The 72089-nt window shown below is 44.1% G+C and overlaps 1 protein-coding gene across 1 annotated transcript; it reads right to left on the bottom strand.

Moving 5' to 3' along the window:
• Positions 1 to 35323: 35323 nt before the first annotated feature.
• On the bottom strand, positions 35324 to 55545 carry MRPS30 (mitochondrial ribosomal protein S30). The gene is made up of 5 exons (XM_040421268.1): positions 54959 to 55545; positions 41377 to 41522; positions 39386 to 39491; positions 37802 to 37978; positions 35324 to 35686 (listed from the first exon to the last, which is right to left on the bottom strand). Exons 1-5 carry the CDS (start codon positions 55500 to 55502, stop codon positions 35421 to 35423), a joined length of 1239 nt encoding a protein of 412 aa, XP_040277202.1. The 5' UTR covers positions 55503 to 55545; the 3' UTR covers positions 35324 to 35420.
• Between the last annotated feature and the right edge of the window lie 16544 nt (positions 55546 to 72089).

Genomic DNA, 72089 nt, shown 5'->3' with positions numbered 1-72089 from the left:
TCTTCCTTGCTTTATCAATGTGTCATTTATTCTCCAGAAAATAAACATTTCTATATAGGAGTATAATATGAATTTTCAGGATTTAGCATTTCTAAATAATAAGAATAAGAGGAAAGTAACTATCCATGGTGTGCGAGTGTTCACGTTAAAGGATAACTGTCATATTTTTTTTTATTTGCTAGTTTATTACAGCTAGGCATGTATACCTGAGTTAGTCAGTCAATCATTGCTAAAAGATCTGTAATTACCTTATAATAACAGCTTTCATTAATGTCTCCTGTCCCTTTCCATTAAAGGGAACCTGTCACCGGGATTTTGCATATAGAGCTGAGGACATGGGCTGCTAGATCGCCACTAGCACATCCGCAATACCCAGTCCCCATAGCTCTGTGTGCTTTTATTGTGTAAAAAAAACTCTATGGTCAGCAGCTTTGAGCCAATCAGACTTTTTTTTGGCATGATGACGTCAGGCAGGTCACTTGATCACTGGCATCCCATTATGTATCAGTGCTACCTATCTAAACAGCCGACTACTGGCCACAGTTGCCTGTGATTTGGTGTTCTTGCCACAGAAGCATTTGCTATTGAATTTTTCATATCTCTGAACCTTTGCTTGGACCTTGACCCTGCCTCTGCTTTGCAATTTGGGCTTTGATGAGACCTCCTGTGTATGATCTTGGCTTGGTAAAGTTTCTGCTCCTGTTTGCCTTTTTGTCCTTTGTTATTCTTTTCTGGTTCGGTTCCAGTCCGGTTTTGGTTTTTGACTTTCATATTTTGTAATCAGGAATTTGGCCTTTTTCTGATTCGTCTGTCACTTTTTACCTATTTCTTTTTCTGTACACACCACACACTTAGTAGTGTAGCGAACGTCACCCAGTTGGAGGCTGTCATTTAGGGTAGATCATCCATCCTGGTGGCTGGAGATTAAGGAATGCACTGCTCCCTCCCTACTATGACACCATCAATAGTATAATCCAGGAAACTCATTTAAGGCTACTTTCTAACTTGCAGCAGAGTGATCCGGCAAAACATATGCCAACTGATGGCATTTGTAAGACTGATCAGGATCCTGATCAGTCTTAAAAATGCCTGATCAGTCAGAAAAATGCATTGAAATGCCGGATCCGTCTTTCCGGTGTCATCCAGCAAAACAGATCCGGCATTTATTTTTTTCAATTTTTTTTCGGTCTTCGCATGTGCATACCGGAAGCACGGATCCGGCATTCCAGTATTTTAAACGGCACTAATACATTCCCATGGGGAAAAAAATCCGGATCCGGCATTCAGGCAAGTCTTCAGTTTTTTTGGCCGTAGATAAAATCGTAGCATGCTGCGGTTTTATCTTTTGTCTAAACAGTCAAAAAGACTGACCTGAAGACATCCTGATGCATCCTGAACAGAAAGCTCTCCATTCAGAATGCATGGGGATACAGGGCTCCAGACTAAAAAAAAATCTCAAGGAGTCATTGGCTCCTAACCTGAAAAATTTAGGAGTCAAATGAAATTATTAGTCGCCAAATTTAAAATACATATAATATAGCTGGGATGCTAAGGAGCATGGGGTTTTCTAAGCTACAGCCCACGCAGTTTCCCATCTATCTCTAGAACAGGGCCCCCAAAATTAAGAAGAGAGCACCACGCATGTGCGGCAGGCGCTCTCGGCTATTTCCAGAACTCCCATAGAAATGAATGGACAGTGAACTATGCAAGCATGATCAACTCTCCATTCACCTCTATGGAAGTTTCGGCACTCCCATAAAAGTCAATACATGGTGCGCCCTCGTTCACTTTGGGGGCCATACCTATCCTATGCCACCAAAGTGCGAGATGGGCCAACCCCTTTAAAAGGGTATTCTGGTAATCTGATAATCCACAGGATAGTTTTATATTTCTGACCACTGGGACTGCCCCATACCCCAAAATGAATGGAGAGACTGGTGAAGCGTGCGCCTTGGCGCTACATTTATTCTCTATGCGACCGCCAGAAATAGCCAAACACTGTCCTCAGCTATCCCCAGCAGTCCAAAGAGAATAAATGGGGTGGCAGGTGCATACACTACCTGCTGCTGCATTTATTTCAGGGAGCTCCATAGGGCAGGGATGGCCAACCTGAGGCTCTCCAGCTGTTGCAAAACTACAACTCCCAGCATGCCCAGACAGTCTACAGCTATCAGCCTACAGCAGGGCATGGTGGGAATTGTAGTTTTACAACAGCTGGAGGGCCGCAGGCTGGCCTTTCTTGCCATAGAGTATGGGGCCACTTTTTCATTATTACATGGGTTCCCAGACACCTAGCAGTCTATACATGAAGATATCTTCACCAGTCCTTCAATGACCTGGGGCATAACTATGGTGAAAGGAACGGCACAAGTGGGGTGGGGGGGGGGGTTAGTGCCAGGCGGTCTGGCAGGAGCCCCTCTACTAGGCACATTAACCCCATGGCTTCTCTATAATAAGGTATAGTTAGTAACAGCACATCTGTACAGACCTGGTGCTGGGCGTGTGATGGAAAAGAAGGGCAATGACATACTTCGGAGTGGAGGCTCTCCACACAAGGCCAGGGCAATGTGACTCGCTCCCTGAGATATTGCACATGATGTCACTGAGCTTTCCTACCCGCCTGCTTGTCCAGTGCTCTTCCTCCACAAGTCACACTGAGGCAGAGGACTGGCCACTGCAGCAGCCTCAGAGCCTGGTCACACAGATATAATAGAATTAAAGATCCTTCCCCCAGCATGCCATGAAAGTGCCAGGTGAATGCCTTCATATACCCTTCAATGACCCCTGCCATGGTGACTGGTCAGGAGAACCTGCCCAGGAGAACACTACCTGTACCTGCACCAGCCACTGGCTGCCATTCAGCATGGGATCAAGCACTGTGCTCCGTCCAAACCCGCCCCCTCCAGGCACTGAGAGCCCAGGAACTGTGATCGCCCCAGCTCCCTGATACTGACCGGATACTGCGGCCTATTTGCGCTGTCCATCAAAACGCCCGCCATCCCAAGCCCCGCCCGCCCATCGGCGACAGCCTATCACAATGCAGGAGTGCCAGATTAGCCAATCAGTGAGCAGAATCCAAAGTCTTTCACCTGCATGTGACCGGACACCTGATTGGAGGATGAGGTTTGTTGCTATTCTGAAACAGAAACAGTATATTGGCAGAACTAAGAGGCCCCTGAAAGTAAGAATAACGGAACACCTAAAAAACATCAAAAAGGGATATGAAAACCACTCCTTATCGAAACATTTCAAGGTGGCACATAATAGTGACTTCAGGGGCATCATATTTGTGGCCCTGGAGAAGGTGGACACACACTGGAGAGGAGGCAATCACATTATGAGAATGTCCCGAGCTGAATCCAGGAGGATTTATGATTTTGGGAGTCTTCTCCCTGCAGGTCTGAATTCAGACCTAGAGATCTTTGGCTTTAACTGAGGTATTGACTACAACAAGACTATAGCAACCCATACAAACACCACAGATAGGGTAGATGAAAAACAACAAGAGATTAAATGTACCCCAAAAATCATCTGTACAGTCTATATGAAGAAGAGGGGTGTGACATCAAGACTGATGAGCCCCATATAAATAAAAAAAAAAAAAATAATAGAAAATAAAAATAATGACACTTAGAAACATCATAGAAAGTGAATTATATATGGAAATCCACACCCTCATTAGATAGGAATACATACAAATAGAGTAAAATGCACAAACTATGGGGAATCTCTTTATAATTGGAAATTGCAAAAAGCTAGTAAGAAACCCTCTATACAGAAGACTAATAGGGCCATTCTGCATATCCCCAGAAAAAAAAACGCAACTACAGAAATAAAACGCATGAAAAACGCATGCTAGAAAGTTCACCGATATCAGAGGGAAATGAACAAAAATATCCAATCATGATCGAAACATACCTCCTCTATAAATCTCTCCCAAAGAGAAAGATATAAAGGGGGAAGAATGTGTAAACTGATCTGGAATGTGTAGAACTTAAATGTTTTTAAATGTTTAGAAACTTCTATAATATATGATTATTGAGCGCTTTGTAAAAATGTAATGAGCATGTCCAAAGGAATGAAATATTGAGTAATCTGCTAGGCACTCTAAATTTTGGAAATTTTAAATGTATAAAAGTAGTGGTTACACATCATACCATGCTGGATAGAGGTCTGTTCATACACAATTACAGAAGAATATAAATTATCATGATGTAAAACCGCATGACGAAGAATTCTTTGACGGGAAATCGCATTACAAAAAATTACACGAAGAAATTGCAAAACTACATGATGAAGAATTACATGGCTAAAAAAACGCTTGACTAAAGAATTACATGGCTAAAAAACCGCATGAAGAATTTGCATAAGAAAGAAAAGACCAATAGAAAATATGGTCTGAAGAGTACGACACAATCCACAAGCCTGGTGCAACAAGTGTTATCAATTAATTACGAGGAGGATATAAAAATCGAGATCACACAACTCACAGGTTACCTACTGAGGAAGAGATAAGCGATCTTGAAACGCGTCTGGATGGAATACCTGTGTAATAAGTGATCTCAACTGTACATGGCCATGTACTAAAACACGAAGAAACATTGCTAAAGTTTACTTCCTACTCACGTAAGCGAATATTCGTAATAAGGATTCTCGCGAGAAGCAAAGAGAGACCTCGGTAAAACCGAAACCAATCTCGCCGGAGCGGAAACCAGCCAAACTGTGGGACGCCACAGCAAGAACCTCCGTGTGTCGAACAAGGTGGAATACCTAGGCACACAGTGAGTAGAGATACAACTAAACTACATTGGGATTGTATAGAGACTATACCTTTATGATAACAAGGACATAAAGCCCTTTTATGTGGGATAAAGAAAGCCAGAGCACGGGTACAACCACAGACATGATGTACCTAGATATTTGATAAAGCAAAATTGGATGGACAATCTGAATATTGCTCAAAGAGAAAATATGTGCAATTAGCGAGACCCTATCTTTCTAGGCACCTCATATGACCGCTATCTATAATCAAATCAACATACGACGCATGGGTATATGTAATTAAGGTATATTCAATCGCTTTGCCACCACAGCTGTGATCCAATGAGTCATTCCACAAGGGAAGATACGGATGCAGCGGGGGTGGTATAGCGAATTCTGACTGTGATATACCTATATTCATACAGCGACACCTACATCGCTACATATTGTTATTATCATTGTTATTGTTGTTTATGTATTTTAAAATATATATTTTTATCCATATGTGCATTTTATGTAATACATTTTATTTTTCAATTCCACGTGAATTTCCAACTGTTCTGAGTGCCGGTTCCATATTTCAATTGTTGCTATTCTGGCTGGGCTGGCGATGGAGATTCGATGTGTGAAGCGCAATGTTTGATGAAAGGGCAGCGGAAGGTCTAGGCGCAAATGGCGACAAGACTACAAAGTCTTGTCGCCATTTGGCAATTCTAAGTCGCATTGGCGACCATTTTGGTCGCCATATGGAGCCCTGGGATATAATTGATCAGCTATCTTCCGGCATCGAGCCCTTTTGACGAAACTCAGTGCCGGAAAAGAAAAACGCAAGTGTGAAAGTTCCTTAACACTACCTGGTTGATAGAACGGGTAGCATTCTCTTCTCGGCTCAGGCACCTGAGGGCGACCAACTTTGCCTCTGCTGCATAAGAAAAAGCAGTATTATAAATGGCACATGGAAGGCTGAGGGGGAGCTGATGAAGACTTTGCATTAAAGCCCAGGAGCTTTGCCTCTGGACCTGGACTTTAGAAAATCAGTGCAGTCTTTAAGAAGCCATCCACTTTTGAGGCAGACATCCTAGTTTGTATGTTAAGTAACAAATAATCTGTAACTGAGGACACAAAACCACAAGAATCCATTGCTGATCTAACCAGAACCACTTTCCTGCAACGAATATTCCGGGAAGTTTTAACATTATTTGTTGTTGTTTTGGAAAGGGTCAATGGACGGTCAAAAAATACAAATCTCAATTATTTTAAAGGAATAAATCTTTCATCTGCATGTTGATGAGTCTTAGATTAGTCACTTTAGTATACTGAATGAATCACAATCTAGTCCACATTCAAGTACAGTAAGCAGTTGGTTCCATAGACTGCAGCTTAATCAGAGTTTTTTTTTAAAAAAATAAAAAAATTAACCCTTTAACCAAATTTTGCCTGTGATATTTTCAGTTCTTCCTTCTTCCAAGAGCCATAACTTTTTTTTTTCATTTTTCAGTCAACATAACCTCGTTTTTTTTTTTGTTTTGTTTTAAGATGAGTTATATATTTTTTTTTTTTCAATAAATATTAATTTTTTATTTTAGAAGTCACAAATTAATACATGATCCGATATTGATCAAATCAGAGTACATAATATGACATTTATAAACATCATTATAACTAGATTATACAGATCAGTATAGGTTCACGCCTAATATAATATTGAATACATTTATCACCTCCCCCCTTCCCTCCCCCCCTATTGGCTGCCGTCCACTCCAATCCATCAACTATAGACTATTAACAACATTAAGTATAGCTAGGTAGTTTTGCGTGCCACCCTCCATTTTTTTTCTTTTTTCCTTCTTTCCATATCCTCATAAATTCTAATTTGCTGGAGGTATGAGCACCATTCACTTATCGAGGGCGGGGAGACAGAACCCCAATGCTTGATCAGCATAGCCTTAGCCACCATCAGACCCCTCATCCAGATCTGTCTGACCCGGAGCGGGGTTTCTGTTTCTGACAAATAATAACCCAAGATCACTGTCAAGATCCCCGGGTTATAATTCGTCGCAGACTCCTTTTGTAAGGTAGAGAAGACCTGCTCCCAATATCTTTTTATTTTACTACAACCCCAAAGCAAATGGGTATAGTCCGCATTGACGTATCCACATTTAGGGCAACCACAATCCCGGGCTTTATTTTGTAGGAATTTTCCTTGTATCTTTGGGGTATAGTACAATCGATGCAGGATCTTGAATTGAATTAATCTATGAGCATTGGAAACTGTCGCCTTTCTCACGTTCCCATAGATAGTGGACCACTGTAGTGGAGAGCAGTTCAACTCCTGCTCCCACTTACTTGGACTTTTAAAAGGAGTTACAGTTGCCAATGCGGTTCGGAGTTTAGCATATAATCTAGATATCGTCACCTTCTCATTCTTCTGAGCGTCACAATAATCAAAAAAAAAATTCTCTCGTGGAGAAAAACAGCCCCTATTCCTAGAGGCTTCAAATGTGTGTTTTAAACGTGTATTGCGGACAAGAACAGGCATATTCTATTATGTCGGCAATGTGCGGTCCGCAAAATGCGGAATGCACATTGCCGCTTTCCGTGTTTTGCGGATCCGTGTCTCCGTGTATCCGCAAAACACATTGCGGACGTGTGAATGGAGCCTAACACTGTAGCGTGTTTTTCATTGGGGGAGCAGCCCCACCGCATGTGGACCGCAGCGAACGACTATCCCCAGCAAAAAATGCATACGGTGGAGGATGTCGGCGCGGTCCACATGCACCACAGGGACATCCTACACAAAACGGAGCATTGTGCGGATGTAAATACAATCATATAGCAAAAAAATGCACCACACGGATATGCCACTGACTATACTGGCTAGTCATAAATGCAGATATTAAAAGCTGAGACTTTCGCCAATATATTCCTGTCAGGAAAATATCGGAGCCCTTCATGCACCACGTCACGGTCACTCAGCATGGCAAAGGGTCCTACCACTATGCTAACTATGGTGTGAACAGGGTCTGAAGGTGATGTAATCCAGCTCACAGCCAGGCTTCCACACACACGCCTAGCAGGACAACTAGTGAACTATGAATAATACCAAATTCTCCAAGCGATTTAAAATGACCCCTATATAAAAGGTGAGACAACTTATTGATACCCCTACGTGACCAATAACCAAAATCTGTGATTTAAAAAAATTCCACTAGCCCCCTGTTCTCCTACAGAGGAGTAAAAGCAAAAGGACTGGAGACTTTAAGAATCTCCTTCAGCTTATTCCATACCCTCTGTAGTGACCAAGGGATCAACAAAGACTTCCTCAATCCCATATACCCAGTCTCCAAACATGCAAAAATATTGTCTATTGGTTTATCCAAAACTTTAGTCAAATACCGTAAAAGTAAACTCTCTTTCAAATAACAACAACGCTGTATCTGTGCAAAAAAATAACCTTGAAAAAAAGGAAGTGACAGCCCACCATCTGCCTCCGACAACCAAAGGTATCTCTACTTTATACGCACCCTCTTCCTTCCCCAAATTAGATCAATAATCAGAATCTCCAATCTGTGAAAGAAGATATCGTCGATCCAAATAGGGGAAGCACAGATCGAAAACAAGACCATAGGCAAGATAATCATCTTAATCAATGCTATTCGATCTGTCTGTGCCAATATAAATTTCTGCCAAGCGCTTATCTTGATCTTAACTTTATTCAGCACCGGGGCCAGGTTAAGCTCATAAAACCTATTTATGGGAACCCCAAACTTAACCCCCAAATATTCCAAAGTATCTTTAGGGACCAGAACGCGAACTCCCCTCCCTTCATCTACAGCCTTCCGGTTCAGCGGGAGGAGCGATGACTTTGTCCAATTAATCATAAACCCTGATAATTTACCATAATTCTCTATTACCTCTATCACATAAGGAAGGATTTTCCATTCCTGATCCAGGAACAGAATCACATCATCGGCATATAAACTTATTTTATCGCTCACTCCCGCTACCCCGAAGCCGTCTATACGGTTATCTGCACGGATCCTACAAGCCAACGGTTCAATAAAGAGGTCGAAGAGGAGGGGAGACAGAGGACAGCCTTGTCTCATCCCTCTCCGCATCATAACAGGCGGAGAACTGATGCCATTGATATTGATACTTGCAGCCGGCTGTTCATATAGCATTTGGGTCATTTCCAAAAATGAGTTCCCCAGGCCAAACTGAGACATAGTAGCCCACAAAAAAGGCCACTCCATCCTGTCAAACGCCTTTGCGGCATCTAAAGACAGGATGGAGTGGTCTATACTACCCCCAACAGAAAGGTTCAGATAAACCCTATATAGACTAATCTGTATTTGACGGCCCGGGATAAAACCAGTCTGGTTGGGGTGTACCAGAGAAGCTATAACCCTCTTCAAACGGTTCGCCAAAATTTTAGCAAGGATCTTATAATCCGTATTAAGGAGTTATATTTTTTAATGACACCAATGTTCCATATAATGTATTATAATGTATTAAGGAATGATAAAAAAAAATTAAAAATTGAGAAAAAAGTCTCTAATGGTTTTTGGTTTCATTTTATCATATAGTAAAAATATCAATATTTAGGTCTAGTACATATTTTCTCCTAATGAGATATCACTGCATTTAATAAGGTTCCATGCTATCCTAGGATAGCCTGGAACCCTATTAAATGCAGTGATATCTCATTAGGAGAAAATATGTACTAGACCTAAATATTGGGATTTGGAACTGGACATTTCTTCCTTAAATATACATATACATTTTCAAGTTGATATGACGCCTCTGCGATATGTAATAGGCCGACGCAGTTTCCACCGTACATGGAAAAGTGACTTCTGACTATAGACGACCTCGAGATCTGGACAAATATGTTCTACATAGTCGACATCTGTATCTTATCTTATTATTATTTTCATATTTTATTTTCATATATTATTTATGTATTATTTTCTAGAACTATATGCTGTTAATCGAATATAGTATCTACCTAGGGCTTGATTGTCATTTTTTTTTGTAATCTCTTAGTATCTGAGGAAGGCTTTGCATAGCCGAAAACGTTCACACAAGTAATGCCGTATGTTACTATTTAAAACAAAATAAAAGAAAAACACAAAGAACATTTCATTTATCTGCTGTGATCTTTGTAAAAATATTACTTGGGGTGGGAACCCTATGCACAGCAGCAACCGACTGTTTGCGAAACAAATTTTTGTATAAAATTGGCTGCACTAATAGTCACTATTGACCGTGGAATCTGAGGCGTAAAACTTTTAGGGACTGGAGTTAACTCAGGCAGGCGGGTGTCACCTGCTTAACACAACCAGCACCTGTTGTGTGTGGCGTGGGCTCCGTTTTTGCGCATAGACAGTGTACAGACACATTGTGGTGCACATGGGGGTTAACCATTTAAAGAGGCATTGCAGTTACAGCAATTATTTTTCCACTATGCTTTCTGTATCAATTCAGCTTCAGGATCTCTGCTTGCAGTCATTCAATCGTTTACTTCCTGAGGATTAACATCCTATGACCTGGTCACATAAGATGATCACACAGTTGTCATTTGCCTAGAGAAAAAATGCTACCCCCTCAAACTAAACAAAGTTCCTAGTGACTGACTGCAAGCGGAGGTATTAAAAGTCATGAGGATTTGAAAAGGGAAAAATAGAAATAATAACTCTTCATTTAGTGCTGACAGTGTCAGATTAAGGGCTCGTTCACACGAACGTGTGATGCCCGTTGCCGTATTGCGGACCGCATTTGCGGATCCGCAATACACGGGCACCGTTCCGTGGCCATTCCGCATCACGGATGCGGACCCATTCATTTCAATGGGTCTGCAAATCCAGAGATGTGGAACGGTGCGGAAAGGAAGAACGGAACGGAAAACTACGGAAGCACTACGGAGTGCTTTCTGGGGTTCCGTTCCGTTCCGTGCTTCCGCACCGCAAAAAGATAGAACTTGCTCTATCTTTTTGTGGAACGGAAGGATCACGGACCTATTCAAGTGAATGGGTCTGCGATCCCCATGTGCCTGCCCCACAGACGGTGCCCGTGCATTGCGGACCACAATTTGCGGTCCACAGCACGGGCTTCACGAACGAGCCCTAACACGGGGAATGGTAACACCCAGCTGTCAGTGTATTCATACAGCACGGTGGCTCAGTGGTCAGCACTGGTGCCTTGCAACTCTGGGGTCCTAGATTAAAATCTACCCCAGGACAACATCTGCATGGAGTTTGTATGTTCTCCCCGTGTTTATGTGGGTTTCCCCCGGAGACTCTCGGTTCCACCCAGACTCCAAAAAAGACATACCGATAGGGAACTTAGAGTGTGAGCCCCATTGGAAACAGCAAGCAAGGATAATGTCTGAAAAGCGCTGCGGAATATGTCAGTGCTGTATAAGGGCTCATGCACATGAACGTATTTTCTTTCCGTGTCCGGTCCGTTTTTTTTTTGCGGACCATATGCGGAACCATTCAATTCAATAGATCCGCAAATAAAAATGGGTGTGCATTCCTTTTCCGTATGTCTGTTCCGCAGAAGAATAGAACATGTCCTATTATTGTGCGCATTACGGACAAGGATAGGACTGTTCTTTTAGGGGGGCAGCTGTTCCTATGTTCCGCAAAATACGAAATGCACGCGGAGGTCATCCATATGTTTGTGGATCCGTTTTTTGCGGACCGCAAAATACATACGTTCGTGTGCATGAGCCCTAAGTGAGTAAAATAGAATGAAAAATAAATAATTCCCAGGAGGAATAACCGAGGAATGGCACAATGTAGAGATGCTCTGGCATTGTTATTTCAGGTGAAATGCAATATTCACAGACGTCAGGAGAGATGACGGGTCCAATTGAAGAATTCCTTTGCTTACCTACCGATTTTTTTTTTTCTTTTAAATGAGCAGTTCTCCTATTTCCCAGGCACTGCTGACTTTGTCCTCTGTTGTCTATTATGGGGCATTCCTAGACAAGCTGGTTCTCTTAATGTTCCCATGTAGTCTGGTTTTAGACGTTCTTGGCATTGGGTGGCAGTGTAATGTTTTCTGGTGGTCTGGAATTGTATATTCCTGGCAGTCCTGTATATTGCATGTTTGTTTTTGCTTTTTTTTTTTTTTTTGCTTTTTTTCTAACTTGGGTCATTTCAGGCAGATCTTCTCCCTACCATGTCTAATATGCATATTACATTACATGTGCCACGGTAATCACATCACAGGCATGTCACTGACTTTCCAGCCAGATGTCAAACATTGCAAACGCTGTGACACTTGGATAAATATGTGCTGATCTGATTTTTCTTAGATAAGGTTTGTGTAGACAGTACAAAGCGAACTTGAAGAAGGTTAAAAAATCCCAAGTTATCATTGTGCATTGAGCAATCCTGCCAAAATGGAGTTGGTTATCTCAACTGACCTTCAACCCTAGGATCTAAAAGACAAGATTATTAAAAATGACCTGAAAGGGATATTAATAAAAAAAAATATGTGCTTTATGTCAAATTTATCATATGAATACAGGCTATAGCTACTAGAGAGGGGTCGTTGATCCAGGGAGATATTCTGATTGCCTGATTGGAGTCGGGAAGGAATTTTTTATTCCCCTAAAGTGGGAAAAATTGGCTTCTACCTCACAGGTTTTTTTACTTCCTCTGAATCAACTTGCAGGATAACAGGCCGAACTGGATGGACGGATGTCTTTTTTCGGCCTTATGTACTATGTTAATAGGTTTTTAAATACTCGGTCCACCTACGGTCTCCCTGACCTCCTCATAGACATGCATGCCCAGCCTCGCAACTTCTGTGACTTCAAGTAATGTTATTCTGATCCGCCGGATTATTGCAAAAGGGTGATACGGAATGAGTCAGGATCTGTTCAGGGAAAAACGGATAGTTTTGCACACAAGTTGAATCAGTTTTGTCTGCGATTGCGATCAGTGTTTCAGTTTTTCTGTGCGGATGCTAGCAGTTTTTGATGCATTTTTTATGCACGTGAAGAAAAACTGAACAATAAGGCCCCTTTCACATGGGCGAATATTCCGCGCGGATGCGATGCGGGAGGTGAACATATTGCACCCGCACTGAATACCGACCCATTCATTTCTATGGGGCTGTTCAGATGAGCGGTGATTTTCACGCATCACTTATGCGTTGCGTGAAAATCGCAGCATGCTCTATATTCTGCGTTTTTCACGCAACGCAGGCCCCATAGAAGAGAATGGGGTTGCGTGAAAATTGCAAGCATCCGCAAGCAAGTGCTGATGCGGTGCGATTTTCACGCACGGTTGCTAGGAGACGATCGGGATGGAGACCCGATCATTATTATTTTCCCTTATAACATGGTTATAAGGGAAAATAATAGCATTCTGAATACAGAATGCATAGTAAAACAGCGCTGGAGGGGTTAAAAATAAAAAATAAAAATTTAACTCACCTTAGTCCACTTGATCGCGTAGCCGGCATCTCCTTCTGTCTCCTTTGTTGAATAGGACCTGTGGTGAGCATTAAGTACAGGAACAGGACCTTTGATGACGTCACTCTGGTCATCACATGATACGTCACATGATCTTTTACCATGGTGATGGATCATGTGATGACCGGAGTGACGTCATCAAAGGTCCTGGAATGAATGCTCACCAGGTGAGTAAAATTATTATTATTTTTTTTTAACCCCTCCAGCGCTATTTTACTTTGCATTCTGTATTCAGAATGCTATTATTTTCCCTTATAACCATGTTATAAGGGAAAATAATACAATCTACAGAACATTGATCCCAAGCCCGAACTTCTGTGAAGAAGTTCGGGTTTGGGTACCAAACATGCGGGATTTTTCTCCTGCGCGTGCAAAACGCATTACAATGTTTTGCACTCGCACGGAAAAATCGCGGGTGTTCCTGCAACGCACCCGCACATTTTCCCGCAATGCCCGTGTGAAACCAGCCTAACAATCTATATCTCCTAGAACCATCAGTAAAAAACACATTGTATCCGGATGTCTTCCGTTTTTCACTTCTACGGGGCCAGGGCTTCGTGAAAAATGCACAATATAGAAGATGCTGCATTTTCCTGAAGGCTCAGATGATGAGCAATAAATGACGCTCGTGTGCACAGACCCATTGAGATGAATGGTCAGGATTCAGTCCGGATGCTAAGCGTTCACTACACGCATCACATCCGGACGGAAAACTCGCTTGTGTGAAAGAGACCTAAAAGCTACTTGCATTTCTAAGGCCTCTTTCACACAAGCGAGTTTTACGTGTTGTGACATTCATTTCAATGGGTCTGTGCAAATGAGCGTAATTTTTTCACGCATCATCTCTGCGTTCAGGAAATATCACAGAATGTTTTATATTGTGTGCTTTTCACACAGCTCTGGCCCCATAGAAATGAATGGGACTTGTGTGAAAAACGGAAGAAATCCGGATGCAATGTGTTTTTCACTGATGGTTGGTAGGAGATGTAGATTGTTAGGCCCCTTTCACACGAGCGAGTTTTCCGTGCGGGTGCAATGCGTGACGTGAACGCATTGCACCCGCACTGAATCCCGACCCATTCATTTCAATGGGGATGTGCACATGAGCAATGTTTTTCACGCATCACTTGTGCGTTGTGTGAAAATGGCAGCATGTATTATATTCTGTGTTTTTCACGCAACGCAGGCCCCATAGAAGTGAATAGGGCTGCGTGAAAAACGCATCGAATCTGGATGCACTGCTTTGCATTTTTCACGCAAGTAACAGCAACACTCAAGGGATATCAGACAGAAAGTAGGAGTTTCTCTGCGTCTGGCTTGAGGCAGCACATGATTCAGAAGTTTGCTGCACCATTTTACAGCCCTTGCGGAGCCAAAAAAATCCAAAATGCCAAAGACACAACGGGCAATGGACGTGGAGAGACTCATTGTCCTCTTGCAGGACAGGCCCTGCCTCTGGGATCTTCGTTCTGGGGAGTACCAGGATCGCTATAAGAAAGATGCGGCCTGGGTGGAGGTAACCCAGGATCTATTTGCCACCATCTGGGAGAAAACCCAAGGCCAAAGTCGGAAGAATTTGAGTAAGTAGACAATGTACACTCACCTAAAGAATTATTAGGAACACCATACTAATATGGTGTTGGACCCCCTTTTGCCTTCAGAACTGCCTTAATTCTACGTGGCATTGACTCCACAAGGTGCTGATAGCATTCTTTAGAAATGTTGGCCCATATTGATAGGATAGCATCTTGCAGTTGATGGAGATTTGAGGGATGCACATCCAGGGCACGAAGCTCCCGTTCCACCACATCCCAAAGATGCTCTATTGGGTTGAGATCTGGTGACTGTGGGGCCATTTTAGTACAGTGAACTCATTGTCATGTTCAAGAAACCAATTTGAAATGATTCGAGCTTTGTGACATGGTGCATTATCCTGCTGGAAGTAGCCATCAGAGGATGGGTACATGGTGGTCATGAAGGGATGGACATGGTTAGAAACAATGCTCAGGTAGCCCGTGGCATTTAAACGATGCCCAATTGGCACTAAGGGGCCTAAAGTGTGCCCAGAAAACATCCCCCACACCATTACACCACCACCACCAGCCTGCACAGTGGTAACAAGGCATGATGGATACATGTTCTCATTCTGTTTAAGCCAAATTTGGACTCTACCATTTGAATGTCTCAACAGAAATCAAGACTCATCAGACCAGGCAACATTTTTCCAGTCTTCAACAGTCCAATTTTGGTGAGCTCGTGCAAATTGCAGCCTCTTTTTCCTATTTGTAGTGGAGATGAGTGGTACCCGGTGGGGTCTTCTGCTGTTGTAGCCCATCCGCCTCAAGGTTGTGCGTGTTGTGGCTTCACAAATGCTTTGCTGCATACCTCGGTTGTAACGAGTAGTTATTTCAGTCAACATTGCTCTTCTATCAGCTTGAATCAGTCGGCCCATTCTCCTCTGACCTCTAGCATCCACAAGGCATGTTCGCCCACAGGACTGCCGCATCCTGGATGTTTTTCCCTTTTCACACCATTCTTTGTAAACCCTAGAAATGGTTGTGCGTGAAAATCCTAGTAACTGTGCAGATTGTGAAATACTCAGACCGGCCCGTCTGGCACCAACAACCATGCCACGCTCAAAATTGCTTAAATCACCTTTCTTTCCCATTCTGACATTCAGTTTGGAGTTCAGGAGATTGTCTTGACCAGGACCACACCCCTAAATGCATTGAAGCAACTGCCATATGATTGGTTGACTAGATAATTGCATTAATGAGAAATAGAACAGGTGTTCCTAATAATTCTTTAGGTGAGTGTATACATGTTTGATCCTTGCTGTCCTCCCTAGTATATAGGCCATGTCATATGTTATCCTCCCTAGTATATAGGCCATGTCATATGTTATACTCCCTAGTATATAGGCCATGTCATACGTTATCCTCCCTAGTATATAGGCCATGTCATATGTTATCCTCTGTAGAATTGTATATTTGCCTACATTTTCCTTTCTTGTCTTTTTATTACAAGTTGAAGAGGTCAAGAATCGTTGGCGGAGCTGCCGGATCCAATTCAGAAAAGAAATGAAGCACCATGGGCGGAGTGGTTCCGGGCCACCCAAGAAAAGGCCCTATATTATATATTCAAGGAGCAGCTGATGTTCCTCCGTGACATCATGGAGCTGCGTCCGTAAGTACATTCTACACACTGACCACTACATGTTAAGCAATACACACTGTATGTAGACTAGTTAGGTACTGTGATTGATAACAATTGTTAAATGTGAAATGTCATAGTTGCTGATAGCAACCATTCCCATTCCTCCTTTCTTTAGCAAAAGTAGGTGAACAACATGACATGTGGAATAGGAATTGTTGGTATAGCCACCTATGACACTTATAATTTACCCAATGTAGCTAAATGACCACATATGTCATATGTAGTTTAGGTCATGTAGTACTATGTGACAAATGTATTTTGCTCATGATAGGAATATGCTAAATAGTCATGTAGTATGTTTGTTATATTGTTATATTGTTATATTTTTTGTAGAACGGAGGACAACCTAGAGGAGGAAGAGTCGGCTCCGCAGCTATCAAGCGGCTATCAAGCTATCAAGCGTCTGCGAGTAAGACGCTACCTCAGGGGCCGTGCAGATGGAGAGTGTGGCAGGAGCCAGCACGGCAGAAGCCAGGCCTCCACCTGCATCCGGAGGAGATTCCCCCCCCCCCCTTTTGGCTAGACCCATCCAGCCCAGACGACAGCCAGTGCCTCCTGCCGAGACTCATGTGAACACGCAGGTTCTTGATTATTTATCTCGAGCTCGGCAGGAGGATCATCACAATCTATTTGGCCGGAGTCTGGCCCATTATAAGCGCCAACTGCCTCCAGAACGATTACTGAGAACCAGACGGGTTCTCAAAATCGTTCTGGAGGCAACCACTCCCCCACAACCCTACAGAAATGTTTTCCACCCTGGAAAACTTGAGCCTCCATGGGCACATGTTTGGCCCCCACCCAATGCCAATTTCACAGGGCTCACAGGGTCCCCCACAATTCCCTCCTCAAAGGGATTCTTAAGGGCCCCCTATGCACCAATATGGTCCACAGTATCACAATCACAATGTATGTATGGCCAGCATGTCCCCTCCTCCTCCCAAGCTGGGCCATCACAGTACTCCGGGCCCCCCTCCCAACAGTCCCAAACACCCTACCCTGGGCCTCAGTATCAGGGGCCCCCCCCCCCCCCTCGCCATCTGGGTGTTATGTTAATTTATAATTTTTTTAATGTTTTAGTGATTTTTTTTAAATGTTTTTCCTTGAAAAAAAAAAAAAGATTTGAGTCAAGTTGACTATTTCATATGTTAATAAACATAGTTTTATTTTCCTTTTTTTTTTTATTGTTAGTTCCATTTATTATATACAGTGCATTATGATCTTTATGTCGCACCAACACGTACACGACATTAATAATTGTACACTTTTTGTAAACATTAATATGACCCAAATACAATGAATATTTTCACTTTGACCCTCTTACCCTCACTTACACACCTTAATAATATTAGTGTGCTATTCACCAATATGCCAAAAATTACAAACTGCTTTTTAAATAAATATCTTTATTATACATATATACTGTACATTACATGTTAGAAATAAGATAATGTCCTTTAGGCACATGATAGTCAAAACATGACAGTTGAAGTGTAAACGCCATGACACATGCAATGATATATTATATGAGAATGAGGCCAACTCAAACTTTATTAATGATGATGTGAAAACATGCATACATTTGAGGATACATTTTTACACTTGTAATGAATGAGGTATTAGTACATATTTCACATACTGTGTTTAAAACAATATATGTAAGCAAAATATGTAAGCTCGCAACTCACGTCAAGGGTCCTCATTATCTTGCGAGTCCCTAACTAAAAAATTAAAAAACCTAACTAAAAAATAAGCATCCAGGTTAGTAAAAATACTGACAAACACAAACTTCCGTGAGTTGAGGACTACTGCTGACAAGGGAATGAACCTATAGGGGACATAAAATAATCAGAAAATAACTCCCTCACTCTCAAACCAGCAGATCCAGATCGTCCAAGTGGTAAAGTGTCTCTTCCTGATGGCGGACTGTAGACGTGGGTGTCTTCATTAGGTGTGACTCATAGGTGCGTATGTAGTTGTGCAGCACTACACACGCCTTGATCACCACATTTGGTCAGGAACATATCGGAGCCCCTCATGCACCACGTCACGGTGTCTCAGCACGCATGGGGTCCTACCACTCAACTGCTCGTGGTGTGTGACCAGGGTCTGAACAGTGCTAGAATCAACTCACAGCCAGTGCATGAGGGGCTCCGATATGTTCCTGACTGGAATATATTGGCAAAGTTCTCAGCTTTTAACATCGGCCTGAGGAATTAGCTAGTGTTGTCAGTTGCGTTTCATTTTGGTGCATTTTTTGCAGTGATTTGTGTATGTATATTTTTTCATCTGCACAATGTATAATTTTGTGTAAGATGTTCTTGTGGAACATGCGGTCCACCCCGGCATCCTCCATTGTACGCATTTTTTGCTGGGGATTGCCGTTGGACCGCATGCAGAGGAATTGCTCCCCCGGTTATAGACACGCTACAGTGTCTGGGTTTGGAGCATTTTCACCCGTTTAGGCCACTTTTTTCAGTAAGTTTTTGTCTTTATGTGTATGGAATGTGCCACTTTATTTTGTTGGTAACCTTCTTTTGCACCTGGTGGCTTCTGTGTCACATGGTCTGTTGTGGGTGCGGCTCACAGCTTTATCCTACCTCACAGTGCATTGGTGATACCACTATGGAGGCATGTGAGAGCCTGGCTGTGAGTTGGTTCAGACCCTGTTCACACACCACGGGCAGTTGAGTGGAAGGACCCCATGCGTGCTGAGACACCGTGACGTGGTGCATGAGGGGCTCCGATATGTTCCTGACTGGAAGATATTGGCAAAGTTCTCAGCTTTTAACATCGGCCTGAGGAATTAGCTAGTATTGTCAGTTGCGTATCATTTTGGTGCCTTTTTTCCAGTGATTTGTAGAAAGGGCAAAACCCTCGTCCCCTACAACCACATAAGGCGATGGTGGGCCAGTTGAGCCATTAAGGTTTGCTGGCTATGGTATGGCCAGTTGGTTGGACTGAAGCCAGCGACCCATTCTGGAAGCCCAGAAGATGCGAGCATCTGCAGTACTTCCATAGGACCCAACATCTACAATTATAAACCTGTAGTTTGTGTCAGCCAAGGCCAACAAAACTACAGAGAAAAACTGCTTATAATTATAGTATTGGGACCCTGAGTTTGGTGGCTTCTTAACCCGTATGTGCTTCCCGTCAAGGGCACTAATACAATTTGGGAATTGAGCCCAAATTGCATTGGTGCCCTTGACGGGAAGCCTAGAAGCCCTGGGCTATATTAAGCCACTGCTGCCTGGTTGGATGTGGCAGCACTGAAGCCTTCAGTCTCAACCAAATGGTGGCACATGTAGCCTGTACCACGCCAGCAATTGTGGAGATCCCCATTCTAAAATCAAAATGTAACGACGAAAAATAATTTCCTGTCGCAAGATATCTAAAATGAAACAAAAAATAATAATTAATACACTAAATAGCACAAGTTTATAAATCTAGTACATTACTTTACATTATTTAATGCAATGTGTCTGGCAAGTTGAAATTAAAATAGGCCATACTCCAAAACTGGAACTCAATACTTTATATTCATAGATACTTTAAAGAAAGGAAGAGCATTTAGCGAAATCAACTTCCAGACCATTACCATATACACACAGGTGACGTATCCTCATCATTACAGCCAGGATTTGAATAATTAACCCCCGCGGAACTGGAATCTGGTGTGACTAATCAATTACTTGTTAGTACCACCAAGTGACTTTATACAAAGTGGCCTGCCCAAAAGCACACACAATTAATGAATAAAAAAGAACTATATACAATACATGTTTACTACTATTAAGTACTTAGACATAAAACAGGTAAAGTTATGAAGACACATGCCGTAGACAAAACTGCTATGTATTGGCAAACAGTGGGTCATTCATGTATGAGTCTGATAATATATAGTCTTACCTTAAAGTAATAATAAGACGTTCTTCAGGTGACACACTCCGCCGCATGTTGGTGTCCTGGAAAGTCAAGGCAGGCCTCAACTCCCCAAACAGCCGATTAAATGTAGCCAACGACATGCGGCAATAATTGGAGAACTTCAGAGGGTGCGCACGGAGGTCAGAGTACAAGCCAACAAATTGACCTTTGCTGGCCCGCTGCGAAATGATAGGATGCACCCACATACGATTCCGCCGCGGTTCCTCCTCTATCATTTCTGGCTGCTCTCCAAAACAGCGGAAGACCAGCCAGTGCAAGAAGACATGGTCAGTGAATGACACGGTGAAAGTGGACATCCTGCAAATGGAAATCCAATCACCAAACACACACGCCAAACGACCAAAACTCCCCAAACAAATGGAGCTGTCCAAAAAACCTAGGCATGCTGGGGGTATTTATATGTGTTTGCAGTAACAGGTGAATGTAGAGGATGGATCAGTTTGTTTTCACGCGCGTGAAAAACGCATGCAATCCGCATGTCGCCCGCGCGTAAACCATGTATCATTTTCTTTTCCCTTTACTCATACTTGCTACTTTGCATTGGTCTATCACAGGGGTAGGCAACCTCCGGCACTCCAGGTGTTGTGAAACTACAACTCCCAGCATGCACATTTGCTCTGCTCTTCTCATATCTCCCATAGAAATGAATGGAGCATGCTGGGAATTGTAGTTTCCCAACAGCTGGCATGCCGAAGTTTGCTGACCTCTGGTCTATCACACAAAATAGATGAATATATGAATACTTTTTTAAGGCACCGTATAAACTAATGCTATATTCACAATATAAAATAAATACGATGTACTTAGAAAATGTATTTTGATCAAAATCATTTGTGCCCGTCCACCACATCAAGGTGACCTCCTTTGGATGGGAACCTACTCTGTATGATACCTCTCCTTGTGCCTACTGGCCTCAATAAATTCTTATGTATTATGTGTTTGTATAGTACAGCACAGGAGCCAAACATAATATTATAATTCAGCATTATTCCCAAAATATTTTTTCTTATTTTTCGATATCCATCAGTCATTGACCTGATTAACCCACTGAACGCTAGATGATTTACAGTACAAGGACCTCTGTAATATGTACTGTGGATATACCGTGTCATACAGTTATAACTATGAGCCCCCTTAAAGAAAAACATGATTTTAATTCTCTCCTGAAAATAAATTTAATGTACAGAATATATTTCCTTATATTTTCCCACAATGTTCTGCCAAATGTGCTTTTTACATTTGAAATAGGGCCAAGCCTCTACGTTACAGTCCCCAGCGTTACACATTTCTCCTGTTAAACCTTTAGTTACATTTATCACACTTTTTTTAGGCTGAAAGCTTAAAATTCTTCAGGGACCCTTTACTACCCAAATTTGTATGAATCACTTCCTGCACTTTCCAAAATGGAAGCAGCTAAAAGAGAACCAGAAAGATCAGACCGCAGTCAATGCTGTTCTACAGAGGATTTATCACAAACCAGACCATACATGAAGCAATTGGGGAATTGTTTGGGTGATTTAGGCAACTGTGACTGCAACACTTGATGGTGCTGCCTGCAACGCAAGCAGAAAACGTGAATGCGGTTGCATTACAATCTGCAAGGTGCTGCAACAGCAACTCATCAGTCATAAGAAATCCAGAAGGTCTGGATTTCTTGCAGCTGACGGGTCATGGTCACTTACGAGTCGCCCCGCAGCTCCATTCACGTTCACTAGCTGCTATACAGGCAGTGTTACAGTGCAATCTCTGGCTGTGTGTAGTGCGTTGCGGCCACAGTCTCTGTGCGGCCCCAGCCTTATTAACTCACAGGACACAAGGCTATAAGGGAACATGACTGACAGCGGAGATAAACCTGCTGTTTCCAAGGGAGCCCAGCAGAACATGAATGGAAAAACCAACATGAAATAAGTTTTAAAGTTCTCAACACATCAGATCTTAGGCTACTTTCACACCAGCGTTTTGGCTTTCCGTTTGTGAGATCCGTTCAGGGCTCTCAAAAGCGGTCCAAAACGGATCAGTTTTGCCTTAATGCATTCTGAATGGAAAAGGATCCGCTCAGAATGCATCAGTTTGCCTCCGATCCATCTCCATTCTGCTCTGAAGGCGGACACCAAAACACTGCTTGCAGTGATTTGGTGTCCGTCTGACTAAACGGAGCCAAACGGATCCGTCCTGACACACAATGTAAGTCAATGGGGACGGATCAGTTTTCTCTGACACAATCTGACACAATAGAAAACGGATCCGTCCCCCTTTGACTTTCAATGGTGCTCTAGAAGACACAATACAAGTTTTTTCTACACCATTTCAGGTTTGCAGGGGTCTTGAGGTGCTAAAACATAAAAAAAAAAAAAAAAAACATTTTGGCCCTATAGAATTGGGTCCTGAAAATAAAAAAATTATATGTTATTCATATGTAAAACTTAATTTTGTCATTTTTACAGGAGAAAAAGCACCCCAAAAATTGTTACGCTATTTTTTTTCGTGTACAGCTAAATGTTGTCACACGGCCAGTAAAAAATGGTATTGGTGACTTTTATTTTCTTTTATTACTAAAATAGTTGCAAGTCCCGTAATAAAAGACCCCCAGGGGGTGAAGTCATTTTTCAGGACAGGCGCACATGGCAGGAGGATGCACCTCATTTTTGCTGCACGATCCTAGTGATCTCTAGGATTGCACGACATTTGCAAGTATATGCAAGTCATATTTTTTTTTTAATTCAGCCTTGATGAGATTTTGCTGTGATTTGCTGTGAAACAGAAAGAGGGTCATTATTAAGGCTAAGGGTCAGTTAAAAATGGACACACTGTCAGTTTTTCATGGCCATTTTGCATCAGTGTGTGCATTTATTTTCTGGCAGTTTGTCCGTTTTTAATGTCCGATTTGCACCAGTTTTGGATGAATTTGATTGGCAGTTATTTCTAGACCCACCCTTCTGAGAACACCCACAGGATAGTAGGCCCCAAGCTAAAATAATGTCCCCCATAGTGTAGGAATTTATTTATTTTATTTTTTTGCTGCCCCCAGCTTTATTATTGCCCCCAGCTAAAATAATATCCCCCATAGTGTAGGAAAGTTTTTTGTTTTTTTTTGTCTGCTCCCAGCTTTAATATTGCCCCCATCTAGGCCCCCAGCTAAAATAATGTCCCCCATAGTGTAGGATTTTTTTTTTAATGTCCCCAGCTTTAATAATGCCCCCAATGTAGGGCCCCATCGTAAATAATTTCCACATAGGATTAAATAATGCCCCCATAATGGCCCAGCGCTGTTTTTGTTTTTTTTATTTTACAAAAAAAAAAAGAACCAAACCTTATCCACTTGCTCATGCTGCAGCAGTCTCTTCTCTCTTCACTGAACAGGACCTGCTGAAGGACCTGCGATGTGCGCGATTATGTCACTGAGCGTTCACACGTGGTTACGTCACCACGCATATCGCAGGTCTTTCGGCAGGTCCTGCTCAATAAAGAGAGAAGAGACTGCTGCAGCGCAAGCAAGTGGATGAGGTGAGTTTTTGTATATCCCTAAATGGCCATATAGATAAAGTGTACCCGTTATTAACTGCCGTTAGACGGGTGCACTCCTGTCAATCGGCCGTTAAAAACGGTCCCATTGATTTCAATGGGGTCCGCCTGGCCGTGGAAACGGCCAAAAATAGGACATGTCCTATTTTTAGACGGACGCTATTCACTGGCCGTTAAAATAACTGCCATGTGAATAGCCCCATAGACTTTCATTGGTGATAAAAATGGCCGTGTGGCGGCCGTTACTTAGACGGCCATCACACGGCCATTATTCACTGTCATGTGCATGAAGCCTTAAGGGAATTGCAACAATTTTTTCATAAAATTTTGTCCCAAGTCCCCTCTTTTGACCCACTGTGCAACAATATTTAGTCACATAGCCGTTTGTACGCCGTTTTCGCCAGTTGGGCAGGATGTGGGTGGAGCATAAATGTTGCTGAAAAACGACTTCAGCCGGGGGTTGGAGTAGCTTTTATGCCAGACACGTGGACTGCCGTAGATTCGCCAAATTTATGACAAGGTGTACGGCTCATCATAAATTAGCAAAATCTTACAACAGAGTAAGGGTCTATTCACACGTCCGTTTTTTCTTTCCTGATCTGTTCCGTTTTTTCAGGAACAGATCTGGACCAGATCTGGACCCATTCACTTTCAATGGGTCCTGGAAAAAAAACGGACAGCTCAATGTCTGATTTTTTCCAGGACCCATTGAAAATGAATGGGTCCAGATCTGGTCCAGATCTGTTCCTGAAAAAACGGAACAGATCAGGAAAGAAAAAACGGACGTGTGAATGGACCCTTAGCGGGAGTTTGAAACCGCTGTAAAAGGCCGGTCTTAGTGAATAACCCCCAAAGTGTACATGCAGTGCAGAAGACGATCGGCCTGCTGCTTCCGTGTACGTGCAAGCATCCATACAGAGATTTCACAGTAATTTATCTCTAACAGTAAAATTTAATTCCTCCAGCAAGTCGAAATGGAGCCCTAGCCTACAGATGTAGTGATTAAAAATTTGATTCGGCTGCTTTGCGAATTTTACAAAAAAATTTGCTTCATGACGGATTACTTTGTCACGAAGTGCATTTCTTTATAAGTAGTGGGTGCAATGACAGCGATTGGCCCGCCCCTTTCATTGTACCCCTTAGATGCCACGTTCATAGATGATCACAGACTCTAAGAGCAATATTACAGCGTAAAATAAAATAAAAAATACATCATCCATTTTCTCTCAACGGGCCAGCCGCTTCCATCTTAATTGAAGATCTGGCAGCCTGTGATGACGTCATCACATCAGGCAGCATGGTGACGTCATACCTCACTGTGCACAGGATTTCGTGCAAGATCTTCAATCAAGATGTCGGCCCATCGCGAGCAAATGGATGAGATAAGTATGATTTATTTTTTTTACACCATTTCAGGGAAAATCTATTCGCTACCACGAAGCATGAGGAAATTCGGCTTCACGGCAAATCGCATTTTCCATGTAATTTGGAGGTCGCGGACTTCGATTCGCTCAACAATCGTTAACTTTATAATAAACTCATTAAATACAGGTACAGCAAGTGTTAACTTGACTTCATCAATAGCTTTTCTTATGTTAAAGGGGTTTTTCTATGACGACAACTTGTCCCCTGTGTCTGATCAGCGGGGTTCCAACTGCTGGGGCCCCTGCAGATCCCTTGAATGGGAGCACAGGTTTCCTATTTGAATGAAGCGGTAGATATGCATGCGTGTTCACCTCTATGGGTTTGCCGGAGATAGTTGAGCCTTTGTACTTGTCTACATCGAGTTGAATGGAGAGACTGACAGGCATGTGTGTCCACCCCTACTTTCAAACGTGAACCAAAGGCCTCCATTCTAGGGATCACTGTGGGACCCCAGGAGTTGGACCCCGGCTGATCAGATACTTATGTCCCTATCATGGGGACAACCCCTTTAAGTGTCAAGTTACAGTTTGCTGCAACATTGTATCTAATGCACTTGGTGACAAGTTAATATTTGCTGCCTTTGTACGGTCCCTACAGCATTACTTATATACCGCCACAATGTGCTTCATAATGCACATCCTGCACTAATGTATAATAAATTCCATCTCCATGTTACATTGTTGCATTCCCATCGCATTGTGGGATATTCTGAAAATGTCACCTGTTATACTTTTAAGTTCCCGTAATTAAGAGTGACTCCTGGGCCTCATTCATAAAATCTACTTATCAATTTAATAATGAAGCAACAAGGCCACGGGATTATCAAATCTAATTAGTTAAAATGTCACAATATCCAATTCCAAGAAGGGACATTTGTGGGATCTCAGCATCTGTCGCACAGCAGCAGATTGTAATTATTAATGACATTTTCTAGTTATCGTTACTCAAACATTACAGTGAAACACTAATTAGTGACTAGAAGAACTTCTTCCCTTGGATCAGTGAATATTAGGCTTTTGTCTGAACTTCTGTTAAAAACTTAGAAATGTTCATGTGCAGATGACATTAATTTCGAGTTTCCGAAACTTCATTCAAGGGCTATGGACAATTCCATGTTTCTAGACTTGTCTACCAATGATAAGCTCATCGTATGTGCAATGTGCCGGACCGCAGGGGCAGTATGTGAGTGTAATGGTGTGCTGAATGGGTGTAGTAGTTGTACTCACTTTTGCCGTAGCTCCTTGGGTCGGATTGCAGTGGAGGGGAAGACAGCACTAAATCCTCTGAAGCACTCTCTGTTGCAGGGAACAGCAGTCGGATGGAAGTTGAGGTGCCCTTGATGGTAGCGGGTATGCTTAGGGTCAGGGGCGTCGCTAGGGTCTCAAAAGATCCAGGGCCCAAGCACCAATGCATATGGCACAATTCTCTAAGTTGAACAACCGCATCCCCCCCCCCCCCCTGCAAACACTAGCACTGAAGACATTTTGCTGTACTTGCTATACAGCAGCACGTACCTCTCACATCCAGGGCCTCCCAGGTGAAGTCTCCTGATGTAGATCTTCTCTGTCATCATCTTCTCCATTTGGTCCGGACAACTTCTCTCAGCCGCCTCGTCTCTGCAAAGTGTAAAGCAGAGAGGAGACTGGCACATGATGGGGGGGGGGGGGGGGGAGAATTGGCACTCATTACTGGCACATGGGGGGGTGGCAGCAGAGAGAAGACTGGCACATGATGGGGGGGGGGGGGAATTGGCACTTATTACTGGCACATGGGGGATGGCAGCAGAGAGGAGACTGGCACATGATGTGGGGGTGGCAGCAGAGAGGAGACTGGCACATGATAGGGGGGAGAATTGGCACTTATTATTGGCACATGGGCGGGGGTGGCAGCAGAGATGAGACTGGCACATGATGGGTGGGGGGGAGAATTGGCACTTATTACTGGCACATGGGGGGTGGCAGCATAGAGGAGACTGGCACATGAGTGGGGGGGAGAGGAGAGTGGCACTTATTACTGGTACATGAGTGGGGGGGAGAGGCACTTTTCGCTAGCACATGATTGGGGGCATCTATGGGGGCACCTCTTACTGGCACATTATTGGGGGGCACTATGGGGACATTTACTGAGGCCACAAAGAAGGGGTATTTTATATGGGGGGGCTCTGTGTGGCACTAATATTATCAGTAGTATTATCTGTTTCTGCAGTATAGTATTGGGGAACTCTGGATCCGCCACTGGTTCTATTCGTCTTGCTGCGCAGGCGCACCTCCTTCCAGACCTGTGAACCTCATGTGCAGCTGCGTCACAGGAAGTCCGGAGAAGAAGAAAGGAGAAGAAGAAAGTTGAAGGAGATGTTCAGGGGTAGGGAAATGTGTTTTTTCACTTCAAAATAAGATATGTGCAGTGTGCATAGGAATTTGTTCATAGTTAAAGGGGTTTTCCCATCTTGGACAATGGGGGCATATCGCTAGGATATGCCCCTATTGTCTTATAGGTGCGGGTCCCACCGCTGGGACCCGCACCTATATAGAGAACGGAGCGCCCTCCATTCATTTCAATGGGGCTGCCGAAAATAGGCGAGCGCTGGCTCGGCTATTTCCGTCGGCCTCATAGAAATGAATGGGAGCATGGGCAGTGCATGCGCGGTACGCTCCCATTCACTTTCGGGGCTCCGTTCTCTATATAGGTGCGGGTTCCAGCGGTGGGACCCGCACCTAACGATTTGCCCCCATTGTCCAAGGTGGGAATACCCCTTTAAACACTAGTCCAGCCCTCCAACGGTCTGAGGGACAGTGAACTGGCCCTCTATTTAAAAGGTTTGAAGATCCCTGCTCTAAGGGGTTTTAGGTTGGGCCACTGCCTTTTTACGGCAGCCCATTCTAAGTGGTGCACGGGTCTCCCATGAGTGCCAGAAGCTTCATGACATGGCCGAGCAGCTGCATGCAAGCCTTACGTCACCAAACACAATGCCAAGCGTTGGAAGGAGCGGTGTAAAGCATCCCGCCACTGGACTCTGGAGCAGTGGAAAAGTCTTCTGTGGAGTGAGGAATAACACTTCTCAGTATGGCAGTCTGATGGACAAGCCTAGGTTTGGCCAAGAGAATGTTATCTGCCTGACTGCATTGTGCCAACTGAAAGGTTTGGTGGCAGAGGGATAATGCTATGGGGTGTTTCTCAGAGGGTGGCCTCGGCTCCTTAGTGGCAGTGAAGGGAAATCTTAATGTTCAGCATACCAAGACATTTTGGACAAATGTATGCTTCCATCATGAACACCTTTTGTATGAACTAGAACGGAGACTGTGAGCCAGGTCTTCTACTCCAAAGTCAGTGTCTCATCTCACAAATGGATGAACCAACCTTCTGGATGAATGGACATCCTCCAAAATCTTGTAGAAAGCCTTCTCAGAAGAGTGGAAGCTGTCTTATCTGTAAAGGAGGGACCCACTCCATATTAATTCCTATGGATTTAGAATGGGATTTCATAAAAGCTCCTGCAGGTGTAATGTGTAGGTGTCCCAGTACTTTTCTCCATATAGTGAATGTAATTATACCAAGCACTTGTTCCATTATATGGCAATTAATAATATGAATAAATAAAATATATAAATTTTGCAATAATGGCTTTACACATGGCTGAAGTTTTAGCTTTTCTTCATAAAGATATAGAAGTTCCTGTATTTTGTTGTATTACGCATTTGACCGGACTTATCTATGGATCTTTCCAGTAAAATGTAATGGTCTCACACTGCCCTCTAGTGGGTCAATTATTTTACATTCATCAGCGTGAATCAATGCTTTAAGGTCTCCAACTGTAATTATTTCTTGCAGACTCATTTAGACCTTTCCTAGGTTACCTTATATAAACTAAAGAGGAGACCTACCTTCAATGTCCAGAGTTTGCAGTACAGTTCTATACTCGGAATGGTCACAAAGTACACAGAAGTCTGGGAACACAATGAACTTAAAGGGGTTGGAAGCTTATTACTGGAATATGCCACCAATGTCAGATAGGTGCAGCTCCCACCTCTGGGAGCCATACCTAGATCTAAAACAGGATCCCTGCAGAGAGCAGTGCATGCACAGCCGCCTTCTATTCATTTCTATGGGGCTGGCAAAAATAGCCAAGTGCGCTCATTCAGCTATTTTCGGAACTCCCATAGAAATGACTGGAGATTATTCCACACATGCCGCTAATAGGAGGAGGAAAGAAGAGTGGGGAGGAGCGGGGCTGCACAATGGATAAGTACAGCCCCTTGGGCTCCTTTCAACCTAATGTTTTTGGGAGGGATAGAGAACATAGATTTGGACATAAAGGTACTGGATACTTACACGTGGGTATAGCAGAGCTATAATGCCATACATGCTGTAAAAAAAAAAAAAAAAAAAAGGGGTCTACAGTGGTGACAGATTCCCTTTAGGGTCCACTCACACGTCTGTAAGTGTTTTGCGGATCTGCAAAACACGGACACCGGCAATGTGCATTCCGCAATTTGCGGACCGCACATCGCCGGCACTATAATAGAAAATTACTGGAGACACAGTGGTGAACGTTACAACATCTACATCATTCAGAATGTCCGGTTTCCCAGACTCATTGATGGTCTGGTAAGCATATCCTCTGAGGGTCCACATGATGGCCAATGGTTCGTTGACTCCTGTTAGGTACTGTGCTGAAATCCTCCAAGGCACTGTCATACCGTACAATGGTGCAGTCGGTCCTGGTTCCTTCTAGTGCAGGGTATTGACTGGTCTCATGATACCATTAACTGGTTTTGTATCAGTTAGGCCTCTTTCATGCGAGCGTGTCCGGATAAGGTTCAGATGCGTCCCGGTGCATTGCGTCAAAGCCGCGCGATAGGTACGCAATTGCAGTCAGTTTTGACTGCGATTGCGTTCCGTTGTTCAGTTTTTATCGCGCAGATGCAATGCGTTTTGCACGCGCGTGATAAAAAACTGAATGTGGTACCCAGACCCGAACTTCTTCACAGAAGTTCAGGTTTGGGTTCAAGGTTGTATAGATTGCATTATTTTCCCTTATAACATGGTTATAAGGGGAAATAATAGCATTCTGAATACAGAATGCATACTACAATGTGGCTGGAGGGGTTCAAAAAAAAATAAATAAAATTTAATTCACCTTAATCCACTTGTTCGCGCAGCCCGGCTTCTCTTCTGTCTTCTTTCTTCAGGACCTGGGTAAAGGACCTGTGGTGACGTCACTGCACTCATCACATGGTCCATCACATGATCTTTTTACCATGGTGATGGATCATGTGACGGACCATGTGATAAACGTAGTGACGTCATCAAAGGTCCTATTCCCCACAGAACAAGACAGAAGGGATGCAGTCTGTGCGAACAAGTGGATTAGGGCGAGTTAAAAAAAAATTTTTTAACCCCTCCAGCCACATTGTAGTATGCATTCTGTATTCAGAATGCTATTATTTTCCCTTATAACCATGTTATAAGGGAAAATAATAAAGATCGGGTCCCTATCTCGATAGTCTCCTAAGCAACCGTGCGTGAAAATCGCACCGCATCCGAACTTGCTTGCGGATGCTTGCAATTTTCACGCAGCCCCATTCACTTCTATGGGGCCTGCGTTGCGTAAAAAACACACAATATAGAGCATGCTGCGATTTTCACGCAACGCACAAGTGATGCGTGAAAATCACCGCTCATGTGCACAGCCCCATAGAAATGAGGTGTGGAAAACTTGCCCGTGTGATTCGCTGAGGTTTAAAGGGGCAGTGCTACTGTACTGCACATGTGCTATAGTTCAAAGCAATGGCGTGGGATTTCTGGGCCAGGAGCAAAGACAATGGAGAAGCCTGGCACTACAAATCAAGCTAGGAGGCAGCAAAGGCCTAGGGGGCTATAGTGCCCCGAACGGCTCAGCCTACCCCTTGTGTACTGAAGACCCAATCTGCATATGGGTTAGGCCTCATGCACATGGCCGTATTGCAGGCCGCAAACAGCGGGTCCATAATATGCGGGCACCGGCCGTGTGCTCCCCGCATTATGGATGTGGACCCATTCACTTGAACACGTGCTATTTTTTTGCGGTGCGGACAGATCACGGACCCAGTTAAGTTGAATGGGACTTGATCCGTCCCGGCCGTTGCCCGTGCATTGGGGACCGCAATTGGCTTGGTAAATGGTGTCAAGAGCAAGGATTTGGCTTTGTTTCTCATGATAGCTCTACTTGGAATAGAAAGGAACTGTACAAAAAAGATGGTTTGCATCTTTCTCTCAAAGGAACAAATGTACTTAGTGAACAACTCCAAGAATTTGCGAAAGAGTATTTAAACTAGGAAGGGGGGGGGGCAAAAGAGTGAAAATAAAAGAGTCCAATTGCCCCCGAAACAATGCCAGAACAGGTCAGAAGCACAGAGGTTAAGAAATGATAAGCTCAGAGTCCTGTCTACAAATGCTCGCAGTTTTGGTAAAAAAAAAATCAATGAACTTGGGTCAATAATGGCATCTGAGAATGTAGATTTAGTGGCTGTTACGGAGACATGGTTTAATGAAAGAAATGACTGGGACATAACCATACCAGGGTACTCTTTATACAGAAGAGACAGAGAAGGCAAGAAAGGAGGAGGAGTGGCCCTGTATGTGAAAGATAGCATTAAATCTAACCTAATACAAGTTGGTGAGGCCAACATAGAGTCAGTTTGGGTTACGTTGCAGTTTGCTAACCATGCAGTAACTCGTGTAGGTGTGATTTATAGACCACCTGGTCAAGTTAAAGAACTAGATGATTTACTAGTTGAAGAAATAGCTAAAATGACAATAAAAGGAGAAGTTATCATTATGGGAGATTTCAATCTTCCAGATATAAACTGGAAAACCAAAATAGCAAGTTCTACCAGGAGTACAGATATTCTAAATTCCCTACTGGGGGTTATCTCTACAACAAGTGGTTGAGGAGCCAACCCGGAGGGAGGCCATTTTGGATTTGGTATTCACAAACGGGGATTCGGTATATGATGTCATTGTAGGCGAAACCTTGGGATCTAGTGATCACCAGTCAGTGTGGTTTAATATAAGAACTGTGAAAGAGTCCCACCACACAAAAACAAAAGTCTTAGATTTTAGAAAAACAGACTTTTCAAAAATGAAATTAGTCATAAATGAGTCCTTATCAGACTGGAACGGATTACATGGAGTCCAGGAGAAATGGGACTACTTAAAAGGTGCATTATTGAAGGCAACAGAAAATTGCATTAGACTTGTCAGTAAAAGCAAAAAAAGGAGGAGACCAATGTGGTACTCAGCAGAAGTGGCCCAAATCATTAAAAATAAAAAGCTAGCATTTTGTAATTATAAAAAAAACCAGAGCAATGAAGATAAGAAAATCTACAAGATTAGGCAGAGAGAGGCCAAGCAAGTTATAAGAACTTCTAAAGCGCAGGCAGAAGAAAAACTAGCTCAGTCTATGAAAAAAGGGGATAAGACATTCTTCAGATATATAAATGAAAAAAGGAAATTAAAACAAGGAATAACTAAATTAAAAACAAAGGACGGAAGGTATGTAGAAGAGAATAAAGGGCTAGCCGACTGCCTTAATGAATACTTCTGTTCAGTTTTTACAAAAGAAAAAGGAGAAGGACCTCCACTAGAAAGAATGACTATTAAATCGTTTGATGCATGTATCTTTACAGAGGAAGATGTTCTAAGTTTGCTGTCTAAGGTGAAGACAGATAAGTCACAGGGGCCTGATGAGATACACCCAAAATTATTAAAAGAGCTTAGTGGTGAGCTGGCAAAACCGTTAACAGATTTATTTAACCAATCATTAGTAACAGGAGTCGTCCCGGAAGATTGGAAATTGGCAAATGTCGTGCCCATTCACAAGAAAGGTAGTAGGGAGGAATCGAGCAACTATAGACCAGTGAGTCTGACATCGATAGTAGGCAAATTAATGGAAACCCTATTAAAGGATAGGATTGTGGAACATCTAAAATCCCATGGATTGCAAGATGAAAAACAACATGGGTTTACTTCAGGGAGATCATGTCAAACAAATCTTATAGATTTTTTTGACTGGGTGAATAAAATAATAGACGGTGGAGGTGCAGTAGACATCGCATATCTAGATTTTAGTAAGGCTTTTGACACTGTCCCACATAGAAGACTTATCAATAAACTGCAGTCATTGAGCATGGACTCCCATATTGTTGAGTGGATTAGGCAGTGGCTGAGTGACAGACAACAGAGGGTTGTAGTCAATGGAGAACATTCAAAACAAGGTAATGTTACCAGTGGGGTTCCACAGGGATCTGTACTGGGACCGATTTTGTTTAATATCTTCATAAGTGATATTGCAAAAGGCCTCGCTGGTAAGGTTTGTCTTTTTGCTGATGACACAAAGATATGTAACAGGGTTGATGTTCCTGGAGGGAAACGCCAAATGGAAAAGGATTTAGGAAAACTAGAAGAATGGTCAGAACTCTGGAAACTGAAATTTAATGTGGATAAGTGCAAGATAATGCACCTGGGGCGTAAAAACCCAAGGGCAGAATATAGAATATTTGACACAGTCCTGACCTCAGTATCTGAGGAAAGGGATTTAGGAGTAATTATTTCAGAAGACTTAAAGGTGGGAAGACAATGTAATAGAGCAGCACGAAATGCCAGCAGAATGCTTGGATGTATAGGGAGAGGTATAAGCAGTAGAAAGAGTGAAGTGCTTATGCCGCTGTACAGAACACTAGTGAGACCTCACTTGGAGTATTGTGCGCAGTACTGGAGGCCATATCTCCAGAAGGATATAGATACTCTAGAGAGAATTCAGAGAAGAGCTACTAAACTAGTACATGGATTGCAGGATAAAACTTACCATGAAAGGTTAAAGGACCTTAATATGTATAGCTTGGAAGAAAGAAGAGACAGAGGGGATATGATAGAAACTTTTAAATACATAAAGGGAATCAACTCAGTAAAGGAAGAGAGCATATTTAAAAGAAGAAAAACTACCACAAGAGGACACAGTTTTAAATTAGAGGGGCAAAGGTTTAAAAGTAATATAAGGAAGTATTACTTTACTGAGAGAGTAGTGGATGCATGGAATAGCCTTCCTGCAGAAGTGGTAGCTGCAAATACAGTGAAGGGGTTTAAGCATGCATGGGATAGGCATAAGGCCATCCTTCATATAAGATAGGGCTGGGGGCTATCCATAGTATTCAGTATATTGGGCAGACTAGATGGGCCAAATGGTTCTTATCTGCCGACACATTCTATGTTTCTATGCTGTGTGCATGAGGCCAGCTTGAGCAGTACATAGATGCACCCCTACCAGGCAATGTGATTAGTTTAATGGTTATTTTCCAATTGACAGACTCCCTTTTTACCTACAGAGAAGATGCAAAAATAACAAATGCCAGAAGCAAACACGTGTGTTCGGTTTAATATTTGCCATAGCCTGCATCTGGAGCTAAATGTTTTTGGCAAAACCACCACTAAGGGCTCATATGCACACGAAAGTGTGCCAGCCAGGCCCATGCTGTGGAGTGCAGCTTGCCATCCACAATGCACGGGCAGCGACCGTAGTGCCGCCATATGCGGGAGCAGGACCCATTCACTCGAATAGGGTCCGCAATCTGCATCCTACAGTCCGCACTGTAAAAAAGTAGTGCATTCGTTCCTTTTCTTGTGTTCAGGTGAATGGATCTGCATCCGTGATGCGGTGCACAAACGGCCTGTGCCGTTATATTGAGGACCCGCTGCTTGCAGGCTGCAATATGGGCACGGCTGGGCGATGGCCGTGTGCATGAGTCTTAAGACTGAGAACCGCCAGCAGAAACCTACATGAGAACCCACCATAAATAGTGCCATCTTTTACCCAGAATGTACAGCACTGTAATGAGCGCCTTTCTCTGGAGGACTCAGCGTGCCCACATATTACATGGACAAAGTGGGCGCTGCTTAACTACACAATAAATGACACGGTTCACATTCTGGATGGTAAAAATCTGAGGTTTTATTGAAGTGCATGAGGACATGTATGACTATATACAAGTGAATTCATCAGGAAGGCTCATTCTTTGAGGTCATGAAGCTATGCTGCTGGAGAGTTGAGGAAAAAGTCAACTAGCTGCCGAAACACATCATCATTGAACCCTTTGATGTCATCTTTTTCCACCACTTCGTAAAGAGGCGCACTTTCGGTGCCCCAACAAATGTTCTTACGATTGGGGTCTTTGTCTGCATCCATGGCCAGGGCCAATGTGTTCAGCTGATAGCAGAAAAATGAAAAGTGCTTCCCGTCAGAAATGACACCCTGTGAGACAAAAGGCCTGGTGACATCTGCCTGACTCCAGAAGCCTGCAGCAACAGCCAGAGAAAGAGAATTAGAATACAAACAATCACTGACAAAGATCTGCAACAAATCTGCTTGCTGTGACACGTTTCTGCAAATCTGCACAGTTAGAGCCCACTCACACATTAAAGGGGTTATCCCATCTTGGACAATGGGGGCATATCGCTAGGATATGCCCCATTGTCTGATAGGTGTGGATCCCACCGCTGGGACCTGCACCTACAAGGAGAACGGAGCTGAGAAAGTTGAGGAGGGCGCACTGCGCAGCCGCCCTCCATTCATTTCTATGGCTCGGCTATTTCCGTCGGCCCATACAAATGAAAGGGTGCGGTGGCCGCGCATGCGCTCCCATTCACTTCAATGGGAGAGGAGGGGAGCTGCGCCTGGTGGTGGATGGGGTCCCCCAGCCACAACTCTCCCCGGCTCCCAGAGGTGGGACCCGCACCTATTAGACAATGGAGGCATATCCTAGCGATATGACCTTATTGTCCAAGATGGGATAACCCCTTTAAGGATTTGATAAAAGATTTTGGTGTCAATTCTGTGCTGCCAACGTTCCACCTCCAATACATGCTGCTCAAGAGCTCCGTTTGATGAACAAATCGATTCCCTCATCTCTGCTGCCGGCACATCCACAGCAGAAATCTGAGCATCCGGTTGGACCTATCATATTTTTATTAATTATTTCAGCAATAATGTGAAGGCCCCAGTAAACAGGGACAAACCACTTGCTGGAGATGCTTTGCACAACGACCAAAATTAAAGGGGTTGGCCGGTATCCATTAGCGGTTGCACATGTGTCGGGAACCACACAAGCATGATGCTAATAATAAGCATTATTAAACTGTAAGCACTGATGGCTTTATATGAATAATTCATGTTTACAAGCAGGTCTTCTCACCTGCTTTCCAGTGCTACGCTGGGAACATGGCCACTGATGTAGGATTCCATCCATCAGTGTCCTCCATTGATTTACAATGGGGATGGACTGCGCCTGCACTAGTTTCCCCGCCTGTCCCCAGTGTAAATTAATGGAGGCTGTGCGGCTGGTAACAGATGTCCCACAAAAAATATTTAATACTTTAAGCACAGTCATTCCTATAGAAGCGAAAAGTGTAGTGACCGGACATGCGCACTACTAAATTAGGAGCGGGAATCCTTGTTCTTTGGGACGCTGGTTGGGCTCCTCACAATCTTATATTGATCACTTATGTAGCGCTGACATATTCAGTATTACAGACATTACTCACTGTCCTCAGTGGAGCTCACAATCTAATCTCATCCTTTGGATAGATCATTTCATAACTCCTTAAGGGTCGGTAGTTTGGGTGTTGGGCATGCAATGGCTAGTAACTTTTCTCAAAGGTGGGCAGTAGTCAAGCCATGACATTCCCCATCTCACCCAATGATAATAGTCAGTACATTTAAGTTGACACCTTCAAAGGAAACCATTCAGGCATGCCTGACAGAATGGAGGAGATTTACTAGTCTTTATGTGCTTAGGGTACAGCTCCAATGCTATTTTGGGTGCGACACGAGTCACGGGCCCAAGAATCGCAGTTCAGCAAGGCAGCCATAGAAATAAGTGGATGTCTCAACGCAATTCACATTTGCTGGGACCACAGAAAGGCAAAAAATCTTGCTTGCAGTCAACGTGCGAGACGAGCTGCGCCATCATTTATTTCTATGGCTGCCCTGCTACACCGCGATACTTGGGCGTGATACGTCTTGTATCCAAAATAGCAGCGTAGCTCTACTCTTAATTTGTTTTAGAATTTTCTGTAATTGTCTCAATTATCTCAACAAAGCTTTTCAGAAATTAATTCTATTTCAACAGGTTCTGATCCCCAGTCACGAACTGTGGGGATCAGAACCTTTAGTCGGCGATACAATCCATTGATTTGGCTAGTCTGTAAATCGGAGAGATCACCGGCTCGGGACTGCCCTCATTGGGATCTCAGCGCTGTCACCATGTGCATAGGCATGGTGACAGTTTGCTGCTTTGACAAACCTGTACCTCATGGAGGCTTAATGCACTGCAGTCCATGACATACAGGTAAGTTCTGGTGGCCTAAGGGGTTAAATCATGGCACTGGCACATACACCTCCTAAATGATTACCTTGGTACATGGCCTGGGCTCCTGTCCAAGCAAAGAGACTTGCTATGGCATTAGCTCGCAGGAATACTTCTATGTGGTCTTGTCGGTTCAGCTTTTGTAGCCTTTCCCTGCTGAATTTGTCCGGCACAATGTGAAACTGTGTGTGGCCAAAGCTGCAAGGGTCATCTAATTTGGAACCTGTAAGAAAGGTAGAGCAGAAATTCTGTCAAGATTACTAGTAAATGCTTTCTGGGTGAAGAATGCAAAATAGTCCTAATCCGCCCCTTCATGTTCACGCTGCAAGATTGCAGCCTTTAGGCCCCTTGCAGACGAGCGTTCCTCCCGAGGCACAGCTCCCGGCGGTCACATAGCATCATAAATCAATATAATGCTATGTAACCCTTACAGTTCTGGAATGTATTGGATAACACTGACAGCATTATGCCAGTGTTATCCAATACATTCCAGAACTGTAAGGGTTACATAGCATCATAAATCAATATAATGCTGTGTGACCCCCGGCAGCGATGGGAGTCCAGGCCGGGACAAAATGTCACTGGCTGGGAAACTACTGTATCATGCATGAGTAAGGGGACGTGTCTCCCGAAACACCACTCGGATGGGCAGGAAAGTCAGCGTTCCCAATATGTTATATTGAAATTATGGATCCAAGTCTAATGACTGAATAAAGAAAAGACGGCATTTGTTGTACCTCATGGTTGTGAGTAATGATGCTGTGCTCACTTTGCAATATGAAATGAACCGAGTGGTTCCTGTCCTCGGGCTAGGTCATCAATATCAGATCCCGGCGGCTGCATTCTCTCCACCGTTTACCACTGCAGCAGCAAGCATGTGTAATTACAACTCCGCCATTGCATTTACACAAAGGGGATGGCGTGCAACTACAACTGCTCCGTCCTATAGAAGCGAGTGTGACAGCAGAGTTGTGATCGCACTACTCACCGCGAGCAGGTAAACAGGAGACAAAGCAGCTGCACTGTGTTCTCTTCAAACAGCTGATCGGCGGGGATGCGGGGAGTCAGACCCCCGCCCATCTGATATACATGACCGTTCCTGAGGATAGGTCATCAATAATTGAAACCAGACAACCCCTTTAAAAGGTGGTTTAACAAAACTTCTTAAAAATTCTGTGTTCTTTGGGGCATTTTTGTGACTGATGCATTTCAACACACATTTTTAAATTTTTTTTTTTTACCAAATACTCAGCATGCTGCAGGTGTAGTGTCTTCAGGCTATTTCCACAGATTCGGAATCCCCACACCCCAGCAGGAAGGCGGGGAGGGGGGGGGGGTTATGGGGGGGGGGGGGGGGGGGGGGAGAGAATAAAATAAAAATTTCAACAATTCAAGAAGGAAGCTGACAGGCTGGTCTGTGAAGCATACTACCGCATTTCCCAGGCTGTCTGCAACTGTATCAGTGATCTATGATCTAATTTTCCGTGCGATATCATCCAGCACGTCAGGCTATTCTAGTCAATGTGGCTATAAGCAGGGTAGGTATGCTGGAGCGTCATCTGGTTGGTCAGGGTTTGCCAAAGGTTTTTTCTTGAGGGAATAAAAAAATAATAATAATAAATGAATTTACCTATGAATACGTTGTTCTCATATTGTCTCTGAAACAGCGGTAACCTGCTCGGCTCATGAGAAACAACAGGAACTTCTTCAGGTACGACAAAGTCTAAAGGAACAAACTGCAGAGAAAAAGATGCATCGTTATCCTGACCAGACACCGGCCGGAAAAGTCCCGAGAAGATGCTTACGGCCGAGATCCATCAGCAGAAATATGGGAAACCAAATCTGCGTCTTAGGGCTCAGGACTTGACCGTATTGTGGCCCTCAAACAGCGGGTCCGCAAAATACGGGTACCGGCCATGTGCGCTCCGTATCTCAGATGTGGACTCATTTTTTTGAATCAGTCCGCAATCCAGAAGATATGGAGCGAAAGCACCGGGCAGAAGGCCACACAAGCACGATGGAGCACTGCCGTGGCATTTCAGCCCGTGCCACCGCACCGCAAAAAAAAAAAATGAATACGCTCAATTTTTTTGAGGTGTAGATGGATTCAAGTTGAATAGGTCTGCATCCATCAGCGAGGCCACAGGGACTGTGCCCGTGCATTGGGGACAGCAATTTACAGTAGTGTGCCAAACTGAGAACACTGGACGGGAACAACTTTGGGGAACCCAGATGAACAGAGCTGCGAGCGCTGTCCCCAGCGGCAATGACATTGTATACGTACAGACGACAAACAGCCAATCACTGGCCTCAGCAGTCACATGCTGTACATTGTAGCATTGCCACTGATGCCAATGATTGGCTGCTGCAGTGACATCCATGTACAGCATGCCATCACTACGGGGAAGTAAACGCATACTGCCAGTCAGCAAAGAATTTAAATGGAGGGTTATTTTTATGGCATTTAAAGGGAAACCCATTTAAAAAGCCACCATAAAAATTCAGTGCAATCTGCAGGCAGTGTGTTCTAGAGCAGGAGGAGCGGAGCAGAGTGATGTATAGTTTTATGGGAACAGATTCAGAATAAGTTGTAGTTTATTAATTTAAGGGTACTTTCACACTTGCGGTAGAGGATACCGGCAAGCGTAACGCAAACGGATGGCATTTGTCGGACGGATCTGGATGCGGATCCATCTGACAAATGCATTGAAATACCGGATCCGTCTTGCCGGTGTCATCCGGAAAAACAGAGCCTGTATTTATTTATTTTTTGCATTTTTAAATGTCTGCTCATGCGCAGACCACAAAACCGGATCCGTTTTGCCGAAACACTTAATGCCGGATCTGGTACTAATAGATTCCATTGGAAATTAATGCCGGCATTCTGGCAAGTGTTCAGGATTTTTGGCCGGAGAGAAAACTGCAGCATGCTGCGGTATTTTCTCCAGACAAAAAACGTAAAAGGGACTGAACTGATGCATCCTGAACGGATCGCTCTCCATTTAGAATGCATTAGGATAAAACTGATCAGTTCTTTTCTGGTATTGAGCCCCAGTGACGGAACACAATAGCGGAAAAGAAAACCGCTAGTGTGAAAGTACCCTAACGTGCGGCCCCGATCCGTAATTGCGGACCCGCACTTCTGGGTCTGCAATTCCGATCCTGAAAAAAAAAAGAACTTGTCCTATTCTTGTCCGCAATAGCGGACAAGAATATTCTCTTAGTGCTGGCAAGGTGTGGTCCGCAAAATGCGGAACGCACATTGCAGCTGTCTGTGTTTTGCGGATCCACAAAACACACACGGATGTGTCAATGGACCCTTAAAGGGGGTTTCTGCTACTTCAGACAGAGATGGCTTACCCTTGCGATAGGTCATCACTATCCAACCGTTATACGTAGGATGGAGGCAGAAGCAGAGAGTTCTGTCCGCTGTGTAGTGATTGTGCCGGGGCACCGCGGAGCTGCGGTTCCACACAGCGCACCAGGGCCTTCCAGCCATTGTACAGCAACTGGCAGAGGAGCGGGACGTCAGACCCCCACCAATCAGATATCAATAACCCATCTTAAAAGCTAGGCCAGCATGGAAAACCCCTTTAACACCAAGTCCCCAGTAAGACTTACTTCTTTAAGGGGTTCAGGCACTCTGATTTGTACAAGGGGGACGTCATCGACCTGAAACCTGATTGGATCCACACGGCCCTTTCTGTGGCCACGAGGAACCCTGGTCTCGCCACGCAACCAGTAAAGGTTAACCTGCGGCTTGATATCTGCAAGAAAAAGAGAGACGTCAACATTAGAAGCCGGAGACAGCGGAGAACGTAGTCATGATGCGTCTCACAGCACCTGTCCGCACTGCGCTGTCCTGTCAGCTGGGGAGGCGGCCTAGACAAATAGTTCAGAATAGATCCAGAAGACAGGGGATAAGTGTCTGATTGATGGGGCCCCAAGCACTGGGGCCCTCGCTAGTCAAGAGAACAGTAACCTGCGCTCCCCCGCCTGCTGGCGCATCATTCAGCCCTATGGGGCAGCCGGAGATGGCCGAGCACTTGTCCTCACTATCCCTGCCGTCCCCGAGAGCGGACACACGATTGTCTCCTGCAGCCCTCAAACATGGAGCACAGGCCCCTGTTCTAGTGACAGGCAGGGGCCCCAGCAGCCAGACATGTCGTAGTTATATTCCGGCCTACTCTCGTCATGCCCTGCCGTGCTGCTGCCGGCAGTAGCGGCAGCACAGATCCGACAGGCTGTTCACCCGCCGGAGTTCCTTGCCGCTAGTGTGAAACTAGCCTTAAATTATGTTTGCGGTTTTAGCTGTGGATTTCACCCTTTTCCAACAAAGGGCAAGATCTGCGGCAAAACCACATCAAATCCGAACAAAAAGAACGGTTAGACATTGGGGATTTTGGAGGGGATATGGCGCAGAAATCCGTGCGACTCCGATGTGCGCTCACCCGTAGCGCTGAGCGAACTTGTGTTTTAAGTTCGGGTTATCGAAGAATCGCGTTATGGATTCCGCTACCACGGATTCTTCGATAACCCGAACTTTATGATTCAAACAAATTTTATTGTACATATTTGTCTCATAAGTACAGAAATATTGTAAAGATCTTTACAGAAATCATTAAAAATGATAATGACATCTTATACATTATAAGACAGCTTTTCCACTCGATTTACAAACTCGAGATAAAGAGTTGAACACAACATTAGAGTGTAGCACAAATTAAATATGATTAAAGGGAGGGGGGGAGGAAGGATAAAGGTAAGACAATGGGAGGGAGGGGAGTTGGATGTTGCAGCGCACGTTTCAGTCTCCTCGCATAAACAGAGCTCAGACCTTTTCAGCACCATAATCAGAAGGTGGTAAGAATATTACTTTATAGAGATTGGAATCCTCTGTATGCTACCCATGGACTCCACACTTTTTGGAATACCAGAGTGGATCTGTTTTCCCATCCTGCAATTTGCTCCATTCTATATATATCGTCACATTTAATTTCCCACGTACTCAATGAGGGAGGGGAGGTATTTCGCCATTTTACAGCAACTAAGACTCGTGCAGCAGCGAGCAGGTGGGAAATGAGACGTTTGGTCGACCCACAACACTTTAATTTGTCCAGTAAATTCAATAAGCAAACCTGTGGAGATGGTAGGACCGAGCATTTACTTATCTTTGTGATTGTTGAGCAGATTTGAATCCAATAATCCCCAATCACCTCGCATTTCCACCATATGTGAAAAAAGGTTCCAATCTCTTTATTACATCTCCAGCAACTTTCACTCACATCTGGATACATTTTATGTAAGATTTCTGGTGTATAATACCATCTAGTGAGTATTTTAAAATAATTTTCTTGTAATCTCACACACGTTGAGATCTTTGGGGTCATAGAGAGACACCTGAGAAGTGATTTATCTTCCTTATCTAAACTTAAATCTCGTTCCCATTTTGCTAAGTATGGGTTAGTCTTTGCGCTTGAAAAGGTAAGTATCATAGAATACAGTATAGAGATTTTTTTAATAGGATCCTGTTTTTGGAGAGCTATTTTTTCAAATCCTGTGGGATCTGTTTTATGTAATGGGGTCATTGGTTTCAGATAGTTTCTTATATGCATTTTATGCAAAAATGATAAAGGAGAGATATTGGCTTCTTTATCCCAATCATCTCTTAATGCACCCCAAGCATCTAACAGATCTACAGCTGATGTAGTCAAAGTCTTTGCCTTTTCAGGTAGGGTTTGAATAAATTGTGGAGGTGCATCTTGTAGGATATCTCTCAGTTGTATCAGAGGGGAAAATGTGGTAGTAAGAAAGTGAGAGCACAATTTTTGTTTCCAAAGTCGTATCGTATTCTTAGTAATGACGTTTTCGATATCTGTTTCAGTTGTATGATTACTAAGTAGAAGTAACTGTCGGATAGCAGAGTGGCTTATGGCAAACTCAGATTGTATGTCAAGTCTATCACCTTTATAACGCAACCATTCTAAACATCTCATTCCATGAACAGCTAAATAATAGCCATGGAAGTCCGGTACCCCCATACCTCCTTGTTTGATAGGTAAATAAGTGTATTGTTTTGTAAGTCTAGGTCTTTTTTTATTCCACAAAAATTTGGAGAGGGTTGATTCCAATTTTGCGAAAAAGGATCGAGGGAGGAGAATGGGGAGTGTTTGAAGATAGTATAAAACTTTTGGTAATATAATGGTTTTGATTAAGGAGCGTCTGCCAAACCATGAAGTAAATGGGATCTCCCATGAATCTAACGTATGTTTGATTTCATCAGATAGACATATGTAATTCTCAGTATATAGTCGAGCAGGATCCGATGTAAGTTTAATGCCTAAGAACTTAATACTAGTATTTGACCATTGATACGGTGTGTGGAGTTCCAAATCCCTTTGAGTTTGGGTATCCAATGTCACATTCAGGACTTGAGACTTTGTCGGATTAATCAAAAAGTTGGATAAATCCCCAAAGAGTTCGAATAATGACTGAATAGCTAAGAACGCATCCTTAGGATTTGTGATTATTACCAAAAGGTCATCAGCGAACGCCGCTAATTGGTGATGAACTCCTTGTAACTCGACACCCCGTATTCTATCATCCTGTCTTATAGCCTGGAATAAACACTCGACTGTTAAGACAAATAACAAGGGCGACAAAGGACAGCCCTGTCTTGTCCCATTTGAAATTCGTAGAGGGGGAGAGAGTGTATCATTGACCACCACCTTAGCTGACGGCTTAGAATACATAGCCATGATAGCATTGACAAAGTCTATAGGAATTTTAAACCTCGTCAAGGCTTTCTGCATAAACAACCAATCTATGCGGTCAAATGCTTTTTCGGCGTCTGTTCCCAATAATAATAATGGAACAGAGCGGCTACGTGCATATTGAATAATGTTGAGAAGACGAGTGGTGTTCATCCTACCCTCTCTCCCCGCTACAAATCCAACTTGTTCGTTATTGACCAGGTTTGGCAATAACGGTTTTAGCCTAAGTGCTAAAATTTTTGCAAACATCTTTAAATCGTTATTTAATAAAGATATGGGTCTATAACTCGCGCAATTTGTTACATCCTTACCCTCTTTAGGGATGATGGTGATGTGAGCCATCAACATCTGTTCTGGTAATGGTATCCCTCTAAATGTATCATTACACAATTTCAAAAATTGTGGGAGAAGAGCTTTCTGAAATTTGCGGTAATAGATCATCGGAAGGCCATCGGGACCCGGACATTTATGCATCGGGATTGATTTAATCACCTCTATTAGTTCCTGCATTGTAATAGGTCTGATTAGAGAATTTATTTGTTGGTTTCCCAGAGTAGGAAGTTTCAGAGACGCTAACCAGTCATCAATCTTTTTTGATCTAAGATCTCTATCCTGAAGTGTATCATTAGTACGGAGATTATATAATGCCTCATAAAATTCCTTGAACCTTTTAGCTATATCTGCTGTATTCCTAGCCAAAGAGGATGTGGTAGTGCGTATTTTTTGTATATATGATTTAGCTTTCCTCTTTTTAATCTGTGCAATCAAAAACTTTGAAGCTTTGTCCCCATGCGCATAATACTTAAATCGTGCAGAGAGAAAAAGCTTTGCCGTTTTCTGATTCAGGATATTCTTGAGGGATGAACGTACTAAATTCAATTCATTAAGGTCCTTTTCAGATCTAGTTCTTTTATGAGAAGTTTCTAGAGTTTGTATTTTCTTTGTCAGAGACAATACCTGCTCTTCTCTTTTCTTTTTAAGGAAGGAGCCCAAACTTATAAAGTGACCTCTTATTACAGCCTTGTGGGCCTCCCATACCATTCCTTGCGCTATATCTGGGGTCTCATTTAGTTGGAAATATTCCTCTAATTTTTCTGTGGCTTTTTGGACATGTTCCAATGAGTCTAATAACGTCTCATTGAGCCTCCAATTAGACATAGGTCTAGGTAAAGACTCAAAGCTCATCTCCAAAGACACCGGGGCATGATCTGAGAGCAGCATAGTGCCAATTGAGGCGCTGGTACAAGAGGTCAGCTTATAGGCCGGGACAAACAGATAATCAAGTCTCTGATATGATCTGTGGGCCACTGAGTAATGGGAGTAGTCCTTAACATTAGGATTTAATATCCTCCATACATCTACCAATCCTAGTGAGTGTATAGCTGATTGTATTTTTTTTAAAGCTATTTGTGAAGTAGATGATACACCCGTCGATGAATCTATAAGCGGATGCATTGTGATATTTAGGTCTCCCCCAATTAATAAAATACCTTCTGTAAAATCTTTTAGGAGGTTTAAGGTAGTGCATATCCATTTGGTTTGTGCAATGTTAGGTGCATATAAATTACAAAACGTGTATGTACTGTTCCCAATTGTTCCCTTAATAAAGAGGTATCTACCCTCTGGATCCTCCAAGGTAGAACTAACGGCTAGGGGAAAGTTCTTGTGAAAGGCAATTGAGACCCCCTTTGAGGCTGAGGAGGGCCATGTACCGTGGAACCACCTGTTATAAGTAAGGTGGCTCATCCGCGGCACGTGGCCCTTCTTAAAATGTGTCTCTTGTAACATCAAGACGCTCACCTTTTGCTTACGCATGAGTTGAATTATCTGACTTCTTTTGGCAGGCGAGTTTAACCCTCTGACATTAAAGGAACAAATCTTTATGGTAGCCATTTCATGATTTCTTGTATGTTCAGTGTATGGTCAATGAGATCTATAGAGGATGAACACTGAAACGTCCGCTGCAGGGAGAGAAGTGGGAGAGGGGGGGGAGGAAAAAATGGAAAACGCAATATAAAATGAATAAAGAAAATAACCTTCATACATGAATCCAAAGATATCTCTAGACATGTAACATATATGATAGACAGTAATAAGATAACCATCATAATAACAAAATCTCCTCACTGAGGGAGATAATTTAGGGGAGGAGAATTGGACCTAGAACACGGTTATTCCGCGCACACAAGCATAAATAACTTCCTAATGTCACAACTGGAAATAGTAAAATAAGCACAAGTTATCAGGACTATTGAATGTATGGCTTGTGAAACAATCCTAATACTATATTAACTAGTATTACCTCTACTCCCCAGTCCCTCCCCCTCCGCCTCTCCCTCTAACATAACCTCTAGCCATTAAAGCTCTCTGATAGTGGAGCGGAAGGTGAGAGGACAGGGGGAAACCTAGGCGAGCACCAGAAAAAGAGAGGTACACATCCTATGATTTTCCTATCCCCTTATAACATCCGTGGGGATAACTCCCATACATCTTAACTGAAAACAACAGATGAAAAACATCATAATGGCAGCATCATTTTTCCTTAATTAAATCTAGGAAATACCCATACATGCTCAGTACCTCTCTTTAAATATATATAACCTAGCAATATAAAATAGGCATATTATCTCAATCTGGATGTAATGTCAGCCGCTTAGGTGTCATTCTGGACAAATTCTTCTTTTGCCTCTGAGATCTAGAAGACGAGGCAGGGGTCCAGGCGGTCAGCGTCGGGACAGCAGGTAGATCTGTGAGATTCTTCACAGTGGTCCAGTCCTGGATATCCAGCGGCTCTGTTTCCAGGATATTGTAAATCTGGATAAGGTCAGCAGGTGATCTAATCACGACTTTGCGTCCTGGCGTATTAACCAGCAGGCCGAACGGATGAAGCCAGCGGTATATAATTTTCCTATTTTGGAGAATCTCCAAGAGTGGCTTTAGGGCTCGCCTTTTTTGCAAGGTCATAGGCGACAGATCTTGGAATAAAGTAATTGTGGAACCGAAGCAGGCTATTGGGTGTTTATCTCTTGCCACTTTGAGTAACTTCTCCTTAGTTGTAAAGCTAGTTAAGCGACATATTATGTCCCTTGGTGGTTCTTGAGGTTTAGGCGGAGGACGTAACGCTCTATGGGCCCTGTCCATAGTGAAATCATCTGTGGCGTCCGGGCCTAGGATTTTATGAAAAAGTTCCAACATGGAAGTCATGATAACGTCTGGGAGCAGAGTCTCTGGAACTCCTTTTATACGCAGGTTGTTCCTGCGCCCACGATTATCTTGGTCTTCTATCAGATTATATAGCTGATTGATATGGGCTTGGGCATGGTCAAAGCTATGTGCCACTGCTGAGTTGAAAGCAGTAGTTCCTTCCCATCCCGCTTCCAGGGCTTCTACCCTTTCACCAACCTGTTTCAGATCGGTTTTAATATCTTGTAGATCCTGTCTCACCGGAGCTAGTGCGGCCCCCAGTGCTTGAGTAATAAAGTCCCTTGATACTGGGAGGTTATCTCTGGGACGTCTGGAGCTAGTTTCGCTGTCCCTACCTCCATCGGAGTCGACCGAGGCATCCGTTTGCTCCCCATGCTCGGAAGCTTCTCTTTCCGGCGCCATCTTGGATTCGGCTCTAGTCGGCCCGACTCCTCTCCTCAGGAATTTCTCCATTTCTCCGTGGGTAGAATGATTCCCACGTGCACCCGGAGTGTCCTTGGCTCTTTCTCTGCCGACTTTGCGACTCCGATGTGCGCTCACCCGTAGCGCTGAGCGAACTTGTGTTTTAAGTTCGGGTTATCGAAGAATCGCGTTATGGATTCCGCTACCACGGATTCTTCGATAACCCGAACTTTATGATTCAAACAAATTTTATTGTACATATTTGTCTCATAAGTACAGAAATATTGTAAAGATCTTTACAGAAATCATTAAAAATGATAATGACATCTTATACATTATAAGACAGCTTTTCCACTCGATTTACAAACTCGAGATAAAGAGTTGAACACAACATTAGAGTGTAGCACAAATTAAATATGATTAAAGGGAGGGGGGGAGGAAGGATAAAGGTAAGACAATGGGAGGGAGGGGAGTTGGATGTTGCAGCGCACGTTTCAGTCTCCTCGCATAAACAGAGCTCAGACCTTTTCAGCACCATAATCAGAAGGTGGTAAGAATATTACTTTATAGAGATTGGAATCCTCTGTATGCTACCCATGGACTCCACACTTTTTGGAATACCAGAGTGGATCTGTTTTCCCATCCTGCAATTTGCTCCATTCTATATATATCGTCACATTTAATTTCCCACGTACTCAATGAGGGAGGGGAGGTATTTCGCCATTTTACAGCAACTAAGACTCGTGCAGCAGCGAGCAGGTGGGAAATGAGACGTTTGGTCGACCCACAACACTTTAATTTGTCCAGTAAATTCAATAAGCAAACCTGTGGAGATGGTAGGACCGAGCATTTACTTATCTTTGTGATTGTTGAGCAGATTTGAATCCAATAATCCCCAATCACCTCGCATTTCCACCATATGTGAAAAAAGGTTCCAATCTCTTTATTACATCTCCAGCAACTTTCACTCACATCTGGATACATTTTATGTAAGATTTCTGGTGTATAATACCATCTAGTGAGTATTTTAAAATAATTTTCTTGTAATCTCACACACGTTGAGATCTTTGGGGTCATAGAGAGACACCTGAGAAGTGATTTATCTTCCTTATCTAAACTTAAATCTCGTTCCCATTTTGCTAAGTATGGGTTAGTCTTTGCGCTTGAAAAGGTAAGTATCATAGAATACAGTATAGAGATTTTTTTAATAGGATCCTGTTTTTGGAGAGCTATTTTTTCAAATCCTGTGGGATCTGTTTTATGTAATGGGGTCATTGGTTTCAGATAGTTTCTTATATGCATTTTATGCAAAAATGATAAAGGAGAGATATTGGCTTCTTTATCCCAATCATCTCTTAATGCACCCCAAGCATCTAACAGATCTACAGCTGATGTAGTCAAAGTCTTTGCCTTTTCAGGTAGGGTTTGAATAAATTGTGGAGGTGCATCTTGTAGGATATCTCTCAGTTGTATCAGAGGGGAAAATGTGGTAGTAAGAAAGTGAGAGCACAATTTTTGTTTCCAAAGTCGTATCGTATTCTTAGTAATGACGTTTTCGATATCTGTTTCAGTTGTATGATTACTAAGTAGAAGTAACTGTCGGATAGCAGAGTGGCTTATGGCAAACTCAGATTGTATGTCAAGTCTATCACCTTTATAACGCAACCATTCTAAACATCTCATTCCATGAACAGCTAAATAATAGCCATGGAAGTCCGGTACCCCCATACCTCCTTGTTTGATAGGTAAATAAGTGTATTGTTTTGTAAGTCTAGGTCTTTTTTTATTCCACAAAAATTTGGAGAGGGTTGATTCCAATTTTGCGAAAAAGGATCGAGGGAGGAGAATGGGGAGTGTTTGAAGATAGTATAAAACTTTTGGTAATATAATGGTTTTGATTAAGGAGCGTCTGCCAAACCATGAAGTAAATGGGATCTCCCATGAATCTAACGTATGTTTGATTTCATCAGATAGACATATGTAATTCTCAGTATATAGTCGAGCAGGATCCGATGTAAGTTTAATGCCTAAGAACTTAATACTAGTATTTGACCATTGATACGGTGTGTGGAGTTCCAAATCCCTTTGAGTTTGGGTATCCAATGTCACATTCAGGACTTGAGACTTTGTCGGATTAATCAAAAAGTTGGATAAATCCCCAAAGAGTTCGAATAATGACTGAATAGCTAAGAACGCATCCTTAGGATTTGTGATTATTACCAAAAGGTCATCAGCGAACGCCGCTAATTGGTGATGAACTCCTTGTAACTCGACACCCCGTATTCTATCATCCTGTCTTATAGCCTGGAATAAACACTCGACTGTTAAGACAAATAACAAGGGCGACAAAGGACAGCCCTGTCTTGTCCCATTTGAAATTCGTAGAGGGGGAGAGAGTGTATCATTGACCACCACCTTAGCTGACGGCTTAGAATACATAGCCATGATAGCATTGACAAAGTCTATAGGAATTTTAAACCTCGTCAAGGCTTTCTGCATAAACAACCAATCTATGCGGTCAAATGCTTTTTCGGCGTCTGTTCCCAATAATAATAATGGAACAGAGCGGCTACGTGCATATTGAATAATGTTGAGAAGACGAGTGGTGTTCATCCTACCCTCTCTCCCCGCTACAAATCCAACTTGTTCGTTATTGACCAGGTTTGGCAATAACGGTTTTAGCCTAAGTGCTAAAATTTTTGCAAACATCTTTAAATCGTTATTTAATAAAGATATGGGTCTATAACTCGCGCAATTTGTTACATCCTTACCCTCTTTAGGGATGATGGTGATGTGAGCCATCAACATCTGTTCTGGTAATGGTATCCCTCTAAATGTATCATTACACAATTTCAAAAATTGTGGGAGAAGAGCTTTCTGAAATTTGCGGTAATAGATCATCGGAAGGCCATCGGGACCCGGACATTTATGCATCGGGATTGATTTAATCACCTCTATTAGTTCCTGCATTGTAATAGGTCTGATTAGAGAATTTATTTGTTGGTTTCCCAGAGTAGGAAGTTTCAGAGACGCTAACCAGTCATCAATCTTTTTTGATCTAAGATCTCTATCCTGAAGTGTATCATTAGTACGGAGATTATATAATGCCTCATAAAATTCCTTGAACCTTTTAGCTATATCTGCTGTATTCCTAGCCAAAGAGGATGTGGTAGTGCGTATTTTTTGTATATATGATTTAGCTTTCCTCTTTTTAATCTGTGCAATCAAAAACTTTGAAGCTTTGTCCCCATGCGCATAATACTTAAATCGTGCAGAGAGAAAAAGCTTTGCCGTTTTCTGATTCAGGATATTCTTGAGGGATGAACGTACTAAATTCAATTCATTAAGGTCCTTTTCAGATCTAGTTCTTTTATGAGAAGTTTCTAGAGTTTGTATTTTCTTTGTCAGAGACAATACCTGCTCTTCTCTTTTCTTTTTAAGGAAGGAGCCCAAACTTATAAAGTGACCTCTTATTACAGCCTTGTGGGCCTCCCATACCATTCCTTGCGCTATATCTGGGGTCTCATTTAGTTGGAAATATTCCTCTAATTTTTCTGTGGCTTTTTGGACATGTTCCAATGAGTCTAATAACGTCTCATTGAGCCTCCAATTAGACATAGGTCTAGGTAAAGACTCAAAGCTCATCTCCAAAGACACCGGGGCATGATCTGAGAGCAGCATAGTGCCAATTGAGGCGCTGGTACAAGAGGTCAGCTTATAGGCCGGGACAAACAGATAATCAAGTCTCTGATATGATCTGTGGGCCACTGAGTAATGGGAGTAGTCCTTAACATTAGGATTTAATATCCTCCATACATCTACCAATCCTAGTGAGTGTATAGCTGATTGTATTTTTTTTAAAGCTATTTGTGAAGTAGATGATACACCCGTCGATGAATCTATAAGCGGATGCATTGTGATATTTAGGTCTCCCCCAATTAATAAAATACCTTCTGTAAAATCTTTTAGGAGGTTTAAGGTAGTGCATATCCATTTGGTTTGTGCAATGTTAGGTGCATATAAATTACAAAACGTGTATGTACTGTTCCCAATTGTTCCCTTAATAAAGAGGTATCTACCCTCTGGATCCTCCAAGGTAGAACTAACGGCTAGGGGAAAGTTCTTGTGAAAGGCAATTGAGACCCCCTTTGAGGCTGAGGAGGGCCATGTACCGTGGAACCACCTGTTATAAGTAAGGTGGCTCATCCGCGGCACGTGGCCCTTCTTAAAATGTGTCTCTTGTAACATCAAGACGCTCACCTTTTGCTTACGCATGAGTTGAATTATCTGACTTCTTTTGGCAGGCGAGTTTAACCCTCTGACATTAAAGGAACAAATCTTTATGGTAGCCATTTCATGATTTCTTGTATGTTCAGTGTATGGTCAATGAGATCTATAGAGGATGAACACTGAAACGTCCGCTGCAGGGAGAGAAGTGGGAGAGGGGGGGGAGGAAAAAATGGAAAACGCAATATAAAATGAATAAAGAAAATAACCTTCATACATGAATCCAAAGATATCTCTAGACATGTAACATATATGATAGACAGTAATAAGATAACCATCATAATAACAAAATCTCCTCACTGAGGGAGATAATTTAGGGGAGGAGAATTGGACCTAGAACACGGTTATTCCGCGCACACAAGCATAAATAACTTCCTAATGTCACAACTGGAAATAGTAAAATAAGCACAAGTTATCAGGACTATTGAATGTATGGCTTGTGAAACAATCCTAATACTATATTAACTAGTATTACCTCTACTCCCCAGTCCCTCCCCCTCCGCCTCTCCCTCTAACATAACCTCTAGCCATTAAAGCTCTCTGATAGTGGAGCGGAAGGTGAGAGGACAGGGGGAAACCTAGGCGAGCACCAGAAAAAGAGAGGTACACATCCTATGATTTTCCTATCCCCTTATAACATCCGTGGGGATAACTCCCATACATCTTAACTGAAAACAACAGATGAAAAACATCATAATGGCAGCATCATTTTTCCTTAATTAAATCTAGGAAATACCCATACATGCTCAGTACCTCTCTTTAAATATATATAACCTAGCAATATAAAATAGGCATATTATCTCAATCTGGATGTAATGTCAGCCGCTTAGGTGTCATTCTGGACAAATTCTTCTTTTGCCTCTGAGATCTAGAAGACGAGGCAGGGGTCCAGGCGGTCAGCGTCGGGACAGCAGGTAGATCTGTGAGATTCTTCACAGTGGTCCAGTCCTGGATATCCAGCGGCTCTGTTTCCAGGATATTGTAAATCTGGATAAGGTCAGCAGGTGATCTAATCACGACTTTGCGTCCTGGCGTATTAACCAGCAGGCCGAACGGATGAAGCCAGCGGTATATAATTTTCCTATTTTGGAGAATCTCCAAGAGTGGCTTTAGGGCTCGCCTTTTTTGCAAGGTCATAGGCGACAGATCTTGGAATAAAGTAATTGTGGAACCGAAGCAGGCTATTGGGTGTTTATCTCTTGCCACTTTGAGTAACTTCTCCTTAGTTGTAAAGCTAGTTAAGCGACATATTATGTCCCTTGGTGGTTCTTGAGGTTTAGGCGGAGGACGTAACGCTCTATGGGCCCTGTCCATAGTGAAATCATCTGTGGCGTCCGGGCCTAGGATTTTATGAAAAAGTTCCAACATGGAAGTCATGATAACGTCTGGGAGCAGAGTCTCTGGAACTCCTTTTATACGCAGGTTGTTCCTGCGCCCACGATTATCTTGGTCTTCTATCAGATTATATAGCTGATTGATATGGGCTTGGGCATGGTCAAAGCTATGTGCCACTGCTGAGTTGAAAGCAGTAGTTCCTTCCCATCCCGCTTCCAGGGCTTCTACCCTTTCACCAACCTGTTTCAGATCGGTTTTAATATCTTGTAGATCCTGTCTCACCGGAGCTAGTGCGGCCCCCAGTGCTTGAGTAATAAAGTCCCTTGATACTGGGAGGTTATCTCTGGGACGTCTGGAGCTAGTTTCGCTGTCCCTACCTCCATCGGAGTCGACCGAGGCATCCGTTTGCTCCCCATGCTCGGAAGCTTCTCTTTCCGGCGCCATCTTGGATTCGGCTCTAGTCGGCCCGACTCCTCTCCTCAGGAATTTCTCCATTTCTCCGTGGGTAGAATGATTCCCACGTGCACCCGGAGTGTCCTTGGCTCTTTCTCTGCCGACTTTGCCCATTTCTAGTTGTCAGTTGTGCCTGTATAAGCTTGTGTGAGCGTAACCAAGAGCAGAGCTCACACAGACATGTGCGTCTCGCTCTGCAGCCAAGCTCCGCCCCCGATAACCCGAACTTTAGACACAAGTTCGCTCAACACTACTCACCCGTACTCGAGTGCAGGTGGCCGATAATGAGCAATCTCTGAGCCGTGTGAAAGGGGTGGCAGTTCTTGGCACATCGCCCTTTAGCACCGCTCAGATCCCTCCCGACTCCTTTCACAGGTTAGCAGGAGACCGCTCTTTGTCAGACTCCGGATCACAGGGACAACAGATCGGGCATGCTGACATCGGACAGCCCGATGCGGACATCTACCATTGGAGGACCATCTGCTGACATCTGTGAGACGGCGTCAGATTCCCAGTAACACAAAGGGTGTTAAAGGGCTTCGGCAATTCAGTAGTGGTCCAGGATCAAAGAGGTCACCTGGACTTCCCCTTTAAGGCAGGGCTGGCCAAGCAAAACTACAACTCCCAGCATGCCTAGTCTGCCTGCAGCTAACAGCAGGACATGGTGGGAGCTGTAGGTTGACCAGCCCTGCAGTAATTAGGAGTGGTCAGCATGCTGGGAGTCGTAGTCTCTGCTACCCTCCACTCACCCAGGCTGCAGCGGGCGAGCACCGGGTTGTACTGGGCGCACTGGCTGCTGAGGAGGCTCATGGCGCCGGTCAGGAAGGGCCCCGCGGACACCTCGTGGCCCCTGTACAGGAAGCTGCGGCCCTTCTTGGCGTAGTGGAGCTCCTGCAGCAGCGCCTCGCACAGCAGCGCCTTCAGGCCGGCCAGCTCCTGCTCCCCGAGCCCGGCACAGCTCCGCGCCGGCAGCCCCCTCACGTACGCCGTCTTGGTGAAGTGCTGGTACCAGCGGTCCGCGTTCTGCGCCAGCGTCTGCGGGTACACCACGTACTTGAGCCGCTGCAGGCCGCAGATCATCTTCAGCTTGCTGGCCGCATCTGTCTGGGCGCGCACCCGGCTGTAGTGGCCCTCTATCCGCCGCCGCCTGGACGCCTTGCTCTTGGCCGTCATGGAGGCCACAATTGGCGGGTACAGAGAGGGGGAGGCCGCGGGGGGCTCCGGGGGTAAATACAGGGCGGCCGGCAGCTCCGCATTGTGCCGCAGCTTTCCGAAGATCCTGCGGCCCGCCATCTTGTGCCCCGGCAACCAAGGACGCGACCTTCCCGCAGCGCGTTCTGAGTGGACAGCTGGGAGTCAGCTGACTGGAAGCGGACCAATGAGGGCTTAACGACCTCTGACGTTTGGCCCCGCCCATGAATCTGCGCCGAGTCCTTAGAAGCACGTGCAGTAGGAGACGTCAGGGTGACATACGCGCATGCGCACAATGTTTGTTGGTAGAGGAGAGCTGGTCCTCCCAGCAGAGAGGAGATGGATGGGACCTGTGTCATAGTAATGTGTTAGCCGCCATTGTATCTCTGAGTTATCATCCTGGGGTTGTAAGGTTATGTTCACATCCGGATTTCTCTCAGGCTCCTCCATACAGTAAATACATGTTAGAAAATAGAAAGCATAAGGGTACTTTCAGAGGCGGCTCTAGACTTTGTGAGACCTTAGGCGAAACTCAAACATGAGGCCCCCACGAAGATCGTTGGGATGCCTGTGATCTCCCGTACGGCACCCCGGCTCAGTCCTCAAGAAATAAGCTGTGTCAACCACCGCACGGAGCAGTGGTGTGGTCAGCACTCCCCCTCCATGTATCTCTATGGAAGACTCGGAGATACACAAGCGCTGTATCTGCGGCTCTCCCATAGATACATGTAGGGGGAGTGTTGACCACCGCTCCGGGCACATGGAGATCCGGAGTACCATACAGGAGATCGTGGGGGATCCCAACGGCCAGACCCCCCCGATCAGACACTTATCTCCTATCCTTTGGATAGGGGATTTATTTTCCTATCCCGGAGTACCCCTTTAATATGCAGTGACATCACAGTAAAGGGTTAATATGCACAGTGACAACACAGTACTGGGCTTATATTCACAGTGCATATTAACACTTTGCATTAACCCTGGCCCAGTTCTCTAAATTGACCCTCCCCCCACACACCGCATTGTGCTGTACTTGCTATACAGCAGCACATACCTGTCACATCCAGGGCCTCCAGTAGACGTCTCCTCGGATGTAGATCTTCTCTGTCATCGTCTTCTGCATTCAGTCCGGACTCTTCTCTCAGCCGCACCTCGTCTCTGCAGAGTGTGACACACAGATATCTTAGCTTCCCCACATTTCTATCATCATGCCCCAACCTGGAGTCCCTACAGTGTTATCCTGCTGCTTGATGTGCCCCCCAATACCCCCAAATACTATACTGAAGAAATAGTGCTCCCATAGTAATAGTGCTCCTCATAGTCCCACCAATAGTAATTCCCTTCTAGAATGCCCTCATTAGTAACACTGCCCCCTACAGTGCCCCCATTAAGTAATTTGCCCCCTACACTGCCCCCATTAAGTTGCCCGCCACACTGCCCCATCATGTAATTTGCCCCCCACACTGCCCCCATTAAGTTGCCCGCCACACTGCCCCATCATGTAATTTGCCCCCCACACTGCCCCCATTAAGTAATTTGCCCCCCACACTGCCCCATCATGTAATTTGCCCCCCACACTGCCCCCATTAAGTTGCCCGCCACACTGCCCCATCATGTAATTTGCCCCCCACACTGCCCCATTAAATAATTTGCCCCCCACACTGCCCCATCATGTAATTTGCCCCCACACTGCCCCATTAAGTAATTTGCCCCCCACACTGCCCCATCATGTAATTTGCCCCCCCACACTGCCCCATTAAGTAATTTGCCCCCCACACTGCCCCCATCATGTAATTTGCCTCCAACACTGCCCCCATTAAGTAATTTGCCCCCCACACTGCCCCATCATGTAATTTGCCCCCCACACTGCCCCCATTAAGTAATTTGCCCGCCACGCTGCCCCCATCATGTAATTTGCCCCCCACACTGCCCCCATTAAGTAATTTGTTCGCCACGCTGCCCCCATCATGTAATTTGCCCCCCACACTGCATATACATTAAGTAATTTGTTCGCCACACTGCCCCATCATGTAATTTGCCCCCCACACTGCCCCCATTAAGTTGCCCGCCACACTGCCCCATCATGTAATTTGCCCCCCACACTGCCCCCATTAAGTTGCCCGCCACACTGCCCCATCATGTAATTTGCCCCCCACACTGCCCCATTAAGTAATTTGCCCCCCACACTGCCCCATCATGTAATTTGCCCCCCACACTGCCCCATTAAGTAATTTGCCCCCCACACTGCCCCATCATGTAATTTGCCCCGTACACTGCCCCATTAAGTAATTTGCCCCCCACACTGCCCCATTAAGTAATTTGTCCGCCACGCTGCCCCCATCATGTAATTTGCCCCCCCACACTGCCCCCATTAAGTAATTTGCCCGCCACGCTGCCCCCATCATGTAATTTGCCCCCCACACTGCCCCCATTAAGTAATTTGTCTGCCACATTGCCCCATCATGTAATTTGCCCCCCACACTGCCCCCATTAAGTAATTTGTCTGCCACATTGCCCCATCATGTAATTTGCCCCCCACACTGCCTCACAAATTTGCCCACACACTAGTGCCTCATATTATGTAATTTGCCAGGGACATCCAGGGACATGGCAGAGATACATCTGGACCTGCTGGACGTTTTAAGGCATCCGGTGGTCTGCAAGCAGTTAAAGTGAAACTTCAGAGCGCAACCGCATCCTGCTGCGTGTAATCCTGCGAGACCTGTGACCTCCCGCGGATCTCGCGGGATTATGCGCTGCAGGACGGAGGGTTGCGCAGTGCTCTGAAGTGGCCGATCAGTGGACAAGTACTGGGGGGGTGGAGAATAGCATTCGGGGCACTGGAGCTCAAGCCCCGAATGTTTTGACTTAAGGATGCGCCCACCCGACACCGCCGCAAGTACAATTTGTACTTGCGGCGGTGTCGGGTGGGAGCCAGAGCGAGGCCCCGACCAGCGCGAGGCCTTAGGCGGCGGCCTAAGTGGCCTAATGGAAGAGCCGCCTCTGGGTACTTTCACACTTGCGGCAGAGGATTCCGGCAATCCTGACGCAAACTGATGGCATTTGTCAGACAAATGCATTGAAATAACGTATCTGTCTCTCCGGTGTCATCCGGAAAAACGGATATTAATTTTTTTTGCATTTTTAAAGGTCTGCGCATGCCGGATCCGTTTTGCCGGAACGCTTAATGCCGGATCCGGCACTAATACACTTCAATCTAAAATCTCAGTATTTTTGGCCGGAGATAAAACCATGCTGCAGTATTTTATCCGTCCAAAAAACGTAAGAGGGACTGAACTGATGCATCCTGAACGGATTGCTCTCCATACAGAATGCATTAGGATTTGCCTGATCAGTTATTTGCCGGTATAGAGCTCCTGTGACGGAACTCAATACCGGAAAAGAAAAACGCTAGTGTGAAAGTAGCCTTTAAGGGGTTTTCCGGTTAGGCTAAATGAACACGACTGTATTTTGTTTCCGTGTCCGTTAAGTTTTTTTTTGTGGTTTGGATAAGGACTCATTCATTTCAATGGGTCCACAAAAAATGCGGACAGCACACCATGTGCTTTCTGTATTCGTATGTCCGTTCCGTAGCCCCGCAAAAAATAATAGCATGTCCTATTCTTGTCCGTTTTGCGGACAAGGATAGGCATTGTAAGGATCAATTCACAAGACCGCAACGTGTTTTGCCGATCCACGGAGCTGCGCGTCCGCAAAACACGGTCAGCGGCAATGTGCGTTCCGCATTTTGCGGACCGCACATTGCCAGTACTAATAGAATATGCCTGTTCTTGTCCGCAATTGCGGACAAGAATAGGACATGTTCTATTTTTTTTCGGGAATGGAATTGCGGACGCGGAAGTGCGGGTCCGCAATTCCGTGTCCGGGCAGCACATTGTGCTGCCCCATAGAAATGAATGGGTCCGAAATTATTTTGCGGAACGAAATCGCGGACGTGTGAATGGAGCCTAAGGTCCCTTTCACACAAGCGAGTTTTCCGTGCGGGTGCAATGCGTGATGTGAACGCATAGCACCCGCACTGAATCCTGACCAATTCATTTTAATGGGTCTGTGTACATGAGCGTTGTTTTTCACGCATCAGTTCTGCGTTGCGTGAAAATCGCAGCATGTTCTATATTCTGCGTTTTTCACGCAGCCCTAGCCCTATAGAAGTGAATGGGGCTGCGTGAAAAACGCATTACATCCGTAAGCAAGTGCAGGTGCGATGTGTTTTTCACTGATGGTTGCTAGGAGATGTTGTTTGTAAACCTTCAGTTTTTTATCATGAGCTTGAAAAACGCATCAAAACGCATTGCACCCGCGCGGAAAAAACTGAACAACTGAACGCAATCGCAGACAAAACTGACTGAACTTGCTTGCAAAATGGTGCGAGTTTCACTGAACGCACTCTGAACGCATCCGGAGCCAATCCGTCACGCTCGTGTGAAAGAGGCCTAACAATGGATCTGAAAAAAAAAATGCAATACGGGTGCCAAAATTATATCATCCGTATTTTTTGCAGATCAGTGTTTTGCAGACCGCAAAACACATACGGTCATGTGAATGTAGCATGATTTTTAAGAAAGTGCCTACTGAAATAGAAGATTCATACTGACCTGCTCCGCGCTGCCTCCATCTTCTGATCCCCGCACTGTTTACAGCCGGTGGTGCATGGACATGGTCACATGATCCCCTCCAGCCAATGACCGGCTTCAGTGGTGATGTGGCCGCAGGCATCAGAAGATGGAGGCAGGTTAGTATGAATCTTCTATTTCAGCAGGCAGGCTGTGGGCACTTTCTTAAAAATTATTATAAAAAGAAAACTCCTTTAACCCCTTAACGTATAATGACGTACATGAATGGCATTATGCTCCAGCAGCGCCGCGGCCTTCTCCCTGTTTACCGCTGGCCCAGTGACGTCACGACTTGTATCAATGGCCTGGGCGCGACTGAACTCTGTTCACTTAACTGGAGCTTAGCCCCGCCCAGGCCAGCGATACAAGTCGTGACGTCACTGGGCCAGCGGTAAACGGTGAGAAGGCCGCGGTGCTGCTGGAGCGCCGCTGCCTTCTCAAACAGCTGATCGGTGGAGGTCCCGGATAGATCATCACTTTAAACAAAGTGCAGAACCCCTTTAATGTGTAGCTCAAATATGTACATGTTAAATTAAGGCTCCTTTCAGCTCCTTTCGTTGGAGCCTCCGTTCAGGGCTTCCGTCACAGAAATTGTAAAAAAATCGCCGAGAGAAAAGTCCTGCATGACTTTTCTCAGCTAAAAGATGTTCTCCAGAACGGAAACCGAATTATAATCAATGGGATCAGTTAGGTTCAATTTGTGTTAGTCATGTGCCAAAACTGGCACTTCCGTTACATCCATTCTTCTGCTCCTATAACAGAATGTGATGATGTGAATGCAGCCTAAGGCCACTTTCACACGCGTTTCTTTTTTCCGGTATTGAGATCCGTCATAGGGTCTCAATACTGAAAAATAAAAACGCTTTCGTTTTGTCCGCATTCATTGTCAATGGGGACAAAACGTAACTGAACAGAACGGAGTGCTCCCAAATGGATTTTGTTCCATTTAGTTGCGTTCCCATACCGGAGAGCAAACCGCGGCAAGCTGCAGTTTTTTTTCCGTAATGGGAATCGGAGCAAGATGGGAACGGATCAGTTTAAATCTGACACAATAGAAAACAGATCCGTCCCCCGTTGACTTTCAATGGTGTTCATGACGGATCCGTCTTGGCAATGTTAAAGATAATACAAACGGATCCGTCCATAACGGATGCAGATGGTTGTATTATGAGTAACGGAAGCGTTTTCGTGAGCCTTGATGCATCCAGCAAAAACGCTAGTGTAAGGCCTCATGCACACGACCGTTGTGTGTTTTGCGGTCCGTTTTTCACAGATCCATTGTTCCGTATCTGAGGTTTTTTTTTCTCTTATTTAAGTCCTCTTCCGTTCCGTTATTCCACAAAACATCCGTATGGTTTCCATATGCGATCCGTTTTTTGCGGATGGGAAATGGAAACAGTAACTTATTAATCACCAAACACGTGCAATATGGGCTGGGCTTAGCATTTCTACAGTATGGATCCTCAAAATACGGATGAAATACGGATGTGTTCTGTGTGCGTTCCGTATTTTTTGCAGACCCCTTGACTTGAATGGGGTTTCGGACCGTGATTTGCGGACAATATTAGGACATGCACTACTTTTTGCGGAAAGGAAATACGGAAACGGAATGCCCGCGGAGTACCTTGACCCATTGAAGTGAATGTTTCCGCATACGGTCCTGAATTTTTTTTTGCGGAAGCGGAATGAAAATACGTTTGTGTGCATGAGCCCTTAGTCTGACAAGGTGGATTCAACAGAGAATTCAGAGGGAACTTTATTTTAGGAAAAGGGGGAGCTGATAACTGGAGAAAGAGTTATTTTCTTCTGATAAGATATATACAAAATTTCTTATATTCACCTGTACTGATTTATGCAAAGTTGTGTGAAAAGTTAGTGACCATTTAAGACACGTATCTTACATCGCTTCCTTTTAAAAAAACACATTTCTAACATTTTTGGCTCTATACACCACCACAATGGATTTGAAATGAAACAAACAAGATGTGCTTTAACTGCAGACTGTCAGCTTTAATTTGAGGGTATTTACATCCAAATCAGGTGAACAGTGTAGGAATTACAACAGTTTGCATATGTGCCTCCCACTTGTTAAGGGACCAAAAGTAATGGGACAATTGGCTTCTCAGCTGTTCTATGGCCAGGTGTGTGTTATCCCCTCATTATCCCAATTACAATGAGCAGATAAAAGGTCCAGAGTTCATTTCAAGTTTGCTATTTGCATTTGGAATCTGTTGCTGTCAACTCTGAAGATGAGATCCAAAGAGCTGTCACTATCAGTGAAGCAAGGCATCATTAGGCTGAAAAAACACAACAAACCCATCAGAGAGATAGCAAAAACATTAGGTGTGGCCAAAACAACTGTTTGGAGCATTCTTAAAAAGAAGGAACGCATCGGTGAGCTCAGCAACGCCAAAGGACCCGGAAGACCACGGAAAACAACTGTGGTTGATGACCGAAGAATTCTTTCCCTGGTGAAGAAAACACCCTTCACAACAGTTGGCCAGATCAAGAACACTCTCCAGGAGGTAGGTGTATGTGTGTCAAAGTCAACAATCAAGAGAAGACTTCACCAGAGTTAATACAGAGGGTTCATCACAAGATGTAAACCATTGGTGAGCCTCAAAAACAGGAGGACCAGATTAGAGTTTGCCAAACGACATCTAAAAAAGCCTTCACAGTTCTGGAACAACATCCTATGGACAGATGAGACCAAGATTAACTTGTACCAGAGTGATGGGAAGAGAAGAGTATGGAGAAGGAAAGGAACTGCTCATGATCCTAAACATACCACCTCATCAGTGAAGCATGGTGGTGGTAGTGTCATGGCGTGGGCATGTATGGCTGCCAATGGAACTGCTTCTCTTGTATTTATTGATGATGTGACTGCTGACAAAAGCAGCAGGATGAATTCTGAAGTGTTTCGGGCAATATTATCTGCTCATATTCAGCCAAATGCTTCAGAACTCATTGGACGGCGCTTCACAGTGAAGATGGACAATGACTCAAAGCATACTGCAAAAGCAACCAAAGAGTTTTTTATAAGGGAAAGAAGTGGAATATTATGCATTGGCCAATTCAATCACCTGACCTGAATCCGATTGAGCATGCATTTCACTTGCTGAAGACAAAACTGAAGGGAAAATGCCCCAAGAACAAGCAGGAACTGAAGACAGTTACAGTAGAGGCCTGGCAGAGCATCACCAGGGATAAAACCCAGCGTCTGGTGACGTCTATGCGTTCCAGACTTCAGGCTGTAATTGACTGCAAAGGATTTGCAACCAAGTATTAAAAAGTGAAAGTTTGATTTATGATTATTATTCTGTCCCATTACTTTTGGTCCCTTAACAAGTGGGAGGCACATATGCAAACTGTTGTAATTCCTACACCGTTCACCTGATTTGGATGTAAATACCCTCAAATTAAAGCTGACAGTCTGCAGTTAAAGCACATCTTGTTTGTTTCATTTCAAATCCTAGAGCCAAACATGATAGAATTGTGTTGATGTCGCAATATTTATGGACCTGGCTGTATTATTAGGCCTAGTGGCCAATGTGAACAATTCCCAATTTTAGGTATACATGAAAACAGAAATCTCCAAAACTTTTACAAATAATGTATTTTTTGCCTCTATCACGGCATCAGATCAGAACCCAATATCAGGACATCAGATCAGACCCCCATATCAGTACATCACATAACACCCCCATATCAGTACATCAGATAACACCCCCAGATCAAGATCTCAGATCAGACCACCATATCAGGAGATCACATCAGACCTCCATGTCAGACCCCGTATCAGATCTCAGATCAGACCTTAAAATAAATTAACTTCCCTCCCCTGTTCCCTGCTACTCTTCAGGTCCGGTAGTCTCTCCTGCAGTCACTCTCCCTGATGATCTCCGCGCCCGCACTGCGCTGTGACCTGACTGTGTACAACAGGACAGTGCTGCATGGCCCCAGGGAGGAAGACCGGGGGGGGGGGATGGTGAGTACAAGCAGCACTCACAGCACCCCACTCCCCGAACCTACTGCATACTAGTGAGCTCGTCCCTAATAGAAGCGTCCACTAGTATTCGTTTTATAAGATCCACTTTTGGGGGAAAAAAGTGCATCTTATAAAGCAAAAAGTACTGTGGGAGGCACATATGCAAACTGTTGTAATTCCTACACCGTTCACCTGATTTGGATGTAAATACCCTCAAATTAAAGCTGACAGTCTGCAGTTACAGCACATCTTGTTTGTTTCATTTCAAATCCATTGTGGTGGTGTATAGAGCTAAAAATGTTAGAATTGTGTCAATGTCCCAATATTTATGGACTGGACTGTATGTAACACTTAAAACTGTGATTTAAGCAATAAGTCATTTTCTTTATGACACATTCCCTTTAAAGGGAGTCTGTCACCAACCAGGACGATTTGTAATGGTTGGGATGTCTGTATAGCTCTCCTAACGTCATTTACAGTTATACCTTTATGTGCTTATCAATCTTTACTAGCTTCTGAAAACTGTGCTTTAAATTAGGAAAATGAGTTGAAAAGAACCCAAGGGTTATCTGTGCTGGAGCCCAGCCGCACCCATTCAAATGGAGCCCAGCACCTACCCTTTTGCTCTCTCCACCTCCCTGCCTTGGCGATGTGATCATGAGGCCGCTGGAAATCTCAACCAGGCACACATCTAATTTTTTAGGGCAACCTTCTGTTCGTAGCTCGTAGCCACTTCAGTAACTGAACCGCGCATGCGCCTGTGTGAGATTTTCAGTGGCCTCATGGTGACGTCACCGAGGATGAAAGGTGGAAAAAAAAAGAGGGTTGGAGTAGCGGGGCTCTATTCGGATGGGTGCAGCTGGGCTACAGCCCCTTTGGTTCTTTTCTACTTATTTGCATAATTATAAAAAGCTGTTTTTCAGGGGCTAGAAAAGATTAATAAGCTCATTAAAGCATATCTGTAAATTACATTAGGAGAGCTATAGAGAGACCCCAACCGTTACAAACGGTCTTGGTTGGTGACGGACTCCTTTTAAGACCAACATGAGACTAGCAGGAAATTCAAGAAAAATAGAAAGATCACAGTGGAGAATATCCTATAGACTTCTGATAACTGTTAGCCAAAAGACTAGACACCAGTTATCACCTTCACTTCCCCACTGGACATGCGCTTGTAGCCAAGCATGCAAGTGGATCTTATGTAGGAGGCAGGTTGATCCCTATGAGAACTTCTGTTGTCCAAAGAAGGAATTGGCCAGTGTGGTGTTCCAGTAACCATACCCATTAGAATCTAGGTTCTTCCCTAAGGCCTCTTTCACACATCAGTAAATCACAAATGTATGCTGTCCATGGTCTTCTCGGAAAGCACACGTATCCATTGACTTTAATACGTGTATTCACACATCAGTGGTTTTCCACGGACCATTGGTCTATGGTGACACCAAGGAATCATGCCCTATTTTTCTCTGTGATTACAGAGCCTTCATGCACATTATAGCCTAAAGGTCCAGGAAAACCATGGTCACGCTGATTGCTTCTAGAATATGCGCTGGAAATTCATTTTTAGCCTAGCAGTGCCTGTGGAACATGGAGGACACACGGAGAGCAATAAACGGAGACATGGAACAAATACGGATCCTTCACAGACATCTTCAGATGTGTAAATGAGGCCTATATCTGCTTCCTATTACACTTCTTCTCTTATAAAATGTGTACAGCTCTAGACATTTACATGATTTTCCCAGGCGCCTTCCAAACGGCACTGACAGGAGGGTATCCCCACCCCCTGCACAGGAAACAACACTGGTACTCCAAATAAAAAATGCATCCTCTCCTTACCTAAGCCAGTGTTGTTTCCTGTCCACAACGCAGCGCGGATGCTCCTGCTAGTACTATGAAGATTCCGCACGGCCTTGATTTTTCCCCTGCATTGGGAGGGCCGCTGCAGAGGTTGGAGGCCTCGGGGATGCGGTGGCTCCCTTCTCCGATCTTTGGCATAAGCCCTTCTGTGAAAGGCAGCCCCAGGCTTCTTACCCCTTCTTAGGAGTTGTGGATCTGACGTTACGGGCGTTGATGCAGGCGGGGCCTTCTCTAGGGTGGAGGAGGTTCCAGGAGAGGAGATTTTAAATATTCATGGCCACTGCCTTGTTGGTGCTGTGTTTCCCTGCTCCAGCATGTCGACTCCTCAGGAGGATGCGGCCCGCAAGCCTGTGGATCCAGGGCCCTCAGCCCAGTAAGTCTCCTCTCCTGTAAGCTTGTGCAGATACTATCTTGGATGTGGGGCTCTCCTCTTTTTACAAAATGCACTTATAGGTATCTGGTAGTGGAGGTTAATAGATATAAAACTACTTATAAAACTTAATTACTAGTCCTTTTTTAAATCTGATTGTTTTAGGGTAGAGAAACCTCATTACCAGGACACAAGGAGAAGACTCAGGACGCAAAAAGTGTGCTTTATGCAGGATGTCCTTTCTCTCAAAATCCAAGAAGTCACTATGTGTAAAATGCACAGGAAAAGTAGTATCAGAAGAGTCTCCCTCTTTTCTGGACTCCATGAGGAATATCATTAGAAAGGAAGTAAATGCGGCGGTGGAATCAAGGCTACCTCGCTTATCTCCACAAGTTTCCACCTCTCAGAAATCCCATAGTTCCCAATTATACGAGTCTTCTAAAAACAATCAGGGCTACTATGGATATAGAAGACCCTAAACAGAGCCAGTCGGTACAGGATCAAATGTTTCAGGGTCTGGGAGAGAGAAGAAAACGTGTCTTCTCAGCACATAATAGTATTAAAGATATAATCTCTAATGAATGGAGAGATCCAGAAAAAAGAGCCCCGGTTACAAGCTCTTTTAAAAGGGAGTAATCTTTTGAGGATTCTGATGCGACTATTTGGGAAAAAAAACTCTTAAGATTGACGCACTGGTAGCCCGTATATCAAAGAAATCTTCCCTTCCTTTTGAGGATATGGGCTTACTACATGACCCCATGGACACAAAATGTGAATGCCTGCTTAAAAAAGCATGAGAGATCAATACTGCGATGTTTAGACTCAGTATTTCTTCCGCCTGCACGGCTAGGTCCTTGTCGGTATGGCTAGGTAAATTAGAAGATCACCTGGCAGCTGGAATTCCTAGAGAGGAGATCTTAGCACCTCTACCAAAGTTGAAACAAGCAACAAACTTTTTAGCCAAAGTTTCAGCTGATTTGGTGAGACTGTCGGCTAGATCAGCCGCCGTCTCCAATGCAACAAGAAGGGCCATCTGGCTCCGTTCCTGGTCAGGGGGTACGGCATCAAAAAATCGCCTATGTTCTATCCCCTGTGAAGGAGACCGTCTTTTTTGATCAGTCCTTGACGATATCCTTGTAAAGGCCTCTGATAGGAAGAAAGGATTCCCTACAGAGAGTAGATTTTGTCAGTAGAGGCGGTTCTTTCGGAACCAGAGGAACAAACAGAAGACATATCAGAAGAGAAAAGATTACTCAGGGAATTGGCAGTCCTCAAGAGGGAGAGGATTCCTTTTTAATCCAGACAAGCCGGCAAAATCCACTTCAGCCTAGGGTTCAGCCTAGAGTTCGATACCTGTCCAGAAGATTACTATGTAATCAACAAACAACTATCCCTGGAGGAAGAAATATCCGTTCTTCTCCAGAAGCATGTATTCCAGACCAAAAAAAAAAAAGGGGGATTCTACTCTCCAGTATTTCTGATCAAAAAACCAGAGGGTTCATTCAGACTTATTATAAATCTAAGGAAGTTGAACAAATATTTAACAACAACAAAAAATTCAAAATGGAAACCATCAAGTCGACAATAAGCCTCTTTCCTCAGAGTTGCTATATGGTAACTATGGATTTACAATATACCTATTATCACGTGCCAATCCTCAGAAATCACCAGACATACCTGAGAATTGCTGTTCACATAGGAACCCGCCTGTGTCATTTTCAATTCCAGGCCCTTCCCAACTCCATGGCAACTGCTTCGTCAAATAAAAAAGGAACTTTTGGCAATTTTCAAGGTTCTTCTAGCACTCCATTCAAAGATGCCTCTACGCCATGTAAAAATCTTATCCGACAACACAACCACAGTTGCATACATAGACAGGGGGCACTCGGAACAAGTTTCTAGCTGCAATCGCAAAGAGGATTTTTCTATAGGCAGAAAAACATCTGACTTCCTTTATCGGCGGTAAAAGCAAAAATCTCGTGGCCGATTTCTTAAGCAGGCAGACAATAAAGGAAGGAGATTGGGTCCTGAGTCCTGACATATTCCAACTGAGCACAGCAAAATGGGGCGTTCCAATATAGTAACATAGTACATAAGGCCGAAAAAAGACATCTGTCCATCCAGTTTGGCCTGTCATCCTGCAAGTTGATCCAGAGGAAGGCAAAAAAAAACCTGTGAGGTAGAAGTCAATTTTCCCCACTAAGGGAATAAAAAATTCCTTCCCGACTCCAATCAGGCAATAAGAATATCTCCCTGGATCAACGACCCCTCTCTAGTAGCTATAGCCTGTAATACACTGCTCAAAAAATAAAGGGAACACTTAAACAACACAATGTAACTCCAAGTCAATCACACTTCTGTGAAATCAAACTGTCCACTTAGGAAGCAACACTGAGTGACAATCAATTTCACATGCTGTTGTGCAAATGAGATAGACGACAGGTCTGTAAGTGGGTAAGTAACTGGCTCAATGATAGAAAACAGAGGGTGGGGTATTAACGGTACACACTCAGATTGGGTCACTGTCACTAGTGGGGTACCTCAGGGGTCAGTATTGGGACCTATTCTCTTCAATATATTTATTAATGATCTTGTAGAAGGCTTGAATAGTAAAATATCAATTTTCGCAGATGACACTAAACTGTGTAAAGTAATTAACACTGAAGAGGACAGTATACTACTACAGAGGGATCTGGATAGATTGGAGGCTTGGGCAGATACGTGGCAGATGAGGTTTAACACTGACAAATGTAAAGTTATGCACATGGGAAGGAATAATGCAAGTCACCCGTACATACTAAATGGTAAAACACTCGGTAACACTGACATGGAAAAGGATCTAGGAATTTTAATAAACAGCAAACTAAGCTGCAAAAAACAGTGTCAGGCAGCTGCTGCCAAGGGCAATAAGATAATGGGTTGCATCAGAAGGGGCATAGATGCCAGTGATGAGAACATATTCCTACTACTTTACAAATCATTAGTCAGACCACACATGGAGTACTGTGTACAGTTCTGGGCTCCTGTGAACAAGGCAGACATAGCAGAGCTGGAGAGGGTCCAGAGGAGGGCAACTAAAGTAATAACTGGAATGGGGCAACTACAGTACCCTGAAAGATTATCAAAATTAGGGTTATTCACAATAGAAAAAAGATGACTGGGGTGAGATCTAATAACTATGTATAAATATATCAGGGGTCAGTACAGAGATCTATCCCATCATCTATTTTCTAGTGATGAGCGGCAGGGGCAATATTCGAATTCGCGATATTTCGTGAATATTTGTGCGAATATTCGCCATATATTCGAAAATTTGCGAATTCATGATCTCCAGGCATTATTTTCTTGATTGCGAAAATTCGCATAAAATTCGCCCAAAATTTTCGCATAAAAATTCGCATGAACTGGTATTTAAAAAAAAAAAAGAATATTCGCGATTACGAATATATTTAGTGATATTCTAAATATTCGCGAATTCTCAAAGTGCCGATATTCGCGATTAAAATTCGCAATTCGAATAATCGTGATCAACACTACTATTTATCCCCAGGACTGTGACTGTGACGAGGGGACATCCTCTGCATCTGGAGGAAAGAAGGTTTGTACACAAACATAGAAAAGGATTCTTTACGGTAAGAGCAGTGAGACTATGGAACTCTCTGCCTGAGGAGGTGGTGATGGTAAGTACAATAAAGGAATTCAAGAGGGGTCTGGATGTATTTCTGGAGTGTAATAATATTACAGGATATAGCTACTAGAGAGGGGTCGTTGATCCAGGGAGATATTCTGATTGCCTGATTGGAGTCGAGAAGGAATTTTTTATTCCCCTAAAGTGAGGAAATTTTCTTCCTCTGGATCAACTGGATGGACAAATGTCTTTTTTCGGCCTTATGTACTATGTTACTATGTTACAAAATTATAGGCAATTAGCAAGACACCCCCAATAAAGGAGGGGTTCTGCAGGTGGTGACCACAGATCACTTCTCAGTTCCTATGCTTCCTGGCTGATGTTTTGGTCACTTTTGAAAGCTGGCGGTGCTTTCACTCTAGTGGTAGCATGAGACGGAGTCTACAACCCACACAAGTGGCTCAGGTAGTGCAGCTTATCCAGGATGGCACATCAATGCGAGCTGTGGCAAGAAGGTTTGCTGTGTCTGTCAGCGTAGTGTCCAGAGCATGGAGGCGCTACCAGGAGACAGGCCAGTACATCAGGAGACGTAGAGGAGGCCGTAGGAGGGCAACAACCCAGCAGCAGGACCGCTACCTCCGCCTTTGTGCAAGATGGAACAGGAGGAGCACTGCCAGAGCCCTGCAAAATGACCTCCAGCAGGCCACAAATGTGCATGTGTCTGCTCAAACAGTCAGAAACAGACTCCATGAGGGTGATATGAGGGCCCGACGTTCACAGGTGGGGGTTGTGCTTACAGCCCAACACCGTGCAGGACGTTTGGCATTTGCCAGAGAGCACAAGATTGGCAAATTCGCCACTGGCGCCCTGTGCTCTTCACAGATGAAAGCAGGTTCACACTGAGCACATGTGACAGACGTGACAGAGTTTGGAGACGCCGTGGAGAACGTTCTGCTGCCTGCAACATCCTCCGCATGACCGGTTTGGCATTGGGTCAGTAATGGTGTGGGGTGGCATTTTTTTGGAGGGCCGCACAGCCCTCCATGTGCTCGCCAGAGGTAGCCTGATTGCCATTAGGTACCGAGATGAGATCCTCAGACCCCTTGTGAGACCATATGCTGGTGCGGTTGGCCCTGGGTTCCTCCTAATGCAAGACAATGCTAGACCTCATTTGGCTGAAGTGTGTCAGCAGTTCCTGCAAGACGAAGGCATTGATGCTATGGACTGGCCCGCCCGTTCCCCAGACCTGACTCCAATTGAGCACATCTGGGACATCATGTCTCGCTCTATCCACCAACGTCACGTTGCACCACAGACTGTCCAGGAGTTGGCAGATGCTTTAGTCCAGGTCTGGGAGGAGATCCCTCAGGAGGGAGACCGTCCGCCACCTCATCAGGAGCATGCACAGGCGTTGTAGGGAGGTCATACAGGCACGTGGAGGCCACACACACTACTGAGCCTCATTTTGACTTGTTTTAAAGGGGTTATCCGACTTAAATAAATCTATTCTAATTGCATTTATTGTAGACCAGTGAAAGATTCTTAAAATCACTTTCATCACCTATCTATCACTGTTTGGCCAGTTCAGTTCAGGGTCATGTTACACCTGACGTCAGTAGCACTGACGTCCCGTTTACAAGCTTCTCTCTGCTTGAGGGAGTGTCCAGGCTCTGTAAACGAAACTTCAGAGCCTCTGGTGCCCTCCCCCCTCCAGCTCTCCTCACACTGCCCGGCTCTGCTCTGCTGATGATGTTTCGTTTACAAGCTTCTCTCTGCTTGAGGGAGTGTCCAGGCTCTGTAAACGAGACGTCAGAGCCTCTGGTGCCCTCCTTCCTCCAGCTCTTGTCACTGCCTCGGCTCTGCTATGCGATCGCTCATGTGCAGTACATACCAGAGCCGAGGTGATCTCTTCTCCAGCAGCACAGGGTATGTTTGTCCATCCTGCATTCACTGGGGCTAGAGGTGGCAGTTTGTAAACGTTCCCCTCTGCATCTGGGGATCGTTATTACAGCCCTGGTCCCCCCCCCCACACTAGTACACATTGAACACCCCCTGGGAAATATAAATAAATTATTGGCCATCATTATTATCATCATCATTATTCAGCTATATAAAATCCTTATCTGCCACCAATATATGGATTTATCTAAGCAATATCCATATTGAATATATATTTGAATAATATAGATATTGCTTAGATACAGATAAT

Source organism: Bufo bufo, chromosome 2 (assembly GCF_905171765.1).
Source record: "Bufo bufo chromosome 2, aBufBuf1.1, whole genome shotgun sequence".
NCBI classification, from domain to species: domain Eukaryota; kingdom Metazoa; phylum Chordata; class Amphibia; order Anura; family Bufonidae; genus Bufo; species Bufo bufo.
This window is presented reverse-complemented; position numbering and strand designations above follow the sequence as displayed.

What these genes read in the sequence shown, in the direction of transcription:
- MRPS30 (XM_040421268.1), bottom strand. Translation starts at nt 55,502, where the DNA reads ATGGCGGGCCGCAGGATCTTCGGAAAGCTGCGGCACAATGCGGAGCTG. An exon ending in GCTCGCCCGCTGCAGCCTGG is followed by an intron (nt 41,523 to 54,958) that starts GTGAGTGGAGGG and finishes TTTTTCTTGCAG; the next exon opens with ATATCAAGCCGCAGGTTAAC. An exon ending in TGCCTGAACCCCTTAAAGAA is followed by an intron (nt 39,492 to 41,376) that starts GTAAGTCTTACT and finishes TTTTCTCTGCAG; the next exon opens with TTTGTTCCTTTAGACTTTGT.